Source organism: Chrysemys picta, unplaced genomic scaffold (assembly GCF_011386835.1).
Source record: "Chrysemys picta bellii isolate R12L10 unplaced genomic scaffold, ASM1138683v2 scaf109, whole genome shotgun sequence".
NCBI lineage: Eukaryota > Metazoa > Chordata > Testudines > Emydidae > Chrysemys > Chrysemys picta.
Window position 1 is genome coordinate 78,895 of NW_027052816.1, and position 72,089 is coordinate 150,983.

At 48.3% G+C, this 72,089-nt stretch overlaps 1 long non-coding RNA gene across 1 annotated transcript; it reads right to left on the reverse strand.

The window, feature by feature from the left end:
- Positions 1-34,337: 34,337 nt before the first annotated feature.
- Positions 34,338-49,043, reverse strand: LOC135978082 (uncharacterized). Its single transcript, XR_010595514.1, has 3 exons — positions 48,920-49,043; positions 43,412-43,535; positions 34,338-34,462 (listed from the first exon to the last, which is right to left on the reverse strand). It is a non-coding gene; the product is annotated as an uncharacterized LOC135978082 (long non-coding RNA).
- Positions 49,044-72,089: the final 23,046 nt, after the last annotated feature.

Sequence of the window (72,089 nt, forward strand, 5' to 3'; positions counted from 1 at the left end):
ACAGTTTTGGATCAACTTCCCACAAGGGGAGGTGAAGAGCACCCCCAGCAACACACACACACACACACACACACACACACACACACACACACACACACACACACACACACACACACACACACACACACACACACACACCACTCCTGGTGGTGGCAGGTGAACAGGAGAAAGGACAAAAGAAGTAAGAGATGAAGAGAAAGGAAAGAGGGATGGAGGAAAAGGTAAAACGAAAATGACAAACACTAATGTCCCCTGTGATTCTATGGGACAAAATCCAACAGAGGGAATAAAATTCTGCCACCTTAAACTAGTGTTTTCCATGCCTAGAATTCAGCTGGCACCAGATGGATCAGACTGAGCAGGTTCCAAAACCTCTTGGAGGCTCTTACCTTCTAAATAGGGACGTCTGTTTTCTAATAAAATCCGTCAAAGGAAAGGAGAAAACTCCAAAGAGGCTCCTGCTTGCACTCACACATGTGAACACTAATACTCTCTCTGTCCTCAAAGAGAGACCTCGAGAAGGAGACTTGCTGAAGCAATAACAGACACTTGGTGGGATAACTCACATGACTGGAGTACTGTCATGGATGGATATAAACTGTTCAGGAAGGACAGGCATGGCAGAAAAGGTGGGGGAGTTGCATTGTATGTAAGAGAGGAGTATGAGTGCTCAGAGGTCCGGTATGAAACTGTAGAAAAACCTGAGAGTCTCTGGATAAAGTTGAGAAGTGTGAGCAACAAGGGGGATGTCACGGTTGGAGTCTGGTATAGACCACCAGACCAGGGGGATGAGGTGGACGAGGCTTTCTTCTGGCAACTAGCAGAAGTTGCTAGATCGCAGGCCCTGGTTCTCATGGGAGACTTTAATCACCCTGATATCTGCTAGGAGAGCAATACAGCGGTGCACAGACAATCCAGGAAGTTTTTGGAAAGTGTAGGGCACAATTTCCTGGTGCAAGTGCTGGAGGAACCAACTAGGGGCAGAGCTTTTCTCGACCTGCTGCTCACAAACAGGGAAGAATTAGTAGGGGAAGCAAAAGTGGATGGGAACCTGGGAGGCAGTGACCATGAGATGGTCGAGTTCAGGATCCTGACACAAGGAAGAAAGGAGAGCAGCAGAATATGGACCCTGGACTTCAGAAAAGCAGACTTTGACTCCCTCAGGAACAGAAGGGCAGGATCCCCTGGGAGAATAACATGAAGGGCAAAGGGGTCCAGGAGAGCTGGCTGTATTTTAAAGAATCCTTATTGCGGTTGCAGGAACAAACCATCCCGATGTGTAGAAAGAATAGTAAATATGGCAGGCGACCAGCTTGGCTAAACAGTGAAATCCTTGCTGATCTTAAACGCAAAAAAGAAGCTTACAAGAAGTGGAAGATTGGACAAATGACCAGGGAGGAGTATAAAAATATTGCTCAGGCATGCAGGAGTGAAATCAGGAAGGCCAAATCACACTTGGAGTTGCAGCTAGCAAGAGATGTTAAGAGTAACAAGAAGGGTTTCTTCAGGTATGTTAGCAACAAGAAGAAAGTCAAGGAAAGTGTGGGCCCCTTACTGAATGAGGGAGGCAACCTAGTGACTGAGGATGTGGAAAAAGCTAATGTACTCAATGCTTTTTTTGCCTCTGTCTTCACGAACAAGGTCAGCTCCCAGACTGCTGCACTGGGCAGCACAATATGGGGAGAAGGTGACCAGCCCTCTGTGGAGAAAGAAGTGGTTCGGGACTATTTAGAAAAACTGGACGTGACCAACTCCATGGGGCTGGATGCGCTGCATCCGAGGGTGCTAAAGGACTTGGCGGATGAGATTGCACAGCCATTAGCCATTATTTTTGAAAACTCATGGCGATCGAGGGAGGTCCCGGATGACTGGAAAAAGGCTAATGTAGTGCCCATCTTTAAAAAAGGGAAGGAGGAGGATCCGGGGAACTACAGGCCAGTCAGCCTCACCTCAGTCCCTGGAAAAATCATGGAGCAGGTCCTCAAGGAATCAATGATGAAACACTTAGAGGAGAGGAAAGTGATCAGGAACAGTCAGCATGGATTCACCAAGGGGAAGTCGTGCCTGACTAACCTAATTGCCTTCTATGATGAGATAACTGGCTCTGTGGATGAGGGGAAAGCAGTGGATGTGTTATTCCTTGACTTTAGCAAAGCTTTTGATACGCTCTCCCACAGTATTCTTGCCACCAAGTTAAAGAAGTATGGGCTGGATGAATGGACTGTAAGGTGGATAGAAAGCTGGCTGGATCGTCGGGCTCAACGGGTAGTGATCAATGGCTCCATGTCTAGTCGGCAGCCGGTTTCAAGCGGAGTAGTGCCCCAAGGGTCGGTCCTGGGGCCGGTTTTGTTTAATATCTTTATTAATGATCTGGAGGATGGTGTGGACTGCACTCTCAGCAAGTTTGCAGATGACACTAAACTAGGAGGCGTGGTAGATACGCTAGAGGGTAGGGATCGGATACAGAGGGACCTAGACAAATTAGAGGATTGGGACAAAAAAAACCTGATGAAGTTCAACAAGGACAAGTGCAGAGTCCTGCACTTAGGACGGAAGAATCCCATGCACTGCTACAGACTAGGGACCGAATGGCTAGGTAGCAGTTCTGCAGAAAAGGACCTAGGGGTCACAGTGGACGAGAAGCTGGATATGAGTCAACAGTGTGCTCTTGTTGCCAAGAAGGCTAACGGCATTTTGGGCTGTATAAGTAGGGGCATTGCCAGCAGATCGAGGAACGTGATCGTTCCCCTTTATTCGACATTGGTGAGGCCTCATCTGGAATACTGTGTCCAGTTTTGGGCCTGTGGAAGCAGAGAAAGAGCTCACAGGAAGGGGATGCAATGCATGACAGTTCGTTAGCAAGAGTTAGGCTAACTGTAACCCTAATAACGCGAGATTTGTAGAAGCGAGGAATGTGTGAGGCGGGTGAGAAAGAACTGTGTAAGAAGTCATTATGACCTGGTATAGATAAGGTGTAGAAGACCTTGTGTAGATAAGGTATAGAAAATATTGTATGTTGGCAAGAGTCAAAACAAGTGAAGAAATGAGATATCAAGATGGCCTATGTATAAACAAAACGCAGCTGTCCCTCGTTATTTCTGTAATGAAAGGTATAAATGCTTGCTGTAATTAGTTACCTGGGAGAGACCTGCTTAGCTCTCTCCCTCTGGGCAATTGTGAGAGTTAATAAAGCATCTGACTTGCTGTACCTAAACAAATAGTGAGAACTCTGTTTTTGTCCGACAGGCCCCACACTACAAGAAGGATGTGGAAAAATTGGAAAGAGTCCAGTGGAGAGCAACAAAAATGATTAGGGGTCTGGAGCACATGACTTATGAGGAGAGGCTGAGGGAACTGGGATTGTTTAGTCTCCAGAAGAGAAGAATGAGGGGGGATTTGATAGTAGCCTTCAACTACGTGAAGGGGGGTTCCAAAGAGGATGGAGCTCGGTTGTTCTCAGTGGTGGCAGATGACAGAACAAGGAGCAATGGTCTCAAGTTGCAGTGGGGGAGGTCCAGGTTGGATATTAGGAAACACTATTTCACTAGGAGGGTGGTGAAGCACTGGAATGCGTTAACTAGGGAGGTGGTGGAGTCTCCTTCCTTGGAGGTTTTTAAGGCCCGGCTTGACAAAGCCCTGGCTGGGATGATTTAGTTGGGAATTGGTCCTGCTTTGAGGACGGGGTTGGAGTAGATGACCTCTTGAGGTCCCTTCCAACCCTGATATTCTATGATTCTATGAAAGTCACACGGGTCTCTGAGGTTTCCCTGGCCCTAAGCCCCTGTCCTGCCTGGCTGATGTCAGCATATCTCTCTGAGGTTACCACCTCCCTAACACCTTTGACCAATAGGCTGAGGTCCTGAAAAGGCTTTTGTGATGTCACTGCCACACCCACCCATCCCCGGAAGTGCTAATGTCCTGCTGCTGGCCTGACACTTTGAAGGTTTGAGCTACTCTGTGTGGATCACCCCACTCAATGCGTCTTCATTCTAGGAAGCAAGCCGGCTAGACAGTAAAACATCAGAGGCTGCTCCCAATACTACACTCAGTGTTTCCAAAATTTGTAGACTTTATGGCCACAAGAGACCTTTAGAGCATCTCATCTAAGCCCCTGCATATCATAGGCCTCCTGTATAGTACAATAGTTACTTTTTGGGCACACACATTCCAGAAAGGCATCAAGTCTTCATTCAATGACATCAAGAGATGGAGAATCCACCACTTTCCCTTTTAGTGAGTACCAGGGGGCTCCATTTCCCCTTCCACTAGTTCCCCATTTACAGTGAGACAGAGCAGTACCTGCAGCAGGGAGCGGGAGTTGCTGATGGCCTCAGAGGCACAGCCCCTGCAGTGTCTCAGGAATCTGGCGCAAGTGCCGGACGATGCGGAGCTGGTGCATCACTTTTGGCCGTGACGTCCTCCTGCTGCAAGGGAACGAGAACCTGTCAGAGACTCAAACGCCCCGAGGAATCTGGAGGAATTAAGGGCACCTGGAACCAGCAGTATTTCCACCCAGCACCTGCCGACCACTGAGGGATAAATTCACCTCCTGAACCCCAGAATGGAGTTTTCTTGTCCTTTCTAGTAACCTCCAGTGCCAACCCCCCTCCTTGAAGGATGAGCTCCTGCTATCTCCCCCTCAGTGCCCTTGACAGCTGTTCCACCTCCAAACCACAGCTCAAGTTATTAGTACCTTTGGACACAGACTGGCTAACCTAGTGAGGAGGGCTTTAAACTAGGTTCGACGGGGACAGGTGAGCAAAGCCCACAGGTAAGTGGGGAACATGGAGACCGGGGAGATGGGTCAAAAACGAGAGGGAGTGTGGGCTATATTGTCAGAGAGAAAGGAGGGTCAGGACAAAACTGGGAGGAAAGATCAAACCAGTATCTTAGATGCCTATATACAAATGCGAGAAGTATGGGGAATAAGCAGGAAGAACTGGAAGTGCTAATAAATAAATACAACTATGACATTGTTGGCATCACTGAAACTTGGTGGGATAATACACGTGATTGGAATGTTGGTGTGGATGGGTACAGCTTGCTCAGGAAGGATAGACAGGGGAAAAAGGGAGGAGGTGTTGCCTTGTATATTAAAAATGTACACACTTGGACTGAGGTAGAGATGGACATAGGAGACGGAAGTGTTGAGAGTCTCTGGGTTAGGCTAAAAGGGATAAAAAACAAGGGAGATGTCATGCTAGGAGTCTACTACAGGCCACCTAACCAGGTGGAAGAGGTGGATGAGGCTTTTTTTAAGCAACTAACAATCATCCAAAGCCCAAGATTTGGTGGTGATGGGGGACTTCAACTATCCGGATATATGTTGGGAAAATAACACAGCGGGGCACAGACTATCCAACAAATTCCTGGACTGCATTGGAGACAACTTTTTATTTCAGAAGGTTGAAAAAGCTACTAGGGGGGAAGCTGTTCTAGACTTGATTTTAACAAATAGGGGGGAACTCGTTGAGAATTTGAAAGTAGAAGGCAGCCTGGGTGAAAGTGATCATGAAATCATAGAGTTTGCTATTCTAAGGAAGGGTAGAAGGGAGAACAGCAAAATAGAGACAATGGATTTCAGGAAGGCAGATTTTGGTAAGCTCAGAGAGCTGATAGGTAAGGTCCCATGGGAATCAAGACTGAGGGGAAAAACAACTGAGGAGAGTTGGCAGTTTTTCAAAGGGACACTATTAAGGGCCCAAAAGCAAGCTATTCCGCTGGTTAGGAAAGATAGAAACTGTGGCAAAAGACCACCTTGGCTTAACCATGAGATCTTGCATGATCTAAAAAATAAAAAGGAGTCATATAAAAAATGGAAACTGGGACAGATTACAAAGGATGAATATAGGCAAACAACACAGGAATGCAGGGGCAAGATTAGAAAGGCAAAGGCACAAAATGAGCTCAAACTAGCTACGGGAATAAAGGGAAACAAGAAGACTTTTTATCAATACATTAGAAGCAAGAGGAAGACCAAAGACAGGGTAGGCCCACTGCTTAGTGAAGAGGGAGAAACAGTAACAGGAAACTTGGAAATGGCGGAGATGCTTAATGACTTCTTTGTTTCGGTCTTCACCGAGAAGTCTGAAGGAATGCCTAACATAGTGAATGCTAATGGGAAGGGGGTATGTTTAGCAGATAAAATAAAAAAAGAACAAGTTAAAAATCACTTAGAAAAGTTAGATGCCTGCAAGTCACCCGGGCCTGATGAAATGCATCCTAGAATACTCAAGGAGCTAATAGAGGAGGTATCTGAGCCTCTAGCTATTATCTTTGGAAAATCATGGGAGACGGGAGAGATTCCAGAAGACTGGAAAAGGGCAAATATAGTGCCCATCTATAAAAAGGGAAATAAAAACAACCCAGGAAACTACAGACCCCAGTGAGTTTAACTTCTGTGCCAGGGAAGATAATGGAGCAAGTAATTAAGGAAATCATCTGCAAACACTTGGAAGGTGGTAAGGTGATAGGGAACAGCCAGCATGGATTTGTGAAGAACAAATCATGTCAAACCAATCTGATAGCTTTCTTTGATAGGATAACGAGCCTTGTGGATAAGGGTGAGGCTGTGGATGTGGTATACCTAGACTTTAGTAAGGCATTTGATACGGTCTCGCATGATATTCTTATTGATAAACTAGGCAAATACAATTTAGATGGGGCTACTATAAGGTGGGTGCATAACTGGCTGGATAACCGTACTCAGAGAGTTGTTATTAATAGTTCCCAATCCTGCTGGAAAGCCATAACGAGTGGGGTATCGCAGGGGTCTGTTTTGGGACCGGCGCTGTTCAATATCTTCATCAACGACTTAGATATTGGCATAGAAAGTACGCTTATTAAGTTTGCGGATGATACCAAACTGGGAGGGATTTGGTATGGAGGACAGGGTCATAATTCAAAATGATCTGGACAAATTGGAGAAATGGTCTGAGTTAAACAGGATGAAGTTTAACAAAGACAAATGCAAAGTGCTCCACTTAGGAAGGAACAATCAGTTTCACACATACAGAATGGGAAGAGACTGTCTAGGAAGGAGTACGGCAGAAAGGGATCTAGGGGTTATAGTGGACCACAAGCTAAATATGAGTCAACAGTGTGATGCTGTTGCAAAAAAAGCAAACCTAATTCTGGGATGTATTAACAGGTGTGTTGTGAGCAAGACACGAGAAGTCATTCTTCCGCTCTACTCTGCTCTGGTTAGGCCTCAGCTGGAGTATTGTGTCCAGTTCTGGGCACCGCATTTTAAAAAAGATGTGGAGAAATTGGAAAGGGTCCAGAGAAGAGCAACAAGAATGATTAAAGGTCTTGAGAACATGACCTATGAAGGAAGGCTGAAAGAATTGGCTTTGTTTAGTTTGGAAAAGAGAAGACTGAGAGGAGACATGATAGCAGTTTTCAGGTATTTAAAAGAGTGTCATAAGGAGGAGGGAGAAAACTTGTTCACCTTAGCCTCTAAGGATAGAACCAGAAGCAATGGGTTTAAAGTGCAGCAAGGGAGGTCTAGGTTGGACATTAGGAAAAAGTTCCTAACTGTCAGGGTGGTTAAACACTGGAATAAATTGCCGAGGGAGGTTGTGGAATCTCCATCTCTTGAGATATTTAAGAGTAGGTTAGATAAATGTCTATCAGGGATGGTATTTGGTCTTATAGACTCATAGACTTTAAGGTCAGAAGGGACCATTATGATCATCTGGTCTGACCCCCTGCATGCTGCAGGCCACAAGACCCTTCCCTGGACTGTGCCGTTGAAGTCCCCAATCCTGTGTTTTAGTGACTTCAATCGGCAGGGACCCTCCTGCTAGTGATCCCTGCCCCATGCTGCGGAGGAAGGCGAAAAACCTCCAGAGGCTCAGCCAATCTACCCTGGAGGAAAATTCCTTCCCGACCCCAAATATGGCGATCAGTAATACCCCGAGCATGTAGGCAAGAGTCTCTAGCCTGACCCTTGTTTGCCATTATGCTATTTACGTACCATTGCTTGGTTTTCCTCGGCTATTATGTTTTACCATTAAACCATTCCCTCCATAAACTTATCCAACTTAATCTTAAAACCAGACAGGTCCGTTGCTCCCACCGTTTCCCTCGGAAGGCCGTTCCAATATTTCACCCCTCTGACGGTCAGAAACCTTCGTCTGATTTCAAGCCTGAACTTCCCCACGGCCAGTTTATATCCATTGTTTCTCGTGTCCACATTAGTACTCAGCTGAAATAATTCCTCTCCCTCCCTTGTATTTATCCCTCTGATATATTTAAAGATAGCAATCATATCCCCCCTCAGCCTTCGTTTTGTCAGACTAAACAACCCGAGCTCCTCTAATCTCTTTTCATACGACAGGTTTTCCATTCCTCTGATCATCCTAGTCGCCCTTCTCTGCACCCGTTCCAATTTGAGTTCATCTTTTTTAAACATGGGAGACCAGAACTACACACAGTACTCCAAATGAGGTCTCACCAGCGCCGTATACAACGGAAGCAGGACCTCCTTATCCCTACTAGATATACCTCGCCTAATACATCCCAAGACCGCATTGGCTTTTTTCACAGCCACGTCACATTGTCGACTCATAGTCATCCTGCGGTCTACAAGGACCCCTAGGTCCTTCTCCTCTTCCGTTACTTCTAACCAATGCGTCCCCATCTTGTAACTAAAATTGTTATTAGTCATCCCCAAGTGCATCACCTTACACTTTTCACTATTAAATTTCATCTTATTTCTGACACTCCAATTCACAAGCTCATTCAAGTCTCCCTGCAGAATATCCCTATCCTCCTCCGAATTTGCAACTCCTCCCACCTTCGTATCATCCGCAAACTTTATCAGCCCACTCTTGCAATCGGTTCCGAGGTCAGTTATAAATAGATTAAATAAAATGGGTCCCAAAACCGAACCTTGAGGCACTCCACTAGTAACCTCCCTCCAACCCGACAGTTCACCCTTTAATACGACCCGCTGCATTCTCCCCATTAACCAATTCTTTATCCACCTCTGGATTTTCATATCGATCCCCATGTTTTCCAGTTTAACCAATAATTCCTCATGGGGTACAGTATCAAACGCTTTACTGAAATCCAGGTATATTAGGTCCACCGCATTTCCCTTATCTAATAAGTCCGTTACATGGTCCTGCCATGCGGGCAGGGGACTGGACTCGATGACCTCTCGAGGTCCCTTCCAGTCCTAGAATCTATGAACGTATGAAAAAAACACTGTTCTCCACCCCCACCCAGGTTGGCCAGGGAGGCGGCTCTAGCAGGGGGGGCAGGAGGGATTCTGGCAGCAGTGAAGTGGGTTGCGGGGAAGTTGAGATCTTGACCCAAGTCATCCCAGACACTAATGCTAAGCCACAGGATGGCAGCATCTAGTGTCAGTGGAGTCCAAACACTATTTCAACCCCACAGTTTTCGATGAACTTCCCACAAGGAGAGGTGATGAGCACCCCCAGCAACACACACACACACACACACACACACACACACACACACCACTCCTGGTGGTGGGAGGGGAACAGGAGAAAGGACAAAAGAAGTAAGAGATGAAGAGAAAGGAAGGAGGGATGGAGGAAAAGGTAAAACAAAAAGGACAAACCCTAATGTCCCCAGTGATTCTATGGCACAAAATCCAAGGGATGGAATAAAATACTGCCATCTTAAACTACTGTTTTCCATGCCTAGAATTCAGCTGGCACCACGTGGATCAGACTGAGCAGCTGCCAAAACCTCTTGGAGGCTCTTACCTTCTAAACAGGGACGTCTGTTTTCTAGTAAAATCAGTAAAAGGAAAGGAGAAAACTCGAAAGAGGCTCCTGCACGCACTCACGTACGTGAACCCTAATACTCTCTCAGTCCTCAAAGAGAGACCCCGAGAAGGAGACTTGCTGAAGCAAAGCCACCGGGTCTCTGAGGTTTCCCTGGCCCTGTGCTCCTGTCCTGCCAGGCTGATGTCAGCATCTCTCTCTGAGGTCACCACCTCCCTAACACCTTTGACCAATAAGCTGACATCCTGCAAAAGGCCTTTGTGATGTCACTGCCACACCCAACCAAACCCTGAAGTGCTAATGTCCTGCTGCTGGCCTGACACTTTGAAGGTTTGAGGTTGTCATAACTATAAAGGGAAGGGTAACAGCTGTCCTGTGTACAGTACTATAAAATCCTCCTGGCCAGAGACTCCAAAATCCTTTTCCCTCTAAAGGGTTAAGAAGCTCAGGTAACCTGGCTGGTATCTGACCTAAAGGACCAATAAGGGGACAAGATACTTTCAAATCTTGGGGAGGGGAAGGCTTTTGTTTGTGTTCTTTGTTTGTGTGGGTGTTCGCCCTCGGGACTGAGAGGGACCAGACATCAATCCAGGTTCTCCACATCTTTCTAAACAAGTCTCTCCTATTTCAAACAAGGCGTGTTAGTTTTCCTTTGTTTTCTCAACTTGTAAATGTACCTTTTACTAGAGTGTTTATCTTTGTTTGCTGTACTTTGAACCTAAGACTAGAGGGGAGTCCTCTGAGCTCTTTAAGTTTGATTACCCTGTAAGGTTAATTTCCATACTGATTTTACAGAGATGATTTTTACCTTTTTCTTTAATTAAAAGCCTTATTTTTAAGAACCTGATTGATTTTTCCTTGTTTTAAGATCCAAGGAGTTTGAATCTTGATTCACCAGGAGTTGGTGGGAGGAAGGAGGGGAATGGTTAATTTCTCCTTCTTTTAGATCCAAGGGGGTTGGATCTGTATTCACCAGAAATTGGTGGGAGGAAGGAGGGGGGATGGTTTATTTCTCCTTGTTTTAAGATCCAAGGGGTTTGGATCTGTATTCACCAGGGAATTGGTGAAAGGTTTCTCAAGGCTACCCAGGGGAGGAAATTAGCCTTGGGATGGTGGTTAAGCTTAGAGGTTTTCATGCAGGCCCCTACATTTGTACCCTAAACTTCAAAGTGGGGATACAGCCTTGACACAGGTACTCTCTGTGGATCACCCCACTCAATGCGTCTTCATTCTAGGAAGCAAGCCGGCTAGACAGTAAAACATCACAGGCTGCTCCCAATACTACACTCAGTGTTTCCAAAATTTGTAGACTTTATGGCCACAAGAGACCTTTAGAGCATCTCATCTAAGCCCCTGCATATCATAGGCCTCCTGTATAGTACAATAGTTACTTTTTGGGCACACACATTCCAGAAAGGCATCTAGTCTTCATTCAATGACATCAAGAGATGGAGAACCCACCACTTTCCCTTTTAGTGAGTGCCAGGGGGCTCCATTTCCCCTTCCACTAGCTCCCCATTTACAGTGAGCCAGAGCAGTACCTGCAGCAGGGAGAGGGAGTTGCTAAGGCCTCAGAGGAACAGCCCCTGCAGTGTCTCAGGCACATGGTGTAAGTGCCGGATGATGCGGAGCTGGTGCATCCCTTTGGCCGTGACGTCCTCCTCCTGCAAGGGAACGAGAACCTGTCAGAGACTCAAATGCCCCGAGGAATCAGGGGCAATTAAGGACACCTGGAACCAGCAGTATTTACACCCAGCACCTGCCCACCACTGAGGGATGAATTCACCTCCTGAACCCCAGAATGGAGTCGTCTTCTCCTTTCTAGTAATCTCCAGTGCCAACCCCCGTCCTTGTAGGGTGAGCTCCTGCTACCTCCCCCTCAGTGCCCTTGACAGCTGTTCCACCTCCAAACCACAGCTCAAGTTATCAGAACCCTCTTCTCCACCCCCACCCAGGTTGGGCAGGGAGGCGGCTCTAGCAGGGGGGGCAGGTGGGATTCTGGCAGCAGTGAAGTGGGTTGCGGGGAGGTTGAGATCTTGCCCCAAGTCATCCCAGACACTAATGCTAAACCACACGATGGCAGCATCTAGTGTCAGTGGAGTCCAAGCACTATTTCAACCATACAGTTTTGGATCAACTCCCAACAAGGGGAGGTGAAGAGCACCCCCAGCAACACACACACACACACACACACACACACACACACCACTCCTGGTGGTGGGAGGGGAACAAGAGAAAGGACAAAAGAAGTAAGAGATAAAGAGAAAGGAAGGAGGGATGGAGGAAAAGGTAAAACGAAAAGGACAAACCCTAATGTCCCCAGTGATTCTACCAGACAAAATTACAGGGAGGGATTAAAATTCTGCCACCTTGAACTAGTGTTTTCCATGCCTAGAATTCAGCTGGCACCAGATGGATCAGACTGAGCAGCTGCCAAAACCTCTTGGAGGCTCTTGCTTTCTAAACAGGGATGTCTGTTTTCTAGTAAAATCAGTAAAAGGAAAGGAGACAACTCGAAAGAGGCTCCTGCTCTCACTCAAGTACGTGAATCCTAATACTCTCTCAGTCCTCAAGAGAAACCTCGAGAAGGAGACTTGCTGAAGCAAAGCCACAGGGGTCTCTGAGGTTTCCCTGGCCATGCGCCCCTGTACTGCCTCGCTGATGGCAGCATCTCTCTCTGAGGTTACCACCTCCCTAACACCTTTGACCAATATGCTGAGGTCCTGCAAAAGACCTTTGTGATATCACTGCCACCAATCAAACCCTTAAGTGCTAATGTCCTGCTGCTGGCCTGACACTTTGAAGGTTTCAGCTACTCTCTGTGGATCACCCCACTCAATGCCTGTTCATTCTAGGAAGCAAGCCGGCTAGACGGTAAAACATCAGAGGCTGCTCCCAATGCTACACTCAGTGTTTCCAAAATTAGGGGACTTTATGGCCAGAAGAGACCTTTAGAGCATCTCATTTAACCCCTTGCATACCATAGGCTTGCTGTATAGTACAATAGTTACTTTTTGGGCACACACATTCCAGAACGGCATCTAGTCTTCCTTCAATGACATCAAGAGATGGAGAATCCACCACTTTCCCTTTTAGTGAGTGCCAGGGGGCTCCATTTCCCCTTCCACTAGTTCCCCATTTACAGTGAGCCAGAGCAGTACCTGCAGCAGGGAGCGGGAGTTGCTGATGGCCTCAGAGGCACAGCCCCTGCAGTGTCTCAGGAATCTGGCGCAAGTGCCGGACGATGCGGAGCTGGTGCATCACTTTTGGCCGTGACGTCCTCCTGCTGCAAGGGAACGAGAACCTGTCAGAGACTCAAACGCCCCGAGGAATCAGCGGGAATTAAGGGCACCTGGAACCAGCACTACTTCCACCCATCACCTGCCCACCACTGAGGGATAAATTCACCTCCTGAACCCCAGAATGGAGTCTTCTTGTCCTTTCTAGTAACCTCCAGTGCCAACCCCCCTCCTTGAAGGATGAGCTCCTGCTATCTCCCCCTCAGTGCCCTTGACAGCTGTTTCACCTCCAAACCACAGCTCAAGTTATTAGTACCTTTGGACACAGACTGGCTAACCTAGTGAGGAGGGCTTTAAACTAGGTTCGAACGGGACAGGTGAGCAAAGCCCACAGGTAAGTGGGGAACATGGAGACCGGGGAGATGGGTCAAAAACGAGAGGGAGTGTGGGCTATATTGTCAGAGGGAAAGGAGGGTCAGGACAAAACTGGGAGGAAAGATCAAACCAGTATCTTAGATGTCTATATAGAAATGCGAGAAGTATGGGGAATAAGCAGGAAGAACTGGAAGTGCTAATAAATAAATACAACTATGACATTGTTGGCATTACTGAAACTTGGTGGGATAATACACGTGATTGGAATGTTGGTGTGGATGGGTACAGCTTGCTCAGGAAGGATAGACAGGGGAAAAAGGGAGGAGGTGTTGCCTTGTATATTAAAAATGTACACACTTGGACTGAGGTAGAGATGGACATAGGAGACGGAAGTGTTGAGAGTCTCTGGGTTAGGCTAAAAGGGGTAAAAAACAAGGGAGATGTCATGCTAGGAGTCTACTACAGGCCACCTAACCAGGTGGAAGAGGTGGATGAGGCTTTTTTTAAGCAACTAACAAAATCATCCAAAGCCCAAGATTTGGTGGTGATGGGGGACTTCAACTATCCGGCTATATGTTGGGAAAATAACACAGCGGGGCACAGACTATCCAACAAATTCCTGGACTGCATTGGAGACAACTTTTTATTTCAGAAGGTTGAAAAAGCTACTAGGGGGGAAGCTGTTCTAGACTTGATTTTAACAAATAGGGAGGAACTCGTTGAGAATTTGAAAGTAGAAGGCAGCCTGGGTGAAAGTGATCATGAAATCATAGAGTTTGCAATTCTAAGGAAGGGTAGAAGGGAGAACAGCAAAATAGAGACAATGGATTTCAGGAAGGCAGATTTTGGTAAGCTCAGAGAGCTGATAGGTAAGGTCCCATGGGAATCAAGACTGAGGGGAAAAACAACTGAGGAGAGTTGGCAGTTTTTCAAAGGGACACTATTAAGGGCCCAAAAGCAAGCTATTCCGCTGGTTAGGAAAGATAGAAAATGTGGCAAAAGACCACCTTGGCTTAACCATGAGATCTTGCATGATCTAAAAAATAAAAAGGAGTCATATAAAAAATGGAAACTGGGACAGATTACAAAGGATGAATATAGGCAAACAACACAGGAATGCAGGGGCAAGATTAGAAAGGCAAAGGCACAAAATGAGCTCAAACTAGCTACGGGAATAAAGGGAAACAAGAAGACTTTTTATCAATACATTAGAAGCAAGAGGAAGACCAAAGACAGGGTAGGCCCACTGCTTAGTGAAGAGGGAGAAACAGTAACAGGAAACTTGGAAATGGCGGAGATGCTTAATGACTTCTTTGTTTCGGTCTTCACCGAGAAGTCTGAAGGAATGCCTAACATAGTGAATGCTAACGGGAAGGGGGTAGGGTTTAGCAGATAAAATAAAAAAAGAACAAGTTAAAAATCACTTAGAAAAGTTAGATGCCTGCAAGTCACCCGGGCCTGATGAAATGCATCCTAGAATACTCAAGGAGCTAATAGAGGAGGTATCTGAGCCTCTACCTATTATCTTTTGAAAATCATGGGAGACGGGAGAGATTCCAGAAGACTGGAAAAGGGCAAATATAGTGCCCATCTATAAAAAGGGAAATAAAAACAACCCAGGAAACTACAGACCCCAGTGAGTTTAACTTCTGTGCCAGGGAAGATAATGGAGCAAGTAATTAAGGAAATCATCTGCAAACACTTGGAAGGTGGTAAGGTGATAGGGAACAGCCAGCATGGATTTGTGAAGAACAAATCATGTCAAACCAATCTGATAGCTTTCTTTGATAGGATAACGAGCCTTGTGGATAAGGGTGAGGCTGTGGATGTGGTATACCTAGACTTTAGTAAGGCATTTGATACGGTCTCGCATGATATTCTTATTGATAAACTAGGCAAATACAATTTAGATGGGGCTACTATAAGGTGGGTGCATAACTGGCTGGATAACCGTACTCAGAGAGTTGTTATTAATAGTTCCCAATCCTGCTGGAAAGCCATAACGAGTGGGGTATCGCAGGGGTCTGTTTTGGGACCGGCGCTGTTCAATATCTTCATCAACGACTTAGATATTGGCATAGAAAGTACGCTTATTAAGTTTGCGGATGATACCAAACTGGGAGGGATTGCAACTGCTTTGGAGGACAGGGTCATAATTCAAAATGATCTGGACAAATTGGAGAAATGGTCTGAGTTAAACAGGATGAAGTTTAACAAAGACAAATGCAAAGTGCTCCACTTAGGAAGGAACAATCAGTTTCACACATACAGAATGGGAAGAGACTGTCTAGGAAGGAGTACGGCAGAAAGGGATCTAGGGGTTATAGTGGACCACAAGCTAAATATGAGTCAACAGTGTGATGCTGTTGCAAAAAAAGCAAACCTGATTCTGGGATGTATTAACAGGTGTGTTGTGAGCAAGACACGAGAAGTCATTCTTCCGCTCTACTCTGCTCTGGTTAGGCCTCAGCTGGAGTATTGTGTCCAGTTCTGGGCACCGCATTTTAAAAAAGATGTGGAGAAATTGGAAAGGGTCCAGAGAAGAGCAACAAGAATGATTAAAGGTCTTGAGAACATGACCTATGAAGGAAGGCTGAAAGAATTGGCTTTGTTTAGTTTGGAAAAGAGAAGACTGAGAGGAGACATGATAGCAGTTTTCAGGTATTTAAAAGGGTGTCATAAGGAGGAGGGAGAAAACTTGTTCACCTTAGCCTCTAAGGATAGAACCAGAAGCAATGGGTTTAAAGTGCAGCAAGGGAGGTCTAGGTTGGACATTAGGAAAAAGTTCCTAACTGTCAGGGTGGTTAAACACTGGAATAAATTGCCGAGGGAGGTTGTGGAATCTCCATCTCTTGAGATATTTAAGAGTAGGTTAGATAAATGTCTATCAGGGATGGTCTAGATGGTATTTGGTCCTGCCACGCGGGCAGGGGACTGGACTCGATGACCTCTCGAGGTCCCTTCCAGTCCGATAATCTATGAATGTATGAAAAAAACACTGTTCTCCACCCCCACCCAGGTTGGCCAGGGAGGCGGCTCTAGCAGGGGGGGCAGGAGGGATTCTGGCAGCAGTGAAGTGGGTTGCGGGGAAGTTGAGATCTTGACCCAAGTCATCCCAGACACTAATGCTAAGCCACAGGATGGCAGCATCTAGTGTTAGTGGAGTCCAAACACTATTTCAACCCCACAGTTTTCGAGGAACAGGAGAAAGGAGAAAAGAAGTAAGAGATGAAGAGAAAGGAAGGAGGGAAGGAGGAAAAGGTAAAACAAAAAGGACAAACCCTAATGTCCCCAGTGATTCTACGGCACAAAATCCAAGGGATGGAATAAAATTCTGCCATCTTAAACTACTGTTTTCCATGCCTAGAATTCAGCTGGCACCACGTGGATCAGACTGAGCAGCTGCCAAAACCTCTTGGAGGCTCTTACCTTCTAAACAGGGACGTCTGTTTTCTAGTAAAATCAGTAAAAGGAAAGGAGAAAACTCGAAAGAGGCTCCTGCACGCACTCACGTACGTGAACCCTAATACTCTCTCAGTCCTCAAAGAGAGACCTCGAGAAGGAGACTTGCTGAAGCAAAGCCACAGGGGTCTCTGAGGTTTCCCTGGCCCTGTGCTCCTGTCCTGCCAGGCTGATGTCAGCATCTCTCTCTGAGGTCACCACCTCCCTAATACATTTGACCAATAAGCTGACATACTGCAAAAGGCCTTTGTGATGTCACTGCCACACCCAACCAAACCCTGAAGTGCTAATGTCCTGCTGCTGGCCTGACACTTTGAAGGTTTGAGGTTGTCATAACTATAAAGGGAAGGGTAACAGCTGTCCTGTGTACAGTACTATAAAATCCCTCCTGGCCAGAGACTCCAAAATCCTTTTCCCTGTAAAGGGTTAAGAAGCTCAGGTAACCTGGCTGGCATCTGACCTAAAGGACCAATAAGGGGACAAGATACTTTCAAATCTTGGGGAGGGGAAGGCTTTTGTTTGTGTTCTTTGTTTGTGTGGGTGTTCGCCCTCGGGACTGAGAGGGACCAGACATCAATCCAGGTTCTCCACAGCTTTCTAAACAAGTCTCTCCTATTTCAAACAGGGCGTGTTAGTTTTCCTTTGTTTTCTCAACTTGTAAATGTACCTTTTACTAGAGTGTTTATCTTTGTTTGCTGTACTTTTAACCTAAGACTAGAGGGGAGTCCTCTGAGCTCTTTAAGTTTGATTACCCTGTAAGGTTAATTTCCATACTGATTTTACAGAGATGATTTTTACCTTTTTCTTTAATTAAAAGCCTTATTTATAAGAACCTGATTGATTTTTCCTTGTTTTAAGATCCAAGGAGTTTGGATCTTGATTCACCAGGAGTTGGTGGGAGGAAGGAGGGGGGATGGTTAATTTCTCCTTGTTTTAAGATCCAAGGGGGTTGGATCTGTATTCACCAGGGAATTGGTGAAAGGTTTCTCAAGGCTACCCAGGGGAGGAAATTAGCCTTGGGATGGTGGTTAAGCTTAGAAGTTTTCATGCAGGCCCCTACATTTGTACCCTAAACTTCAAAGTGGGTATACAGCCTTGACACAGGTACGCTCTGTGGATCACCCCACTCAATGCGTCTTCATTCTAGGAAGCAAGCCGGCTAGACAGTAAAACATCACAGGCTGCTCCCAATACTACACTCAGTGTTTCCAAAATTAATACACTTTATGGCCAGAAGAGACCTTTAGAGCATCTCATCTAACCCCCTGCATATCATAGGCTTCCTGTATAGTACAATAGTTACTTTTTGGGCACAAACTTTCCAGAAAGGCATCTAGTCTTCATGAAATGACATCAAGAGATGGAGAATCCACCACTTTCCCTTTTAGTGAGTGTCAGGGGGCTCCATTTCCCCTTCCACTAGCTCCCCATTTACAGTGAGCCAGAGCAGTACCTGCAGCAGGGAGCGGGAGTTGCTGATGGCCTCAGAGGCACAACCCCTCCTTGTAGGGTGAGCTCCTGCTACCTCCCCCTCAGTGCCCTTGACAGCTGTTCCACCACCAAACCACAGCTCAAGTTATCAGAACCCTCTTCTCCACCCCCACCCAGGTTGGGCAGGGAGGCGGCTCTAGCAGGGGGGGCAGGAGGAATTCTGCCAGCAGTGAAGTGCGTTGCGGGGAGGTTGAGATATTGTCTGAAGTCATCCCAGACACTAATGCTAAGCCACAGGATGGCAGCATCTAGTGTCAGTGGAGTCCAAGCACTATTTCAACCATACAGTTTTGGATGAACTCCCCACAAGGCGAGGTGAAGAGCACCCCCAGCAACACACACACAAACACACACACGAACACACCCCACTCCTGGTGGTGGCAGGTGAACAGGAGAAAGGACAAAAGAAGTAAGATATGAAGAGAAAGGAAGGGGGGATGGAGGAAAAGGTAAAACGAAAATGAGAAACACTAATGTCCCCTGTGATTCTACGGGACAAAATCCCACAGAGGGAATAAAATTCTGCCACCTTAAACTAGTGTTTTCCATGCCTAGAATTCAGCTGGCACCAGATGGACCTGACTGAGCAGCTTCCAAAACCTCTTGGAGGCTCTTACCTTCTAAATAGGGACGTCTGTTTTCTAGTAAAATCCGTCAAAGGAAAGGAGAAAACTCCAAAGAGGCTCCTGCTCGCACTCACACATGTGAACACTAATACTCTCTCAGTCCTCAAAGAGAGACCTCGAGAAGGAGACTTGCTGAAGCAATAACAGACACTTGGTGGGATAACTCACATGACTGGAGTACTGTCATGGATGGATATAAACTGTTCAGGAAGGACAGGCAGGGCAGAAAAGGTGGGGGAGTTGCATTGTATGTAAGAGAGGAGTATGAGTGCTCAGAGGTCCGGTATGAAACTGTAGAAAAACCTGAGAGTCTCTGGATAAAGTTGAGAAGTGTGAGCAACAAGGGGGATGTCACGGTTGGAGTCTGGTATAGACCACCAGACCAGGGGGATGAGGTGGACGAGGCTTTCTTCTGGCAACTAGCAGAAGTTGCTAGATCGCAGGCCCTGGTTCTCATGGGAGACTTTAATCACCCTGATATCTGCTAGGAGAGCAATACAGCGGTGCACAGACAATCCAGGAAGTTTTTGGAACGTGTAGGGCACAATTTCCTGGTGCAAGTGCTGGAGGAACCAACTAGGGGCAGAGCTTTTCTTGACCTGCTGCTCACAAACAGGGAAGAATTAGTAGGGGAAGCAAAAGTGGATGGGAACCTGGGAGGCAGTGACCATGAGATGGTCGAGTTCAGGATCCTGACACAAGGAAGAAAGGAGAGCAGCAGAATACGGACCCTGGACTTCAGAAAAGCAGACTTTGACTCCCTCAGGGAACAGATGGGCAGGATCCCCTGGGAGAATAACATGAAGGGCAAAGGGGTCCAGGAGAGCTGGCTGTATTTGAAAGAATCCTTATTGCGGTTGCAGGAACAAACCATCCCGATGTGTAGAAAGAATAGTAAATATGGCAGGCGACCAGCTTGGCTAAACAGTGAAATCCTTGCTGATCTTAAACGCAAAAAAGAAGCTTACAAGAAGTGGAAGATTGGACAAATGACCAGGGAGGAGTATAAAAATATTGCTCAGGCATGCAGGAGTGAAATCAGGAAGGCCAAATCACACTTGGAGTTGCAGCTAGCAAGAGATGTTAAGAGTAACAAGAAGGGTTTCTTCAGGTATGTTAGCAACAAGAAGAAAGTCAAGGAAAGTGTGGGCCCCTTACTGAATGAGGGAGGCAACCTAGTGACCGAGGATGTGGAAAAAGCTAATGTACTCAATGCTTTTTTTGCCTCTGTCTTCACGAACAAGGTCAGCTCCCAGACTGCTGCACTGGGCAGCACAATATGGGGAGAAGGTGACCAGCCCTCTGTGGAGAAAGAAGTGGTTCGGGACTATTTAGAAAAACTGGACGTGCACAACTCCATGGGGCTGGATGCGCTGCATCCGAGGGTGCTAAAGGAGTTGGCGGATGAGATTGCACAGCCATTAGCCATTATTTTTGAAAACTCATGGCGATCGAGGGAGGTCCCGGATGACTGGAAAAAGGCTAATGTCGTGCCCATCTTTAAAAAAGGGAAGGAGGAGGATCCGGGGAACTACAGGCCAGTCAGCCTCACCTCAGTCCCTGGAAAAATCATGGAGCAGGTCCTCAAGGAATCAATGATGAAACACTTAGAGGAGAGGAAAGTGATCAGGAACAGTCAGCATGGATTCACCAAGGGGAAGTCGTGCCTGACTAACCTAATTGCCTTCTATGATGAGATAACTGGCTCTGTGGATGAGGGGAAAGCAGTGGATGTGTTATTCCTTGACTTTAGCAAAGCTTTTGATACGCTCTCCCACAGTATTCTTGCCACCAAGTTAAAGAAGTATGGGCTGGATGAATGGACTGTAAGGTGGATAGAAAGCTGGCTGGATCGTCGGGCTCAACGGGTAGTGATCAATGGCTCCATGTCTAGTCGGCAGCCGGTTTCAAGCGGAGTAGTGCCCCAAGGGTCGGTCCTGGGGCCGGTTTTGTTTAATATCTTTATTAATGATCTGGAGGATGGTGTGGACTGCACTCTCAGCAAGTTTGCAGATGACACTAAACTAGGAGGCGTGGTAGATACGCTAGAGGGTAGGGATCGGATACAGAGGGACCTAGACAAATTAGAGGATTGGGCCAAAAAAAACCTGATGAAGTTCAACAAGGACAAGTGCAGAGTCCTGCACTTAGGACGGAAGAATCCCATGCACTGCTACAGACTAGGGACCGAATGGCTAGGTAGCAGTTCTGCTGAAAAGGACCTAGGGGTCACAGTGGACGAGAAGCTGGATATGAGTCAACAGTGTGCTCTTGTTGCCAAGAAGGCTAACGGCATTTTGGGCTGTATAAGTAGGGGCATTGCCAGCAGATCGAGGAACGTGATCGTTCCCCTTTATTCGACATTGGTGAGGCCTCATCTAGAATACTGTGTCCAGTTTTGGGCCTGTGGAAGCAGAGAAAGAGCTGACAGGAAGGGGATGCAATGAATGACAGTTCGTTAGCAAGAGTTAGGCTAACTGTAACCCTAATAACGCTAGATTTGTAGAAGCGAGGAATGTGTGAGGTGGTGAGAAAGAAGTCATTATGACCTGGTATATATAAGGTGTAGAAGACCTTGTGTAGATAAGGTATAGAAAATATTGTATGTTGGCAAGAGTCAAAACAAGTGAAGAAATGAGATATCAAGATGGCCTATGTATAAACAAAACGCAGCTGTCCCTCGTTATTTCTGTAATGAAAGGTATAAATGCTTGCTGTAATTAGTTACCTGGGAGAGACGTGCTTAGCTCTCTCCCTCTGGGCAATTGTGAGAGTTAATAAAGCATCTGACTTGCTGTACCTAAACAAATAGTGAGAACTCTGTTTTTCTCCGACACGCCCCACACAACAAGAAGGATGTGGAAAAATTGGAAAGAGTCCAGCGGAGAGCAACAAAAATGATTAGGGGTCTGGAGCACATGACTTTTGAGGAGAGGCTGAGGGAACTGGGATTGTTTAGTCTCCAGAAGAGAAGAATGAGGGGGGATTTGATAGCAGCCTTCAACTACGTGAAGGGGGGTTCCAAAGAGGATGGAGCTCGGTTGTTCTCAGTGGTGGCAGATGACAGAACAAGGAGCAATGGTCTCAAGTTGCAGTGGGGGAGGTCCAGGTTGGATATTAGGAAACACTATTTCACTAGGAGGGTGGTGAAGCACTGGAATGCGTTACCTAGGGAGGTGGTGGAGTCTCCTTCCTTGGAGGTTTTTAAGGCCCGGCTTGACAAAGCCCTGGCTGGGATGATTTAGTTGGGAATTGGTCCTGCTTTGAGGAGGGGGTTGGACTAGATGACCTCTTGAGGTCCCTTCCAACCCTGATATTCTATGATTCTATGATTCTATGAAAGCCACAGGGGTGTCTGAGGTTTCCCTGGCCCTAAGCTCCTGTCCTGCCTGGCTGATGTCAGCATCTCTCTCGGAGGTCACCACCTCCCTAACACCTTTGACCAATAGGCTGAGGTCCTGAAAAGGCCTTTGTGATGTCACTACCACACACACCCATCCCCGGAAGTGCTAATGTCCTGCTGCTGGCCTGACACTTTGAAGGTTTGAGCAACTCTGTGTGGATCACCCCACTCAATGCGTCTTCATTCTAGGAAGCAAGCCGGTTAGACACTAAAACATCAGGGGCTGCTCCCAATGCTACACTCAGTGTTTCCAAAATTAGGAGACTTTATGGCCACAAGAGACCTTTAGAGCATCTCATCTAACCCCCTGCATATCATAGGCTTCCTGTAGAGCACAACAGTTACTTTCTTAGAAAACACATTCCAGAAAGGCATCTAGTCTTCATTAAATGACATCAAGAGATGGAGAATCCACCACTTTCCCATTTAGTGAGTGCCAGGGGGCTCCATTTCCCCTTCCACTAGCTCGCCATTTACAGGGAGACAGAGCAGTACCTGCAGTAGGGAGAGGGAGTTGCTAAGGCCTCAGAGGAACAGCCCCTGCAGTGTCTCAGGCACATGGTGTAAGTGCCGGATGATGCGGAGCTGGTGCATCCCTTTGGACGTGACGTCCTCCTCCTGCAAGGGAACGAGAACCCTTTCAGAGACTCAAATGCCCCGAGGAATCAGGGGCAATTAAGGACACCTGGAACCAGTAGTATTTCCACCCAGCACCTGCCCACCACTGAGGGATGAATTCACCTCCTGAACCCCAGAATGGAGTCGTCTTCTCCTTTCTAGTAATCTCCAGTGCCAACCCCCGTCCTTGTAGGGTGAGCTCCTGCTACCTCCCCCTCAGTGCCCTTGACAGCTGTTCCACCTCCAAACCACAGCTCAAGTTATCAGAACCCTCTTCTCCACCCCCACCCAGGTTGGGCAGGGAGGCGGCTCTAGCAGGGGGGGCAGGAGGGATTCTGGCAGCAGTGAAGTGGGTTGCGGGGAGGTTGAGATCTTGCCCCAAGTCATCCCAGACACTAATGCTAAACCACACGATGGCAGCATCTAGTGTCAGTGGAGTCCAAGCACTATTTCAACCATACAGTTTTAGATCAACTCCCAACAAGGGGAGGTGAAGAGCACCCCCAGCAACACACACACACACACACACACACACACATATATACCACTCCTGGTGGTGGGAGGGGAACAAGAGAAAGGACAAAAGAAGTAAGAGATAAAGAGAAAGGAAGGAGGGAGGGAGGAAAAGGTAAAACGAAAAGGACAAACCCTAATGTCCCCAGTGATTCTACCAGACAATATTACAGGGAGGGATTAAAATTCTGCCACCTTGAACTAGTGTTTTCCATGCCTAGAATTCAGCTGGCACCAGATGGATCAGACTGAGCAGGTTCCAAAACCTCTTGGAGGCTCTTACTTTCTAAACAGGGATGTCTGTTTTCTAGTAAAATCAGTAAAAGGAAAGGAGACAACTCGAAAGAGGCTCCTGCTCTCACTCAAATACGTGAATCCTAATACTCTCTCAGTCCTCAAGAGAAACCTCGAGAAGGAGACTTGCTGAAGCAAAGCCACAGGGGTCTCTGAGGTTTCCCTGGCCATGCGCCCCTGTCCTGCCTCGCTGATGGCAGCATCTCTCTCTGAGATTACCACCTCCCCAACACCTTTGACCAATATGCTGAGGTCCTGCAAAAGACCTTTGTGATATCACTGCCACCAATCAAACCCTTAAGTGCTAATGTCCAATAAAAGGAGAAACTCGAAAGAGGTTCCTCCTCGCGCTCACATACTTGAACCCTAATACTCTCTGAGTCCTAAAAAGGGAGACCTCGAGAAGGAGACTTGCTAAAGCAAAGCCAAAGGGGTCTCTGAGGTTTCCCTGGCCCTGCGCCCCTGTTTTGCCTGGCTGATGTGAGCATCTCTCTCTGAGGTCACCACCTCCCTAACAACTTTGACCAATAGGCTGAGCTCCTGCAAAAGGCCTTTGTGATGTCACTGCCACACCCACCCATCCCCTGAAGTGCTAATATCCTGCTGCTGGCCTGACACTTTGGAGGTTTGAGCTACTCTCTGTGGATCACCCCACTCAATGCGTCTTCATTCTAGGAAGCAAGCCGGTTAGACAGTAAAACATTAGAGGCTGCTCCCAATGCTGCACTCAGTGTTTCCAAAATTAATACACTTTATGGCCAGAAGAGACCTTTAGAGCATCTCATCTAACCCCCTGCATATCATAGGCTTCCTGTATAGGACAATAGTTACTTTTTGGGCACAAACATTCCAGAAAGGCATCTAGTTTCATTCAATGACTTCAAGAGATGGAGAATCCACCACTTTCCCTTTCACTGAGTGCCAGGGGGCTCCATTTCCCCTTCCACTAGCTCCCCATTTACAGTGAGCCAGAGCAGTACCTGCAACAGAGAGCGGGAGTTGCTGAAGGCCTCAGAGGCACAACCCCTGCAGTGTCTCAGGCACCTGGCGCAAGTGATGGATGATGCGGAGCTGGTGCCTCACTTTGGCCGTGACGCCCTCCTGCTGCAAGGGAATGAGAACCTGTCAGACTCAAAAGCCCCGAGGAATCAGGGGGAATTAAGGGCACCTGGAACCAGCAGTATTTCCACTCAGCACCTGCCCAACACTGAGGGATGAATTCACCTCCTGAATCCCAGAATGGAGTCTTCTTGTCCTTTCTAGTAACCTCCAGTGCCAATCCCCCTCCTTCTAGGGTGAGCTCCTGCTACCTCCCCCTCAGTGTCCTTGACAGCTGTTCCACCTCCAAACCACAGCTTAAGTCATCAGAAACCTCTTCTAGACCCCCACCAAGGTTGGGCTGGGAGGCGGGTCTAGCAGTGGGGGCAGGAGGGATTCTGGCAGCAGTGAAGTGGGTTGCGGGGAGGTTGAGATCTTGCCCAAGTCATCCGAGACACTAACGCTAAGCCACAGGATGGCAGCATCTAGTGTCTGTGGAGTCCAAGCACTATTTCAACCCCACAGTTTTGGATGAACTTCCCACAAGAGGAGGTGAAGATCACCCCCAGCAACACACACACACACACACACACACACACACACCACTCCTGGTGGTGGGAGGAGAACAGGAGAAAGGACAAAAGAAGTAAGAGATGAAGAGAAAGGAAGGAGGGATGGTGGAAAAGGTAAAACGAAAAGGACAAACCCTAATGTCCCCAGTGATTCCACGGGACAAAATCCCGTGTGGACTACAAAATTCTGTCACCTTGAACTAGTGTTTTCCATGCCTAGAATTCAACGGGCACCAGGTGGATCAGACTGAGCAGGTTCAAAAACCTCTTGGAGGCTCTTACCTTCTAAACAGGGACGTCTGTTTTCTAGTAAAATCAGTAAAAGGGAAGGAGAAAACTCTAAAGAGGCTCCTGCTCGCACTCACATACGTGAACCCTAATACTCTCTCAGTCCTCAAAGAGAGACCTCGAGAAGGAGACTTGCTAAAGCAAAGCCACAGGGGTCTCTGAGGTTTCCCTGTCCCTGCGCCCCTGACTGATGTCAGCATCTCTCTCAGAGGTCACCACCTCCCTAACACCTTTGACCAATACGCTGAGATACTGCATGTAGCGGGGCGGCCTGGCTCCCAGGCGCCCCAGGAAGTCAAGGCCACCGCGGCCTGTCCCCACCCCCCGGAAGTCAAGGGGCGGGACAGGAAGTATAAAGGCCAAGCCACAGCGCTCAGTAGCTGGCCGGCAGCGGGAGAGGACAGACGCTGGTGCCCGAGCTCCCGCGGACCTGAGCCTGCCGAGAGCCCGGTATCCTGAGGAACGGTCGGAGCTTCCCCCCGCCAAGGGCCCAGAGGGAGTGACAGACCTACCTGCTGCTCGGGGCCCGGAGCAGCCCATGATCTGCGACCCAGCAGACGGAACTCAGGAGGAACAGGTACCCATGGAGGAGGAGATGGGAAGTGGCCCGGGGATAGCAGACCCCGAACCCATGTCAGTGTGTTGCGGTCAGGATCCCCACTGACTGCGCGGCAGACGGACTGCTGCGGATAGGGCCCCGGGCTGGAACACAGTGGAGTGGGTGGGCCTGTGTTCCCCCTGCCACCCCATGCTGGGTGGCAGTCTCTCCTCCTCCTTGTCCAAGGGGCCTGGGCCTCTGACTGACGATTGGTTTGCTGCCCCGCCCTGACCTAGGGCCTGGGCTAACCCAAACTGACCCAGCTCCTGCTACAAGGCCTGGGCCGCTGACTGACTACTGGTTTGTTCCCCGCCCTGACTTAGGGCCTGGGCTAACCCAAACTGACCCAGCTCCTGCTACAAGGCCTGGGCCGCTGACTGACTACTGGTTTGTTCCCCGCCCTGACCCAGGGCCGGAGCTGTTGATTGTGTGCTCAGTCCCTGCATAAGGGCCTGAGCTCTGAACTGTTGATTGTGTGCTCAGTCCCTGCATAAGGGCCTGAGCTCTGAACTGTTGATTGTGTGCTCAGTCCCTGCATAAGGGCCTGAGCTCTGAACTGTTGATTGTGTGCTCAGTCCCTGCACAAAGGCCTGAGCGCCGAACTGCTAATTGTGTGCTCAGCCCCTACCCAAAGGTCTGGGCCCTAGACTGTTATTCGCTTTGTAGCGGGGCGGCCTGGCTCCCAGGTACCCCAGGAAGGGACGAGCCCCACCCCGGAACTACTACACTGCAAAAGGCCTTTGTGATGTCACTGCCACACCCACCCATCCCCTGAAGTGCTAATGTCCTGCTGCTGGCCTGACACTTTGAAGGTTTCAGCTACTCTCTGTGGATCACCCCACTCGATGCGTCTTCATTCTAGGAAGCAAGCCGGCTAGACAGTAAAGCATCAGAGGCTGCTCCCAATGCTACACTCAGTGTTTCCAAAATTACTACACTTTATGGCCAGAAGAGACCTTTAGAACATCTCATCTAACCCCCTGCATATCATAGGCTTCCTGTATAGTACAATAGGTACTTTTTGGGCACACACATTCCAGAAAGGCATCTAGTCTTCATGAAATGACATCAAGAGATGGAGAATCCACCACTTTCCCTTTTACTGAGTGTCAGGGGGCTCCATTTCCCCTTCCACTAGCTCCCCATTTACAGTGAGCCAGAGCAGTACCTGCAGCAGGGAGCGGGAGTTGCTGATGGCCTCAGAGGCACAGCCCCTGCAGTGTCTAAGGCACCTGGCACAAGTGCCGGATGATGCAGAGCTGGTGCATCACTCTGGCCATGACGTCCTCCTGCTGCAAGGGAACGAGAACCTGTCAAAGACTCAAACGCCCCGAGGAATCAGGGGGAATTAAGGGCATCTGGAACCAGCAGTATTTCCACCCAGCACCTCCCCACCACTGAGGGATGAATTCACCTCCTGAACCCCAGAATGGAGTCTTCTTGTCCTTTCTAGTAACCTCCAGTGCCAACCCCCCTCCTTGAAGGATGAGATCCTGCTACTTCCCCCTCAGTGCCCTTGACAGCTGTTCCACCTCCAAACCACAGCTCAAGTTATCAGAACCCTCTTCTCCACCCCCACCCAGGTTGGGCAGGGAGGCGGCTCTAGCAGGGGGGGCAGGAGGGATTCTGCCAGCAGTGAAGTGGGTTGCGGGGAGGTTGAGATCTTGCCCCAATCATCCCAGACACTAATGCTAAGCCACAGGATGGCAGCATCTAGTGTCATTGGAGTTCAAGCACTATTTCAACCTCACAGTTTTGGATCAACTTCCCACAAGGGGAGGTGAAGAGCACCCCCAGCAACACACACACACACACACACACACACACACACACACACACACCCCACTCCTGGTGGTGGCAGGTGAACAGGAGAAAGGACAAAAGAAGTAAGAGATTAAGAGAAAGGAAGGAGGGATGGAGGAAAAGGTAAAACGAAAATGAAAAACACTAATGTCCCCTGTGATTCTACGGGACAAAATCCCACAGAGGGAATAAAATTCTGCCACCTTAACCTAGTGTTTTCCATGCCTAGAATTCAGCTGGCACCAGATGGATCAGACTGAGCAGGTTCCAAAACCTCTTGGAGGCTCTTACCTTCTAAATAGGGACGTCTGTTTTCTAGTAAAATCCGTCAAAGGAAAGGAGAAAACTCCAAAGAGGCTCCTGCTCGCACTCACACATGTGAACACTAATACTCTCTCAGTCCTCAAAGAGAGACCTCGAGAAGGAGACTTGCTGAAGCAATAACAGACACTTGGTGGGATAACTCACATGACTGGAGTACTGTCATGGATGGATATAAACTGTTCAGGAAGGACAGGCAGGGCAGAAAAGGTGGGGGAGTTGCATTGTATGTAAGAGAGGAGTATGAGTGCTCAGAGGTCCGGTATGAAACTGTAGAAAAACCTGAGAGTCTCTGGATAAAGTTGAGAAGTGTGAGCAACAAGGGGGATGTCACGGTTGGAGTCTGGTATAGACCACCAGACCAGGGGGATGAGGTGGACGAGGCTTTCTTCTGGCAACTAGCAGAAGTTGCTAGATCGCAGGCCCTGGTTCTCATGGGAGACTTTAATCACCCTGATATCTGCTAGGAGAGCAATACAGCGGTGCACAGACAATCCAGGAAGTTTTTGGAAAGTGTAGGGCACAATTTCCTGGTGCAAGTGCTGGAGGAACCAACTAGGGGCAGAGCTTTTCTCGACCTGCTGCTCACAAACACGGTAGAATTAGTAGGGGAAGCAAAAGTGGATGGGAACCTGGGAGGCAGTGACCATGAGATGGTCGAGTTCAGGATCCTGACACAAGGAAGAAAGGAGAGCAGCAGAATACGGACCCTGGACTTCAGAAAAGCAGACTTTGACTCCCTCAGGGAACAGATGGGCAGGATCCCCTGGGAGAATAACATGAAGGGCAAAGGGGTCCAGGAGAGCTGGCTGTATTTTAAAGAATCCTTATTGCGGTTGCAGGAACAAACCATCCCGATGTGTAGAAAGAATAGTAAATATGGCAGGCGACCAGCTTGGCTAAACAGTGAAATCCTTGCTGATCTTAAACGCAAAAAAGAAGCTTACAAGAAGTGGAAGATTGGACAAATGACCAGGGAGGAGTATAAAAATATTGCTCAGGCATGCAGGAGTGAAATCAGGAAGGCCAAATCACACTTGGAGTTGCAGCTAGCAAGAGATGTTAAGAGTAACAAGAAGGATTTCTTCAGGTATGTTAGCAACAAGAAGAAAGTCAAGGAAAGTGTGGGCCCCTTACTGAATGAGGGAGGCAACCTAGTGACCGAGGATGTGGAAAAAGCTAATGTACTCAATGCTTTTTTTGCCTCTGTCTTCACGAACAAGGTCAGCTCCCAGACTGCTGCACTGGGCAGCACAATATGGGGAGAAGGTGACCAGCCCTCTGTGAAGAAAGAAGTGGTTCGGGACTATTTAGAAAAACTGGACGTGCACAACTCCATGGGGCTGGATGCGCTGCATCCGAGGGTGCTAAAGGACTTGGCGGACGAGATTGCACAGCCATTAGCCATTATTTTTGAAAACTCATGGCGATCGAGGGAGGTCCCGGATGACTGGAAAAAGGCTAATGTCGTGCCCATCTTTAAAAAAGGGAAGGAGGAGGATCCGGGGAACTACAGGCCAGTCAGCCTCACCTCAGTCCCTGGAAAAATCATGGAGCAGGTCCTCAAGGAATCAATGATGAAACACGTAGAGGAGAGGAAAGTGATCAGGAACAGTCAGCATGGATTCACCAAGGGGAAGTCGTGCCTGACTAACCTAATTGCCTTCTATGATGAGATAACTGGCTCTGTGGATGAGGGGAAAGCAGTGGATGTGTTATTCCTTGACTTTAGCAAAGCTTTTGATACGCTCTCCCACAGTATTCTTGCCACCAAGTTAAAGAAGTATGGGATGGATGAATGGACTGTAAGGTGGATAGAAAGCTGGCTGGATCGTCGGGCTCAACGGGTAGTGATCAATGGCTCCATGTCTAGTTGGCAGCCGGTTTCAAGCGGAGTAGTGCCCCAAGGGTCGGTCCTGGGGCCGGTTTTGTTTAATATCTTTATTAATGATCTGGAGGATGGTGTGGACTGCACTCTCAGCAAGTTTGCAGATGACACTAAACTAGGAGGCGTGGTAGATACGCTAGAGGGTAGGGATCGGATACAGAGGGACCTAGACAAATTAGAGGATTGGGCCAAAAAAAACCTGATGAAGTTCAACAAGGACAAGTGCAGAGTCCTGCACTTAGGACGGAAGAATCCCATGCACTGCTACAGACTAGGGACCGAATGGCTAGGTAGCAGTTCTGCAGAAAAGGACCTAGGGGTCACAGTGGACGAGAAGCTGGATATGAGTCAACAGTGTGCTCTTGTTGCCAAGAAGGCTAACGGCATTTTGGGCTGTATAAGTAGGGGCATTGCCAGCAGATCGAGGAACGTGATCGTTCCCCTTTATTCGACATTGGTGAGGCCTCATCTGGAATACTGTGTCCAGTTTTGGGCCTGTGGAAGCAGAGAAAGAGCTCACAGGAAGGGGATGCAATGCATGACAGTTCGTTAGCAAGAGTTAGGCTAACTGTAACCCTAATAACGCGAGATTTGTAGAAGCGAGGAATGTGTGAGGCGGGTGAGAAAGAACTGTGTAAGCTCTCACTCAAATACGTGAATCCTAACACTCTCTCAGTCCTCAAGAGAAACCTCGAGAAGGAGACTTGCTGAAGCAAAGCCACAGGGGTCTCGGAGGTTTCCCTGGCCATGCGCCCCTGTCCTGCCTTGCTGATGGCAGCATCTCTCTCTGAGGTTACCACCTCCCTAACACCTTTGACCAATATGCTGAGGTCCTGCAAAAGACCTTTGTGATATCACTGCCACCAATCAAACCCTTAAGTGCTAATGTCCTGCTGCTGGCCTGACACTATGAAGGTTTGGGCTACTCTCTGTGGATCACCCCACTCAATGCGTCTTCATTCTAGGAAGCAAGTGGGCTAGACAGTAAAACATCAGAGGCTGCTCCCAATGCTACACTCAGTGTTTCCAAAATTAGTAGACTTTATGGCCACAAGAGACCTTTAGAGCATCTAATCTAAGCCCCTGCATATCATAGGCTTCCTGTATAGTACAATAGTTACTCTTTGGGCACACACATTCCAGAAAGGCATCTAGTCTTCATTCAATGACATCAAGAGATGGAGAATCCACCACTTTCCCTTTTAGTGAGTGCCAGGGGGTTCCATTTCCCCTTCCACTAGCTCCCCATTTACAGTGAGCCAGAGCAGTACCTGCAGCAGGGAGCGGGAGTTGCTGATGGCCTCAGAGGCACAGCCCCTGCAGTGTCTCAGGCACCTGGCACAAGTGCCGGATGATGCGGAGCTGGTGCATCACTTTGGCCGTGACGTCCTCCTGCTGCAAGGGAACGAGAACCTGTCAGAGACTCAAATGCCCCGAGGAATCAGCGGGAATTAAGGGCACCTGGAACCAGCACTACTTCCACCCATCACCTGCCCACCACTGAGGGATAAATTCACCTCCTGAACCCCAGAATGGAGTCTTCTTGTCCTTTCTAGTAACCTCCAGTGCCAACCCCCCTCGTTCTAGGGTGAGCTCCTGCTTCCTCCCACTCAGTGTTCTTGACAGCTGTTCCACCTCCAAACCAAACCTCAAGTTATCAGAACCCTCTTCTGCACCCCCAACCAGGTTGGGCATGGAGGCGGCTCTAGCGGGGGGGCAAGAGGGATTCTGCCAGAAGTGAAGTGGGTTGAGGGGAGGTTGAGATCTTGCCCCAAGTCATCCCAGACACTAATGCTAAGCCACAGGATGGCAGCATCTTGTGTCAGTGGAGTCCAAGCACTATTTCAACCCCACAGTTTTAGAGGAACTTCCCACAGGGAGAGGTGAAGAGAACCCCCAGCAATACACACACAGACACACACACACACCACTCCTGGTGGTGGGAGGGGAACAAGAGAAAGGACAAAAGAAGTAAGAGATGAAGAGAAAGGAAGGAGGGATGGAGGAAAAGGTAAAATGAAAAGGACAAACGCTAATATCCCTAGTGATTCTACGGGATAAAATCCCAGGGACGGAATAAAATTCTGCCACCTTGAACTATTGTTTTCCATGCCTAGAATTCAGCTGGCACCAGATGGATCAGACTGTGGAGGTTGCAAAACCTCTTGGAGGCTCTTACCTTCTCAACAGGGAAGTCTGTTTTCATAGAATCATAAAATCATACAATATCAGAGCTGGAAGGGACCTCAAGAGGTCATCTAGTCCAACCCCCTGCTCAGAGCAGGACCAATTCCCAGTTAAATCATCCCAGCCAGGGCTTTGTCAAGCCGGGCCTTAAAAACCTCCAAGGAAGGAGACTCCATTTTTTTCCCCATCTTATATGGAACCAATCACCAGAGACCCCAACCATCAAAAAATCACCAAATGTGCTTTGTTGCTTCTAACTGATTTCTAGTAAAATCAGTAAAAGGAAAGGAGAAAACTCGAAAGAGGCTCCTGCTCCCACTCACATACGTGAACCCTAATACTCTGTCAGTCCTCAAAGAGAGACCTCGAGAAGGAGACTTGCTGAAGCAAAATCACAGGGGTCTCTGAGGTTTCCCTGGCCCTGCCCCCCTGTCCTGCTTGGCTCATGTCAGTATCTCTCTCTGAGGTCACCACCTCCCTAACACCTTTGAGCAATTCACCTCCTCAACCCCAGAATGGAATCTTCTTGACCTTTCTAGTAACCTCCAGTGCCAACCCCACTCCTTGTAGGATGAGCTCCTGCTACCTCCCGCTCAGTGCCCTTGACAGCTGTTCCACCTCCAAACCACAGCTCAAGTTATCAGAACCCTCTTCTCCACCCCCACCCAGGTTGGGCAGGGAGGCGGATCTAGGAGGGGGGGCAGCAGGGATTCTGAAAGTAGAAAAGTGCGTTGCGGGGAGGTTGAGACCTTGCCCGAAGTCATCCCAGACAGTAATGTTAAGCCACAGGATGGGAGCATCTAGTGTCAGTGGAGTCCAAGCACTATTTCAACCTCACAGTATTGGATCAACTTTCCACAAGGGGAGGTGAAGCGCACCCCCAGCAACACACACACACACACCACTCCTGGTGGTGGGAGGGGAACAGGAGAAAGGACAAAAGAAGTAAGAGTTGAAGAGAAAGGAAGGAGGGATGGAGGAAAAGGTAAAACGAAAAGGACAAAACCTAATGTCCCCAGTGATTCCACGGGACAAAATCCCAGGGAGGGAATACAATTCTGCCACCTTAAACTAGTGTTTTCCATGCCTAGAATTCAGCTGGCACGAGACATATCAGACTGAGCAGGTTCCAAAACCTCTTGGAGCCTCTTACCTTCTAAACAGGGACGTCTGTTTTCTAGGAAAATCAGTAAAAGGAAAGGAGAAAACTGGAGAGAGGCTCCTGCTCGCACTCACATACGTGAACCCTAATACTCTCTCAGTCCTCAAAGAGAGACCTCGAGAAGGAGACTTGCTGAAGCAAAGCCACAGGGGTCTCTGAGGTTTCCCTGGCCCTGCCCCCCTGTCCTGCCTGGCTCATGTCAGCATCTCTCTCTGAGGTCACCACCTTCCTAACACCTTTGACCAGTATGCTGAGGTCCTTGAAAAAGCCTTTGTGATATCACTGCCACACCCAACCAAACCCTAAAGTGCTCATGTCCTGCTGTTGGCCTGACACTTTGAAGGTTTGAGCTACTCTCTGTGGATCACCCCACTCAATGCGTCTTCATTCTAGGAAGCAAGCCGGCTAGACAGTAAAAGATCAGAGGCTGCTCCCAATGCTACACTCAGTGTTTCCAAAATTACTACACTTTCTGGCCACAAGAGACCTTTAGAGCATCTCATCTAACCCCCTCCATATCATAGGCTTCCAGTATAGTATAATAGTTACTTTTTGGGCACACACATTCCAGAGAGGCATATAATCTTCAATCAATGACATCAAGAGATGGAGAATCCACCACTTTCCATTTTAGTGAGTGCCAGGTTGCTCCATTTCCCCTTCCACTAGCTCCCCATGTACAGTGAACCAGAACAGTACCTGCAGCAGGGAGCAGGAGTTGCTGAAGGCCTCAGAGGCAGAGCCCCTGCAGCGTCACAGGCACCTGGCGCAAGTGCCGGATGATGCGGAGCTGGTGCATCACTTTGGCCGTGACGTCCTCCTGCTGCAAGGGAATGAGAACCTGTCAGAGACTCAAACGCCCAGAGGTATCAGGGGGAATTAAGGCCACCTGGAAGCAGCAGTATTTCCACCCAGCACCTGCCCACCACTGAGGGATGAATTCTCCTCCTCAACACCAGAATGGAGTCTTCTTCTCCTTTCCGGTAACCTCCAGTGCCAACCCCCATCCTTGTAGGATTAGCATCTGCTACCTCCCCCTCAGTGCCCTTGACAGCTGTTCCACCTCCAAACCACAGCTCAAGTTATCAAAACCCTCTTCTCCACCCCCACCCAGGTTGGGCAGGGAGGTGGCTCTAGCAGGGGGGGCAGGAGGGATTCTGGCAGCAGTGAAGTGGGTTGCGGGGAGGTTGAGATCTTGCTCCAAGTCATCCCAGACACTAATGCTAAGCCACAGGATGGCAGCATCTAGTGTCAGTGGAGTCGAAGCACTATTTCAACCTCACAGTATTGGATCAACTTTCCACAAGGGGAGGTGAAGAGCACCCCCAGCAACACACACACACACCACTCCTGGTGGTGGGAGGGGAACAGGAGAAAGGACAAAAGAAGTAAGAGTTGAAGAGAAAGGAAGGAGGGATGGAGGAAAAGGTAAAACAAAAAGGACAAAACCTAATGTCCCCAGTGATTCCACGGGACAAAATCCCAGGGAGGGAATAAAATTCTGCCACCTTGAGCTAGTGTTTTCCATGCCTAGAATTCAGCTGGCACCAGGTGGATCAGACTGAAAAGGTTACAAACCTCTCCGAGGCTCTTACCTTCTTAACAGGGACGTCTGTTTTCCAGTAAAATCAGTAAAGAGAAAGGAGAAATCTCGAAAGAGGCTCCTGCTCGCACTCACATACGTCAGCCCTAATACTCTCTCAGTCCTCAAAGAGAGACCTCGAGAAGGAGACTTGCTGAAGCAAAGCCACAGGTGTCTCTGAGGTTTCCCTGGCCCTGTGCTCCTGTCATGCCTGGCTGATGTCAGCATCTCTCTCTGAGGTCACCACCTCCCTAACAACTTTGACCAATAGGCTGAGCTCCTGCAAAAGTCCTTTGTGATGTCACTGTCACACCCAACCATCCCCTGAAGTGCTAATGTCCTGCTGCTGGCCTGACACTTTGAAGGTTTGAGCTACTCTTTGGGGATCACCCCACTCCATGCGTCTTCATTCTACGAAGCAAGCCGGCCAAACAGTAAAACATCAGAGGCTGCTCCCAATGCTACACTCAGTGTTTCCAAAATTAGTAGACTTGATGGGCAGAAGAGACCTTTAGAGCATCTAATCTAAGCCCCTGCATATCATAGGCTTCCTGTATAGTACAATAGTTACTTTTTGGGCACACACATTCCAGAAAGGCATCTAGTCTTCATTCAATGACATCAAGAGATGGAGAATCCACCACTTTCCCTTTTAGTGAGTGCCAGGGGGCTCCATTTCCCCTTCCACTAGCACCCCATTTACAGTGAGCCAGAGCAGTACCTGCAGCAGGGAGTGGGAGTTGCTAAGGCCTCAGAGGAACAGCCCCTGCAGTGTCTCAGGCACCTGGCACAAGTGCCGGATGATGCGGAGCTGGTGCATCACTTTGGCCGTGGGGGGGGGGGGGGGAGGCTTTTGTTTGTGTTCTTTGTTTGGGAGTGCGTTCGCTCTCGGGACTGAGGGGGACCAGACATCAATCCAGGTTCTCCACATCTTTCTAAACAAGTCTCTCCTATTTCTAACTTCTAAGTAAATAGCCAGGCAAGGCGTGTTAGTTTTCCTTTGTTTTCTCAACATGTAAATGTACCTTTTACTAGAGTGTTTATCTTTGTTTGCTGTACTTTGAACCTAAAACTAGAGGGGAGTCCTCTGAGCTCTTTAAGTTTGATTACCCTGTATGGTTATTTCCATACTGATTTTACAGAGATGATTTTTACCTTTTTCTTTAATTAAAAACCTTCTTTTTAAGAACCTGATCGATTTTTTCCTTGTTTTAGATCCAAGGGGGTTGGATCTGTATTCACCAGGAGTTGGTGGGAGAAAGAAGTGGGAATGGTTAATTTCTCCTTGTTTTAAGATCCAAGGGGTTTGGATCTGTATTCACCAGGGAATTGGTGAAGGTCTCTCAAGGCTACCCAGGGAAGGAAATTAGCCTTGGGATGGTGGCAGCGGACCAGAGCTAAGCTGGTAGTTAAGCTTAGAAGTTTTCATGCAGGCCCCTACATTTGTACCCTAAAGTTCAAAGTGGGGATACAGCCTTGACATGGTGGTAGTGGTGGGATCATTTTAAACCCAAAGCCAGTGAGATTTTTTTTTCTTTCTAGCTGCTTGAAAAGCAGAGCTGGAGATAGATGCATATCTTCTCTCTCCTTGCCTGAAGGCAGAGGTGTTAAGTTTTTTTAACAAGGTCCTTTGTTAAGAGAAGTGTTCAAATGAGCAAACGACAGGGTAAAAGGAATTTACAAGCTGAATTGGTTTTTTTTTCTTTTTACATCCTCGGGAGTAGCTAGTTAGAAAGTCTCTCTTAACTCAGCAGCAGCCAGAGCTGAGAGCTTCCCAGTTTCAGTCAACTGCAGAGGGGGTGACCCAGCACAAGAAAACAGGAAAATGACTACCAAAGAAGTAGCTAAAAAAATAGAACTGGCCAAACTAAAAGCAGAAGAAAATGAAAGAAAACATCAGAGACTGCTTCAATTAACAAAACTCAAGACACAGCAGAGAAAAAGAGAAGAAAAAGCCAAAGAGGAGGCCCACAAGAGAGAGATGAAGTTGAAAGAAAAAGAAATGGAGCTGAAAAAAAAAAGAGATGGAGGAGAGAGAAAAAGAAAGGAAGCATGAACTGGAAGTAGCAAAGGCTAAGCAAGCTTTCACCCCCATCCCTGTTCCTGAGCCGTCCACCAGGGCCCCGGCTGTGTTACCAGAGACCCAGACAAAGGTGGTGGAACCGGATCCCCTGCCAACGACTGCAACAGCCGTAGTGAATCCAATCCCAGAGACCCAGCCAAAGCCAGTCCCAGAACCGGAACTGGCAACGCAACCAGCACCAGGACCATTGCCAGCACTGAGTCCAGCGCTTGCAAACCCGTCTACAACTCCAACGCCAGAGGGCACCAGCGAGCCTGACCTGGCGGAAGCAGCAGATAACCCTACCCAAGAGGCTCAGCCAGAGCCTGAGATACCACATAGTGCACCAGTGGACAGCGGATCACAGTCAATGGAAACAGCCCCAGCACCTGCATCACTTCCAGAGGGACCAAGCCCCAGTCCACAATCCAAGGAGGAACTGATGTCTCCAGCATCAAGGAAACAGTTCCAGGCCGAGCAGGAAGCAGATAACAGCCTTCAGAAAGTTTGGGCGGCGGCGTGGAGCACCCCACCGCCTCTCAGCTCTTCTAACCGATCCCGGTTTGTTATAGAACAAGGACTTTTATACAAGGAGACTCTTTCTGGTGGGCACCAGAAAAACTGGCATCCTCAAAGACAGTTGGTAGTTCCCACTAAGTATCGGGTAAAGCTCTTGAGCTTAGCCCACGATCATCCCAGTGGCCATTCTGGGGTGAACAGAACCAAGGACCGGTTGGGGAAGTCCTTCCACTGGGAGGGAATGGGCAAGGACGTTGCTAATTATGTCCGGTCTTGTGAGGTGTACCAACGAGTGGAAAAGCCCCAAGACCAGGTTAAAGCCCCTCTCCAGCCACTACCCATAATTAAGGTCCCATTTCAGCACGTAGCTGTGAATATTCTGGGTCCTTTTCCCAAAAAGACACCCAAAGGAAAGCAGTACGTACTGACTTTCATGGATTTTGTTACCCGATGGCCGGAAGCAGTACCCTTAAGCAACACCAGGGCTAAAAGTGTGTGCCAGGCATTAACAGACATTTTTGCCGGGGTAGATTGGCCCTCCAACATCCTTGCAGATTCGGGAACTAATTTCCTGGCAGGGACCATGAAAAACCTGTGGGAAGCTCATGGGGTGAATCACTTGGTTGCCACCCCTTACCACCATAAAACCAATGGCCTGGTGGAGAGGTTTAATAAAACTTTGGGGGCCATAATATGTAAATTCATAAATGAACACTCCAATAATTGGGACCTAGTGTTGCAGCAGTTGCTTTTCGCCTACAGGGCTGTACCACATCCCAGTTTAGGGTTTTCACCATTTGAACTTGTGTATGGCCGCGAGGTTAAGGGGCCATTACAGTTGGTGAAACAGCAATGGGAGGGGCTTACGCCTTCTCCAGGAACTAACATTCTAAACTTTGTAAGCAACCTACAAAGCACCCTCCGACACTCTTTAGCCCTTGCTAAAGAAAACCTAAAAAATGCTCAGAAAGAGTAAAAAGGCCTGGTATGATAAACATTCCAGAGAACGGTCCTTCAAAGTAGGAAACCAAGTCATGGTCTTAAAGGCGCTCCAGGCCCATAAAATGGAAGCGTCGTGGAAAGGACCATTCGCGGTCCAGGAGCGCCTAGGAGCTGTTAATTATCTCATAGCCTCCCCCACCTCCAACATAAAGCCCAAGGTATACCATGTTAATTCTCTTAAGCCCTTTTATTCCAAAAAATTAAACGTTTGCCAGTTTACAGCCCAGAAAACAAATAACGCAAAGTGGCCTAAAGGTGTCTATTACGAAGAAAAAAAGGATGGTGGCGTAGAAGAGGTGAACCTCTCCACGACCCTTGGACGTCTGCAGCGACAGCAGATCAAGGAGCTGTGCACAAGCTTTGCACCAATTTTCTCAGCCACTCCAAAACGGACCGAACGGGCATACCACTCCATTAACACAGGTAATGCTCACCCAATTAGAACCCCACCCTACCAGGAGTCACCTCATGACAAAACTGCTATACAAAGGGAGATCCAGGACATACTACTGATGGGTATAATCCGCCCCTCTAATAGGTGGTGGGAGGGGAACAGGAGAAAGGACAAAAGAAGTAAGAGATGAAGAGAAAGGAAGGAGGGATGGAGGAAAAGGTAAAACGAAAAGGACAAACCCTAATGTCCCCAGTGATTCTACGGGACAAAATCCCAGGGAGGGAATAAAATTCTGACACATTAAACTAGTGTTTTCCATGCCTAGAATTCAGCTGGCACCAGATGGATCAGACTGAGCAGGTTCCAAAACCTCTTGGAGGCTCTTACCTTCTCAACAGGGACGTCTGTTTTCTAGTAAAATCAGTAAAAGGAAAGGAAAAAACTCGAAAGAGGCTCCTGCTCGCACTCAAATACGTGAACCCTAATACTCTCTCAGTCCTCAAAGAGAGACTTGGAGAAGGAGCGGCGAACAGCAGAGGCTAAGAGCGGGAGTTTGACTGGGAGTTCGCTTGGGGAGAGCTCACTGAGGCTTACATCTGCAGGTTTCTCTGAGTAGTTCCTGCAACAGTTGAGGAAGTTCTTAAGAAGACGGTGATGTGGAAGGTGAGCGATCAGAGATGACCTTGAGCGGATCACTGCAGACTATGTGGCTCTGGGAAGAAGGATAAAGGAGTTTGAGGCGCAAGTGGTGTTCTCGTCCATCCTCCCTGTGCAAGGAAAAGGCCGGGGTAGAGACCGTCGAATCGTGGAAGTCAACGAATGGCTACACAGGTGGTGTTGGAGAGAAGGCTTTGGATTCTTCAACCATGGGATGGTGTTCCAAGAAGGAGGAGTGCTAGGCAGAGACGGGCTCCACCTAACGAAGAGAGAGAAGAGCATCTTCGCCAGCAGGCTGGCTAACCTAGTGAGGAGGGCTTTAAACTAGGTTCACCGGGGGAAGGAGACCAAAGCCCTGAGGTAAGTGGGGAAATGGGATCCTGGGAGGAAGCACAAGCAGGAGAGCGCAAGGGGGGAGGACTCCTGTCTCATGCTGAGAATGAGGGACGATCGATGAGTTATCTTAAGTGCCTATACACAAATGCAAGAAGCCTGGGAAACAAGCTGGGAGAACTGGAAGTCCTGGCACAGTCAGGGAACTATGATGTGATTGGAATAACAGAGACTTGGTGGGATAACTCACATGACTGGAGTACTGTCATGGATGGATATAAACTGTTCAGGAAGGACAGGCAGGGCAGAAAAGGTGGGGGAGTTGCGTTGTATGTAAGAGAGGAGTATGACTGCTCAGAGCTCTGGTATGAAACTGCAGAAAAACCTGACAGTCTCTGGATAAAGTTGAGAAGTGTGAGCAACAAGGGGGATGTCATGGTTGGAGTCTGCTATAGACCACCAGACCAGGGGGATGAGGTGGACGAGGCTTTCTTCTGGCAACTAGCAGAAGTTGCTAGATCGCAGGCCCTGGTTCTCATGGGAGACTTTAATCACCCTGATATCTGCTAGGAGAGCAATACAGCGGTGCACAGACAATCCAGGAAGTTTTTGGAACGTGTAGGGCACAATTTCCTGGTGCAAGTGCTGGAGGAACCAACTAGGGGCAGAGCTTTTCTTGACCTGCTGCTCACAAACAGGGAAGAATTAGTAGGGGAAGCAAAAGTGGATGGGAATCTGGGAGGCAGTGACCATGAGATGGTCGAGTTCAGGATCCTGACACAAGGAAGAAAGGAGAGCAGCAGAATACGGACCCTGGACTTCAGAAAAGCAGACTTTGACTCCCTCAGGGAACAGATGGGCAGGATCCCCTGGGAGAATAACATGAAGGGCAAAGGGGTCCAGGAGAGCTGGCTGTATTTTAAAGAATCCTTATTGCGGTTGCAGGAACAAACCATCCCGATGTGTAGAAAGAATAGTAAATATGGCAGGCGACCAGCTTGGCTAGGCAGTGAAATCCTTGCTGATCTTAAACGCAAAAAAGAAGCTTACAAGAAGTGGAAGATTGGACAAATGACCAGGGAGGAGTATCAAAATATTGCTCAGGCATGCAGGAGTGAAATCAGGAAGGCCAAATCACACTTGGAGTTGCAGCTAGCAAGAGATGTTAAGAGTAACAAGAAGGGTTTCTTCAGGTATGTTAGCAACAAGAAGAAAGTCAAGGAAAGTGTGGGCCCCTTACTGAATGAGGGAGGCAACCTAGTGACCGAGGATGTGGAAAAAGCTAATGTACTCAATGCTTTTTTTGCCTCTGTCTTCACGAACAAGGTCAGCTCCCAGACTGCTGCACTGGGCAGCACAATATGGGGAGAAGGTGACCAGCCCTCTGTGGAGAAAGAAGTGGTTCGGGACTATTTAGAAAAACTGGACGTGCACAACTCCATGGGGCTGGATGCGCTGCATCCGAGGGTGCTAAAGGACTTGGCGGATGAGATTGCACAGCCATTAGCCATTATTTTTGAAAACTCATGGCGATCGAGGGAGGTCCCGGATGACTGGAAAAAGGCTAATGTCGTGCCCATCTTTAAAAAAGGGAAGGAGGAGGATCCAGGGAACTACAGGCCAGTCAGCCTCACCTCAGTCCCTGGAAAAATCATGGAGCAGGTTTTCAAGGAATCAATTATGAAACACTTAGAGGAGAGGAAAGTGATCAGGAACAGTCAGCATGGATTCACCAAGGGGAAGTCGTGCCTGACTAACCTAATTGCCTTCTATGATGAGATAACTGGCTCTGTGGATGAGGGGAAAGCAGTGGATGTGTTATTCCTTGACTTTAGCAAAGCTTTTGATACGCTCTCCCACAGTATTCTTGCCATCAAGTTAAAGAAGTATGGGCTGGATGAATGGACTGTAAGGTGGATAGAAAGCTGGCTGGATCGTCGGGCTCAACGGGTAGTGATCAATGGCTCCATGTCTAGTCGGCAGCCGGTTTCAAGCGGAGTAGTGCCCCAAGGGTCGGTCCTGGGGCCGGTTTTGTTTAATATCTTTATTAATGATCTGGAGGATGGTGTGGACTGCACTCTCAGCAAGTTTGCAGGTGACACTCAACTAGGAGGCGTGGTAGATACACTAGAGGGTAGGGATCGGATACAGAGGGACCTAGACACATTAGAGGATTGGGCTGAAAAAAACCTGATGAGGTTCAACAAGGACAAGTGCAGAGTCCTGCACTTAGGACGGAAGAATCCCATGCACTGCTACAGACTAGGGACCGAATGGCTAGGTAGCAGTTCTGCTGAAAAGGACCTAGGGGTCACAGTGGACGAGAAGCTGGATATGAGTCAACAGTGTGCTCTTGTTGCCAAGAAGGCTAACGGCATTTTGGGCTGTATAAGTAGGGGCATTGCCAGCAGATCGAGGAACGTGATCGTTCCCCTTTATTCGACATTGGTGAGGCCTGATCTGGAATACTGTGTCCAGTTTTGGGCCCCACACTACAAGAAGGATGAGGAAAAATTGGAAAGAGTCCAGCGGAGGGCAACAAAAATGATTAGGGGTCTGGAGCACATGACTTATGAGGAGAGGCTGAGGGAACTGGGATTGTTTAGTCTCCAGAAGAGAAGAATGAGGGGGGATTTGATAGCAGCCTTCAACTACCTGAAGGGGGGTTCCAAAGAGGATGGAGCTCGGCTGTTCTCAGTGGTGGCAGATGACAGAATAAGGAGGAATGGTCTCAAGTTGCAGTGGGGGAGGTCGAGGTTGGATATCAGGAAAAACTATTTCACTAGGAGGGTGGTGAAACACTGGAATGCGTTACCTAGGGAGGTGGTGGAGTCTCCTTCCTTGGAGGTTTTTAAGGCCCGGATTGACAAAGCCCTGGCTGGGATGATTTAGCTGGGAATTGGTCCTGCTTTGAGCAGGGGGTTGGACTAGATGACCTCTTGAGGTCCGTTCCAACTCTGATATTCTATGATTCTATGATTCTAACAGGGACGTCTGTTTTCTAGTAAAATCAGTAAAAGGAAAGGAGAAAACTCGAAAGAGGCTCCTGCTCGCACTCACATACGTCAACCCTAACACTCTCTCAGTCCTCAAAGAGAGACCTCGAGAAGGAGACTTGCTGAAGCAAAGCCACAGGGGTCCACCACTTTCCCTTTTAGTGAGTGCCAGGGGGCTCCATTTCAGCTTCTACTAGCACCCCATTTACAGTGAGCCAGAGCAGTACCTGCAGCAAGGAGCGGGAGTTGCTGATGTTCACAGAGGCACAGCCCCTGCAGTGTCTCAGGAATCTGGCGCAAGTGCCGGATGATGCGGAGCTGGTGCATCACTTTGGACGTGACGTCCTCCTGCTGCAAGGGAACGAGAACCTGTCAGAGACTCAAACGCCCCGAGGAATCAGCGGGAATTAAGGGCACCTGGAACCAGCACTACTTCCACCCATCACCTGCCCACCACTGAGGGATAAATTCACCTCCTGAACCCCAGAATGGAGTCTTCTTGTCCTTTCTAGTAACCTCCAGTGCCAACCCCCCTCCTTGAAGGATGAGCTCCTGCTATCTCCCCCTCAGTGCCCTTGACAGCTGTTCCACCTCCAAACCACAGCTCAAGTTATTAGTACCTTTGGACACAGACTGGCTAACCTAGTGAGGAGGGCTTTAAACTAGATTCGACGGGGACAGGTGAGCAAAGCCCACAGGTAAGTGGGGAACATGGAGACCGGGGAGATGGGTCAAAAACGAGAGGGAGTGTGGGCTATATTGTCAGAGGGAAAGGAGGGTCAGGACAAAACTGGGAGGAAAGATCAAACCAGTATCTTAGATGCCTATATACAAATGCGAGAAGTATGGGGAATAAGCAGGAAGAACTGGAAGTGCTAATAAATAAATACAACTATGACATTGTTGGCATCACTGAAACTTGGTGGGATAATACACATGATTGGAATGTTGGTGTGGATGGGTACAGCTTGCTCAGGAAGGATAGACAGGGGAAAAAGGGAGGAGGTGTTGCCTTGTATATTAAAAATGTACACACTTGAACTGAGGTAGAGATGGACATAGGAGACGTTGAGAGTCTCTGGGTTAGGCTAAAAGGGGTAAAAAACAATGGAGATGTCATGCTAGGAGTCTACTACAGGCCACCTAACCAGGTGGAAGAGGTGGATGAGGCTTTTTTTAAGCAACTAACAAAATCATCCAAAGCCCAAGATTTGGTGGTGATGGGGGACTTCAACTATCCGGCTATATGTTGGGAAAATAACACAGCGGGGCACAGACTATCCAACAAATTCCTGGACTGCATTGGAGACAACTTTTTATTTCAGAAGGTTGAAAAAGCTACTAGGGGGGAAGCTGTTCTAGACTTGATTTTAACAAATAGGGAGGAACTCGTTGAGAATTTGAAAGTAGAAGGCAGCCTGGGTGAAAGTGATCATGAAATCATAGAGTTTGCAATTCTAAGGAAGGGTAGAAGGGAGAACAGCAAAATAGAGACAATGGATTTCAGGAAGGCAGATTTTGGTAAGCCCAGAGAGCTGATAGGTAAGGTCCCATGGGAATCAAGACTGAGGGGAAAAACAACTGAGGAGAGTTGGCAGTTTTTCAAAGGGACACTATTAAGGGCCCAAAAGCAAGCTATTCCGCTGGTTAGGAAAGATAGAAAATGTGGCAAAAGACCACCTTGGCTTAACCATGAGATCTTGCATGATCTAAAAAATAAAAAGGAGTCATATAAAAAATGGAAACTGGGACAGATTACAAAGGATGAATATAGGCAAACAACACAGGAATGCAGGGGCAAGATTAGAAAGGCAAAGGCACAAAATGAGCTCAAACTAGCTACGGGAATAAAGGGAAACAAGAAGACTTTTTATCAATACATTAGAAGCAAGAGGAAGACCAAAGACAGGGTAGGCCCACTGCTTAGTGAAGAGGGAGAAACAGTAACAGGAAACTTGGAAATGGCGGAGATGCTTAATGACTTCTTTGTTTCGGTCTTCACCGAGAAGTCTGAAGGAATGCCTAACATAGTGAATGCTAATGGGAAGGGGGTAGGTTTAGCAGATAAAATAAAAAAAGAACAAGTTAAAAATCACTTAGAAAAGTTAGATGCCTGCAAGTCACCCGGGCCTGATGAAATGCATCCTAGAATACTCAAGGAGCTAATAGAGGAGGTATCTGAGCCTCTAGCTATTATCTTTGGAAAATCATGGGAGACGGGAGAGATTCCAGAAGACTGGAAAAGGGCAAGTATAGTGCCCATCTATAAAAAGGGAAATAAAAACAACCCAGGAAACTACAGACCAGTGAGTTTAACTTCTGTGCCAGGGAAGATAACGGAGCAAGTAATTAAGGAAATCATCTGCAAACACTTGGAAGGTGGTAAGGTGATAGGGAACAGCCAGCATGGATTTGTGAAGAACAAATCACGTCAAACCAATCTGATAGCTTTCTTTGATAGGATAACGAGCCTTGTAGAGAAGGGTGAGGCTGTGGATGTGGTATACCTAGACTTTAGTAAGGCATTTGATACGGTCTCGCATGATATTCTTATTGATAAACTAGGCAAATACAATTTAGATGGGGCTGCTATAAGGTGGGTGCATAACTGGCTGGATAACCGTACTCAGGGAGTTGTTATTAATAGTTCCCAATCCTGCTGGAAAGGCATAACGAGTGGGGTATCGCAGGGGTCTGTTTTGGGACCGGCGCTGTTCAATATCTTCATCAACGACTTAGATATTGGCATAGAAAGTACGCTTATTAAGTTTGCGGATGATACCAAACTGGGAGGGATTGCAACTGCTTTGGAGGACAGGGTCATAATTCAAAATGATCTGGACAAATTGGAGAAATGGTCTGAGTTAAACAGAATGAAGTTTAACAAAGACAAATGCAAAGTGCTCCACTTAGGAAGGAACAATCAGTTTCACACATACAGAATGGGAAGAGACTGTCTAGGAAGGAGTACGGCAGAAAGGGATCTAGGGGTTATAGTGGACCACAAGCTAAATATGAGTCAACAGTGTGATGCTGTTGCAAAAAAAGCAAACCTGATTCTGGGATGTATTAACAGGTGTGTTGTGAGCAAGACACGAGAAGTCATTCTTCCGCTCTACTCTGCTCTGGTTAGGCCTCAGCTGGAGTATTGTGTCCAGTTCTGGGCACCGCATTTTAAAAAAGATGTGGAGAAATTGGAAAGGGTCCAGAGAAGAGCAACAAGAATGATTAAAGGTCTTGAGAACATGACCTATGAAGGAAGGCTGAAAGAATTGGCTTTGTTTAGTTTGGAAAAGAGAAGACTGAGAGGAGACATGATAGCAGTTTTCAGGTATTTAAAAGGGTGTCATAAGGAGGAGGGAGAAAACTTGTTCACCTTAGCCTCTAAGGATAGAACCAGAAGCAATGGGTTTAAACTACAGCAAGGGAGGTCTAGGTTGGACATTAGGAAAAAGTTCCTAACTGTCAGGGTGGTTAAACACTGGAATAAATTGCCGAGGGAGGTTGTGGAATCTCCATCTCTTGAGATATTTAAGAGTAGGTTAGATAAATGTCTATCAGGGATGGTCTAGATGGTATTTGGTCCTGCCATGCGGGCAGGGGACTGGACTCGATGACCTCTCGAGGTCCCTTCCAGTCCGATAATCTATGAATGTATGAAAAAAACACTGTTCTCCACCCCCACCCAGGTTGGCCAGGGAGGCGGCTCTAGCGGGGGGGCAGGAGGGATTCTGGCAGCAGTGAAGTGGGTTGCGGGGAAGTTGAGATCTTGCCCCAAGTCATCCCAGACACTAATGCTAAGAAACAGGATGGCAGCATCTAGTGTCATTGGAGTTCAAGCACTATTTCAACCCCACAGTTTTGGATCAACTTCCCACAAGGGGAAGTGAAGAGCACCCCCAGCAACACAAACACACACACCACTCCTGGTGGTGGGAGGGGAACAGGAGAAAGGACAAAAGAAGTAAGAGATGAAGAGAAAGGAAGGAGGGATGGTGGAAAAGGTAAAACGAAAAGGACAAACCCTAATGTCCCCAGTGATTCCACGGGACAAAATCCCGTGTGGACTACAAAATTCTGTCACCTTGAACTAGTGTTTTCCATGCCTAGAATTCAACGGGCACCAGATGGATCAGACTGAGCAGGTTCAAAAACCTCTTGGAGGCTCTTACCTTCTAAACAGGGACGTCTGTTTTCTAGTAAAATCAGTAAAAGGAAAGGAGAAAACTCGAAAGAGGCTCCTGCACGCACTCACGTACGTGAACCCTAATACTCTCTCAGTCCTCAAAGAAAGACCTCGAGAAGGAGACTTGCTGAAGCAAAGCCACAGGGTCTCTGAGGTTTCCCTGGCCCTGTGCTCCTGTCCTGCCAGGCTGACGTCAGCATCTCTCTCTGAGGTCACCACCTCCCTAACACATTTGACCAATAAGCTGACATCCTGCAAAAGGCCTTTGTGATGTCACTGCCACACCCAAAAAAACCCTCAAGTGCTAATGTCCTGCTGCTGGCCTGACACTTTGAAGGTTTGAGGTTGTCATAACTATAAAGGGAAGGGTAACAGCTGTCCTGTGTACAGTACTATAAAATCCCTCCTGGCCAGAGACTCCAAAATCCTTTTCCCTGTAAAGGGTTAAGAAGCTCAGGTAACCTGGCTGGCATCTGACCTAAAGGACCAATAAGGGGACAAGATACTTTCAAATCTTGGGGAGGGGAAGGCTTTTGTTTGTGTTCTTTGTTTGTGTGGGTGTTCGCCCTCGGGACTGAGAGGGACCAGACATCAATCCAGGTTCTCCACATCTTTCTAAACAAGTCTCTCCTATTTCAAACAAGGCGTGTTAGTTTTCCTTTGTTTTCTCAACTTGTAAATGTACCTTTTACTAGAGTGTTTATCTTTGTTTGCTGTACTTTGAACCTAAGACTAGAGGGGAGTCCTCTGAGCTCTTTAAGTTTGATTACCCTGTAAGGTTAATTTCCATACTGATTTTAAAGAGATGATTTTTACCTTTTTCTTTAATTAAAAGCCTTATTTTTAAGAACCTGATTGATTTTTCCTTGTTTTAAGATCCAAGGAGTTTGGATCTTGATTCACCAGGAGTTGGTGGGAGGAAGGAGGGGAATGGTTAATTTCTCCTTCTTTTAGATCCAAGGGGGTTGGATCTGTATTCACCAGAAGTTGGTGGGAGGAAGGAGGGGGGATGGTTTATTTCTCCTTGTTTTAAGATCCAAGGGGTTTGGATCTGTATTCACCAGGGAATTGCTGAAAGGTTTCTCAAGGCTACCCAGGGGAGGAAATTAGCCTTGGGATGGTGGTTAAGCTTAGAAGTTTTCATGCAGGCCCCTACATTTGTACCCTAAACTTCAAAGTGGGGATACAGCCTTGACACAGGTACTCTCTGTGGATCACCCCACTCAATGCGTCTTCATTCTAGGAAGCAAGCCGGCTAGACAGTAAAACATCAGAGGCTGCTCCCAATACTACACTCAGTGTTTCCAAAATGTGTAGACTTTATGGCCAGAAGAGACCTTTAGAGCATCTAATCTAACCCGCTGCATATCATAGGCCTACTGTATAGTACAAGAGTTACTTTTTGGGCACACACATTCCAGAAAGGCATCTAGTCTTCATTCAATGACATTAAGAGATGGAGAATCCACCACTTTCCCTTTTAGTGAATGCCAGGGGGCTCCATTTCACCTTCCACTAGCTCCCCATTTACAGTGAGCCAGAGCAGTACCTGCAGCAGGGAGCGGGAGTTGCTGAAGGCCTCAGAGGAACAGCCCCTTCAGTGTCTCAGGCACCTGGCGCAAGTGCCGGATGATTCCGAGCTGGTGCATCCCTTTGGCCGTGACGTCTTCCTGCTGCAAGGGAATGAGAACCTGTCAGAGACTCAAACGCCCCGAGGAATCAGGGGGAATTAAGGGCACCTGGAACCAGTAGTATTTCCACCCAGCACCTGCCCACCGCTCAGGGATGAATTCACCTCCTGAACCCAAGAATGGAGTCTTCTTGTCCTTTCTAGTATCCTGCAGTGCCAACTCCCCTCCTTGTAGGATTAGCTCCTGCTACCTCCCGCTCAGTGTTTTTGACAGCTGTTCCACCTCCAAACCACACCTCAAGTTATCAGAACCCTGTTCTCCACCCCCACCCAGGTTGGCCAGGGAGGCTGCTCTAGCGGGGGGGCAGGAGGGATTCTGCCAGAAGTGAAGTGGTTTGAGGGGAGGTTGAGATCTTCCCCAAGTCATCCCAGACACTAATGGTAAGCCACAGGATGGCAGCATCTTGTGTCAGTGGAGTCCAAGCACTATTTCAACCCCACAGTTTTGGATCAACTTCCCACAATAGGAGGTGAAGATCACCCCCAGCAACACGCACACACACACACACACACACACACCACTCCTGGTGGTGGCAGGGGAACAGGAGAAAGGACAAAAGAAGTAAGAGATGAAGAGAAAGGAAGGAGGGATGGTGGAAAAGGTAAAACGAAAAGGACAAACCCTAATGTCCCCAGTGATTGAACGGGACAAAATCCCGTGTGGACTACAAAATTCTGTCACCTTGAACTAGTGTTTTCCATGCCTAGAATTCAACGGGCACCAGGTGGATCAGACTGAGAAGGTTCAAAAACCTCTCGGAGGCTCTTACCTTCTAAACAGGGACGTCTGTTTTCGAGTAAAATCAGTAAAAGGAAAGGAGAAAACTCGAAAGAGGCTCCTGCTCGCACTCACATACGTGAACCCTAATACTCTCTCAGTCCTCAAAGAGAGACCTCGAAAAGGAGACTTGCTAAAGCAAAGCCACAGGGGTCTCTGAGGTTTCCCTGGCCCTGCGCCCCTGTCCTGCCTGACTGATGTCAGCATCTCTCTCTGAGGTCACCACCTCCCTAACACCTTTGACCAATACGCTGAGATACTGCATGTAGCGGGGCGGCCTGGCTCCCAGGTGCCCCAGGAAGTCAAGGCCACCGCGGCCTGTCCCCACCCCCCGGAAGTCAAGGGGAGGGACAGGAAGTATAAAGGCCAAGCCACAGCGCTCAGTAGCTGGCCGGCAGCGGGAGAGGACAGACGCTGGTGCCCGAGCTCCCGCGGACCTGAGCCTGCCGAGAGCCCGGTATCCTGAGGAGGACTGGCCGGAAGGGACGAGCCCCACCCCGGAACTACTACACTGCAAAAGGCCTTTGTGATGTCACTGCCACACCCACTCATCCCCTGAAGTGCTAATGTCCTGCTGCTGGCCTGACACTTTGAAGGTTTCAGCTACTCTCTGAGGATCACCCCACTCGATGCGTCTTCATTCTAGGAAGCAAGCCGGCTAGACAATAAAACATCAGAGGCTGCTCCCAATGCTACACTCCGTGTTTCCAAAATTACTACACTTTATGGCCAGAAGAGACCTTTAGAGCATCTAATCTAAGCCCCTGCATATCATGGGCTTCCTGTATAGTACAATAGTTACTTTTTGGGTACAAACATTCCAGAAAGGTATCTAGTCTAAATTAAATGACATTAAGAGATGGAGAATCCACCACTTTCCCTTTTAGTGAGTGCCAGGGGGCTCCATTTCCCCTTCCACTAGCTCGCCATTTACAGGGAGACAGAGCAGTACCTGCAGCAGGGAGCGGGAGTTGCTGAAGGCCTCAGAGGCGCAGCCCCTGCAGTGTCTCAGGCACCTGGCGCAAGTGGCGGATGATGCGGATCTGGTGCATCATTTTGGCCGTGACGTCCTCCTCCTGCAAGGGAACGAGAACCTGTCAGAGACTCAAATGCCCCGAGGAATCAGGGGCAATTAAGAACACCTGGAACCAGCAGTATTTACACCCAGCACCTGCCCACCACTGAGGGATGAATTCACCTCCTGAACCCCAGAATGGAGTCGTCTTCTCCTTTCTAGTAATCTCCAGTGCCAACCCCCGTCCTTGTAGGGTGAGCTCCTGCTACCTCCCCCTCAGTGCCCTTGACAGCTGTTCCACCTCCAAACCACAGCTCAAGTTATCAGAACCCTCTTCTCCACCCCGACACAGGTTGGGCAGGGAGGCGGCTCTAGCAGGGGGGGCAGGTGGGATTCTGGCAGCAGTGAAGTGGGTTGCGTGAGGGGAACAAGAGAAAGGACAAAAGAAGTAAGAGATGAAGAGAAAGGAAGGAGGGATGGAGGAAAAGGGAAAAGGAAAAGGACAAACCCTAATGTCCCCATGTCGGACATCAGGAATGGTAACATACATAAGCCAGTATGTGAACACTTCAATCTCCCTGGTCATTCTATTACAGATTTAAAAGTCACTATCATTGAACAAAAAAAACTTCAGAAACAGACTTCAAAGAGAAACAGCAGAACTAAAATTTATTTGCAAATTCAACACCATTAATCTGGGCTTGAATAGGGACTGGGAGTGGCTGGCTCACTACAGAAGCAGCTTTTCCTCTCCTGGAATTGACACCTCCTCATCTATTATTGGGAGTGGACTACATCCACCCTGATTTTTGAATTGGCCCTGTCAACACTGGTTCTCCACTTGTGAAGTAACTCCCTGCTCTCCATGTGTCAGTATATAATGCCTGCATCTGTAACTTTCACTCTATGCATCCGAAGAAGTGAGGTTTTTACTCACGAAAGCTTATGCCCAAATAAATCTGTTAGTCTTTAAGGTGCCACCAGACTCCTTGTTGTTTTTGTAGATACAGACTAACATGGCTACCCCCTGATACTTGACACCATGCAAGGCACTAAATTTAGCCGTATGGAGTGGAAATCCATCAACCCCAACAAAAAACTTGCACAGATACAGACAGACATCATCTTCCTCTCCAAATGCAAACAGATGGACATCATACCAAAAGGACTGAAGGTAAAAAATCCATTGCAATCAACATACTACACTGAGTATGGTGAGAGATTGTGCCACACACTCTCTCAAAGAAACTGAGGAACCACCTGATCAGCATCCTGTACAGCAGACAGGAGAAGATCAAGAATGAGCTCTCAGAACTGGAGACTCTCATACAATACCAGCCTTCTACACAAACTTCCACGTGGCTGGACTTTACAAAAATGAGACAAGCCATTTACAATGCACACTTCACTTCTCTACAGAGGAAAAAGGACTGTAAGTTATCTAAACTAATACCTGCCACTAGGGGCTATAACAATGGTACCCTCAACTCATCTAACAACATTGTCAATCTTTCCAACCACACGCTTAGCCCAGCAGAAGAGTCTGTCCTATCTCGGGGACTCTCTTTCTGTCCCACCGTCCCCACGAACATGATACAGTTCTGCGGTGATCTGGAAGCCTACTTTCCTCGTCTCCGACTCAAGGAATATTTTCAACGCACCACTGAACAGTGCACTGACCCACAGGAACCCTCCTACCAACACTACAAAAAGAAGAATTCTGCGTGGACTCCTCCTGACGGTCGAAATGACAGACTGGACCTCTACATAGAGTGTTTCCGCAGACGTGCACAGGCTGAAATTGTGGACAAACAACATCACTTGTCCCATAACCTCAGCCGTACAGAACGCAATGCCATCCACAGCCTCAGAAACAACTCTGACATTATCATCAAAGGGGCTGACAAAGGAGGTGCTGTAGTCATAATGAACAGGTCAGATTATGAACAGGAGGCTGCCAGGCAACTCTCCAAGACCACATTCTACAGGCCACTATCCTCTGATCCCACTGAGGAATACCAAAAGAAACTACACCATCTGCTCAAGAAACTCCCAGCTACAGTAGGGGAACAAATCTACATGGACACACCCCCAGAACCCCGACCAGGGGTATTCTATCTGCTACCCAAGATCCATAAACCCGGAAACCCTGGACGCCCCATCATCTCAGGCATTGGCACTCTGACGGCAGGATTATCTGGCTATTTGGCCTCTCTCCTCAGGCCCTATGCTACCAGCACTCCCAGCTATCTTCGAGACACCACCAACTTCCTGAGGAAACTACAATGCATTGATCTTCTTCCTGGAAACACCATCCTGGCCACCATGCATGTAGAAGCACTTTATACCAATATTCTACATGAGGATGGACTACAAGCTGTCAGGAACAGTATCCCTGATGAGGCCACAGCAAGCCTGGTGGCTGAGCTTTGTGACTTTGTCCTCACCCACAACCACTTCAGATTTGGGGACAACTTATACCTTCAAGTCAGTGGCACTGCTATGGGTACTCGCATGGCCCCACAGTATGCCAACATTTTTATGGCTGACTTAGAACAACGCTTCCTCAGCTCTCGTCCCCTAGTGCCCCTCCTCTACTTGCGCTACATTGACGACATCTTCATCATATGGACCCACGGAAAGGAGGCCCTTGAAGAATTCCACCTGGACTTCAACAATTTCCACCCCACCATCAACCTCAGCCTGGACCAGTCCACACAAGAGATCCACTTCCTGGACACTACAGTACAAATAAGTGATGGTCACATAAACACCACCCTATACCGGAAACCTACTGACCGCTATACGTACCTACATGCCTCCGGCTTCCATCCAAGACACATCACACGATCCATTGTCTACAGCCAAGCCCTAAGATACAACCGAATTTGCTCCAACCCCTCAGACAGAGACAAACACCTACAAGATCTTTATCAAGCATTCGTAAAACTACAATACCCACCTGGGGAAGTGAGGAAACAGATTGACAGAGCAAGACGGGTACCCAGAAATCACCTACTACAGGACAGGCCCAACAAGGACAATAACAGAACACCACTGGCCATCACATACAGCCCCCAGCTAAAACCTCTCCAGCGCATTATCCACGATCTACAACCTATCCTGGAAAATGATCCCTCACTCTCACAGACCTTGGGAGGCAGGCCAGTCCTCGCTTACAGACAACCCCCCAACCTGAAGCAAATACTCACCAGCAACTACACACCACACCACAGAAACACCAACCCAGGAACCTATCCCCGTAGCAAACCTCGTTGCCTACTCTGTCCCCATATCTACTCTGGCAACAGCATCAGAGGACCCAACCACATCAGCCACACCATCAGGGACTCATTCACCTGCACATCCACTAATGTCATATATGCCATCATGTGCCAGCAATGCCCCTCTCCCATGTACATTGGCCAAACCGGACAGTCCCCCCGCAAAAGAATAAATGGACACAAATCGGACATCAGGAGTGGTAACATACATAAGCCAGTAAGTGAACACTTCAATCTCCCTGGTCATTCTATTACAGATTTAAAAGTCACTATCATTGAACAAAAAAACTTCAGAAACAGACTTCAAAGAGAAACAGCAGAACTAAAATTCATTTGCAAATTCAACACCATTAATCTGGGCTTGAATAGGGACTGGGAGTGGCTGGCTCACTACAGAAGCAGCTTTTCCTCTCCTGGAATTGACACCTCCTCATCTATTATTTGGAGTGGACTACATCCACCCTGATTTTTGAATTGGCCCTGTCAACACTGGTTCTCCACTTGTGAAGTAACTCCCTGCTCTCCATGTGTCAGTATATAATGCCTGCATCTGTAACTTTCACTCTATGCATCCGAAGAAGTGAGGTTTTTACTCACGAAAGCTTATGCCCAAATAAATCTGTTAGTCTTTAAGGTGCCACCAGACTCCTTGTTGTTTTCCTAATATCCCCAGTGATTCTACGGGACAAAATTCCAGGGAGGGAATAAAATTCTGCCACCTTAAACTACTGTTTTCCATGCCGAGAATTCAGCTGGCACCAGATGGATCAGACTGAGCAGGTTCCAAAACCTCTTGGAGGCTCTTACCTTCTAATTTTCAAGTAAAATCAGTAAAAGGAAAGGAGAAAACTCGAAAGAGGCTCCTGCTCGCACTCACATACGTCAACCCTAACACTCTCTCAGTCCTCAAAAAGAAACCTCGAGAAGGAGACTTGCTGAAGCAAAGCCACAGGGGTCTCTGAGGTTTCCCTGGTCGTAAGCCCCTGTCCTCCCTGGCTGAAGACAGCATCTCTCTCTGAGGTCACCACCTCCCTAACACCTTTGACCAGTACGCTGAGGTACTTGAAAAAGCCTTTGTGATATCACTGCCACACCCAACCAAACCCTAAAGTGCTCATGTCCTGCTGCTGGCCTGACACTTTGAAGGTTTGAGCTACGCTCTGTGGATCACACCACAAAATTCGTCTTCATTCTAGGAAGCAAGCTAGCTAGACAGTAAAACATCAGAGGCTGCTCCCAATACTACACTCAGTGTTTCCAAAAGTAGGAGACTTTCTGGTCAGAAGAGACCTTTACAGCATCTCATCTAACCCCCTCCATATCATAGGCTTCCAGTATAGTACAATAGTTACTTTTTGGGCACACACATTCCAGAAAGGCATCTAGTCTTCAATCAATGACCTGCAGCAGGGAGAGGGAGTTGCTAAGGCCTCAGAGGAACAGCCCCTGCAGTGTCTCAGGCACATGGCGTAAGTGCCGGATGATGCGGAGCTGGTGCATCCCTTTGGCCGTGACGTCCTCCTCCTGCAAGGGAACGAGAACCTGTCAGAGACTCAAATGCCCCGAGGAATCAGGGGCAATTAAGGACACCTGGAACCAGCAGTATTTACACCCAGCACCTGCCCACCACTGAGGGATGAATTCACCTCCTGAACCCCAGAATGGAGTCGTCTTCTCCTTTCTAGGAATCTCCAGTGCCAACCCCCGTCCTTGTAGGGTGAGCTCCTGCTACCTCCCCCTCAGTGCCCTTGACAGCTGTTCCACCTCCAAACCACAGCTCAAGTTATCAGAACCCTCTTCTCCACCCCCACCCAGGTTGGGCAGGGAGGCGGCTCTAGCAGGGGGGGCAGGTGGGATTCTGGCAGCAGTGAAGTGGGTTGCGGGGAGGTTGAGATCTTGCCCCAAGTCATCCCAGACACTAATGCTAAACCACACGATGGCAGCATCTAGTGTCAGTGGAGTCCAAGCACTATTTCAACCATACAGTTTTGGATCAACTCCCAACAAGGGGAGGTGAAGAGCACCCCCAGCAACACACACACACACACACACACACACACACACATATATATATACCACTCCTGGTGGTGGGAGGGGAACAAGAGAAAGGACAAAAGAAGTAAGAGATAAAGAGAAAGGAAGGAGGGATGGAGGAAAAGGTAAAACGAAAAGGACAAACCCTAATGTCCCCAGTGATTCTACCAGACAATATTACAGGGAGGGATTAAAATTCTGCCACCTTGAACTAGTGTTTTCCATGCCTAGAATTCAGCTGGCACCAGATGGATCAGACTGAGCAGGTTCCAAAACCTCTTGGAGGCTCTTACTTTCTAAACAGGGATGTTTGTTTTCTAGTAAAATCAGTAAAAGGAAAGGAGACAACTCGAAAGAGGCTCCTGCTCTCACTCAAATACGTGAATCCTAATACTCTCTCAGTCCTCAAGAGAAACCTCGAGAAGGAGACTTGCTGAAGCAAAGCCACAGGGGTCTCTGAGGTTTCCCTGGCCATGCGCCCCTGTCCTGCCTCGCTGATGGCAGCATCTCTCTCTGAGGTTACCACCTCCCTAACACCTTTGACCAATATGCTGAGGTCCTGCAAAAGACCTTTGTGATATCACTGCCACCAATCAAACCCTTAAGTGCTAATGTCCTGCTGCTGGCCTGACACTATGAAGGTTTGAGCAACTCCCTGTGGATCACCCCACTCAATGCGTCTTCATTCTAGGAAGCAAGTGGGCTAGACAGTAAAACATCATAGGCTGCTCCCAATGCTACACTCAGTGTTTCCAAAAGTAGGAGACTTTATGGCCACAAGAGACCTTTAGAGCATCTTATCTAAGCCCCTGCATATCATAGGCTTCCTGTATAGTACAATAGTTACTCTTTGGGCACACACATTCCAGAAAGGCATCTAGTCTTCATTCAATGACATCAAGAGATGGAGAATCCACCACTTTCCCTTTTAGTGAGGGCCAGGGGGCTCCATTTCCCCTTCCACTAGCTCCCCATTTACAGTGAGCCAGAGCAGTACCTGCAGCAGGGAGAGGGAGTTGCTAAGGCCTCAGAGGAACAGCCCCTGCAGTGTCTCAGGCACATGGCGTAAGTGCCGGATGATGCGGAGCTGGTGCATCCCTTTGGCCGAGACGTCCTCCTCCTGCAAGGGAACGAGAACCTGTCAGAGACTCAAATGCCCCGAGGAATCAGGGCAATTAAGAACACCTGGAACCAGCAGTATTTACACCCAGCACCTGCCCAACACTGAGGGATGAATTCACCTCCTGAACCCCAGAATGGAGTCGTCTTCTCCTTTCTAGTAATCTCCAGTGCCAACCCCCGTCCTTGTAGGGTGAGCTCCTGCTACCTCCCCCTCAGTGCCCTTGACAGCTGTTCCACCTCCAAACCACAGCTCAAGTTATCAGAACCCTCTTCTCCACCCCCACCCAGGTTGGGCAGGGAGGCGGCTCTAGCAGGGGGGGCAGGAGGGATTCTGGCAGCAGTGAAGTGGGTTGCGGGGAGGTTGAGATCTTGCCCCAAGTCATCCCAGACACTAATGCTAAACCACACGATGGCAGCATCTAGTGTCAGTGGAGTCCAAGCACTATTTCAACCATACAGTTTTAGATCAACTCCCAACAAGGGGAGGTGAAGAGCACCCCCAGCAACACACACACACACACACACACACACACACACACACACATATATACCACTCCTGGTGGTGGGAGGGGAACAAGAGAAAGGACAAAAGAAGTAAGAGATAAAGAGAAAGGAAGGAGGGAGGGAGGAAAAGGTAAAACGAAAAGGACAAACCCTAATGTCCCCAGTGATTCTACCAGACAATATTACAGGGAGGGATTAAAATTCTGCCACCTTGAACTAGTGTTTTCCATGCCTAGAATTCAGCTGGCACCAGATGGATCAGACTGAGCAGGTTCCAAAACCTCTTGGAGGCTCTTACTTTCTAAACAGGGATGTCTGTTTTCTAGTAAAATCAGTAAAAGGAAAGGAGACAACTCGAAAGAGGCTCCTGCTCTCACTCAAATACGTGAATCCTAATACTCTCTCAGTCCTCAAGAGAAACCTCGAGAAGGAGACTTGCTGAAGCAAAGCCACAGGGGTCTCTGAGGTTTCCCTGGCCATGCGCCCCTGTCCTGCCTCGCTGATGGCAGCATCTCTCTCTGAGATTACCACCTCCCCAACACCTTTGACCAATATGCTGAGGTCCTGCAAAAGACCTTTGTGATATCACTGCCACCAATCAAACCCTTAAGTGCTAATGTCCAATAAAAGGAGAAACTCGAAAGAGGTTCCTCCTCGCGCTCACATACTTGAACCCTAATACTCTCTGAGTCCTAAAAAGGGAGACCTCGAGAAGGAGACTTGCTAAAGCAAAGCCAAAGGGGTCTCTGAGGTTTCCCTGGCCCTGCGCTCCTGTCCTGCCTGGCTGATGTCAGCATCTCTCTCTCAGGTAACCACCTCCCTAATACCTTTGACCCATAGGCTGAGGTCCAGGATAAGGCCCTTGTGATATCACTGCCACACCCAACCAAACCCTAAAGTGCTAATGTCCTGCTACTGGCCTGACACTTTGAAGGTTTAAGCTACTCTCTGTGGATCACCCCACTCAATGCATCCTCATTCTAGGAAGCAAGCGGGCTAGACAGTAAAACATTAGAGGCTGCTCCCAATGCTACACTCAGTGTTTCCAAATTTAATACACTTTATGGTCAGAAGAGACCTTTAGAGCATCTCATCTAACCCCCTGCATATCATAGGCTTCCTGTATAGGACAATAGTTACTTTTTGGGCACAAACATTCCAGAAAGGCATCTAGTTTCATTCAATGACTTCAAGAGATGGAGAATCCACCACTTTCCCTTTCACTGAGTGCCAGGGGGCTCCATTTCCCCTTCCACTAGCTCCCCATTTACAGTGAGCCAGAGCAGTACCTGCAACAGAGAGCGGGAGTTGCTGAAGGCCTCAGAGGCACAACCCCTGCAGTGTCTCAGGCACCTGGCGCAAGTGATGGATGATGCGGAGCTGGTGCCTCACTTTGGCCGTGACGCCCTCCTGCTGCAAGGGAATGAGAACCTGTCAGACTCAAACGCCCCGAGGAATCAGGGGGAATTAAGGGCACCTGGAACCAGCAGTATTTCCACTCAGCACCTGCCCAACACTGAGGGATGAATTCACCTCCTGAATCCCAGAATGGAGTCTTCTTGTCCTTTCTAGTAACCTCCAGTGCCAATCCCCCTCCTTCTAGGGTGAGCTCCTGCTACCTCCCCTTCAGTGTCCTTGACAGCTGTTCCACCTCCAAACCACAGCTTAAGTCATCAGAAACCTCTTCTAGACCCCCACCAAGGTTGGGCTGGGAGGCGGGTCTAGCAGTGGGGGCAGGAGGGATTCTGGCAGCAGTGAAGTGGGTTGCGGGGAGGTTGAGATCTTGCCCAAGTCATCCAAGACACTAACGCTAAGCCACAGGATGGCAGCATCTAGTGTCTGTGGAGTCCAAGCACTATTTCAACCCCACAGTTTTGGATGAACTTCCCACAAGAGGAGGTGAAGATCATCCCCAGCAACACACACACACACACACACACACACACACACACACACACACACACACACACACACACACACACACACACACACACCACTCCTGGTGGTGGGAGGGGAACAGGAGAAAGGACAAAAGAAGTAAGAGATGAAGAGAAAGGAAGGAGGGATGGTGGAAAAGGTAAAACGAAAAGGACAAACCCTAATGTCCCCAGTGATTCCACGGGACAAAATCCCGTGTGGACTACAAAATTCTGTCACCTTGAACTAGTGTTTTCCATGCCTAGAATTCAACGGGCACCAGGTGGATCAGACTGAGCAGGTTCAAAAACCTCTTGGAGGCTCTTACCTTCTAAACAGGGACGTCTGTTTTCTAGTAAAATCAGTAAAAGGGAAGGAGAAAACTCGAAAGAGGCTCCTGCTCTCACTCACATACGTGAACCCTAATACTCTCTCAGTCCTCAAAGAGAGACCTCGAGAAGGAGACTTGCTAAAGCAAAGCCACAGGGGTCTCTGAGGTTTCCCTGGCCCTGCGCCCCTGACTGATGTCAGCATCTCTCTCTGAGGTCACCACCTCCCTAACACCTTTGACCAATACGCTGAGATACTGCATGTAGCGGGGCGGCCTGGCTCCCAGGCGCCCCAGGAAGTCAAGGCCACCGCGGCCTGTCCCCACCCCCCGGAAGTCAAGGGGCGGGACAGGAAGTATAAAGGCCAAGCCACAGCGCTCAGTAGCTGGCCGGCAGCGAGAGAGGACAGACGCTGGTGCCCGAGCTCCCGCGGACCTGAGCCTGCCGAGAGCCCGGTATCCTGAGGAACGGTCTGAGCTTCCCCCCGCCAAGGGCCCAGAGGGTGTGACAGACCTACCTGCTGCTCGGGGCCCGGAGCAGCCCATGATCTGCGACCCAGCAGACGGAACTCAGGAGGAACAGGTACCCATGGAGGAGGAGATGGGAAGTGGCCCGGGGATAGCAGACCCCGAACCCATGTCAGTGTGTTGCGGTCAGGATCCCCACTGACTGCGCGGCAGACGGACTGCTGCGGATAGGGCCCGGGGCTGGAACACAGTGGAGTGGGTGGGCCTGTGTTCCCCCTGCCACCCCATGCTGGGTGGCAGTCTCTCCTCCTCCTTGTCCAAGGGGCCTGGGCCTCTGACTGACGATTGGTTTGCTGCCCCGCCCTGACCTAGGGCCTGGGCTAACCCAAACTGACCCAGCTCCTGCTACAAGGCCTGGGCCGCTGACTGACTACTGGTTTGTTCCCCGCCCTGACCCAGGGCCGGAGCTGTTGATTGTGTGCTCAGTCCCTGCATAAGGGCCTGAGCTCTGAACTGTTGATTGTGTGCTCAGTCCCTGCACAAAGGCCTGAGCGCCGAACTGCTAATTGTGTGCTCAGCCCCTACCCAAAGGTCTGGGCCCTAGACTGTTATTCGCTTTGTAGCGGGGCGGCCTGGCTCCCAGGTACCCCAGGAAGGGACGAGCCCCACCCCGGAACTACTACACTGCAAAAGGCCTTTGTGATATCATTGCCACACCCACCCATCCCCTGAAGTGCTAATGTCCTGCTGCTGGCCTGACACTTTGAAGGTTTCAGCTACTCTCTGTGGATCACCCCACTCGATGCGTCTTCATTCTAGGAAGCAAGCCGGCTAGACAGTAAAGCATCAGAGGCTGCTCCCAATGCTACACTCAGTGTTTCCAAAATTACTACACTTTATGGCCAGAAGAGACCTTTAGAACATCTCATCTAACCTCCTGCATATCATAGGCTTCCTGTATAGTACAATAGGTACTTTTTGGGCACACACATTCCAGAAAGGCATCTAGTCTTCATGAAATGACATCAAGAGATGGAGAATCCACCACTTTCCCTTTTCCTGAGTGCCAGGGGGCTCCATTTCCCCTTCCACTAGCACCCCATTTACAGTGAGCCAGAGCAGTACCTGCAGCAGGGAGCGGGAGTTGCTGATGGCCTCAGAGGCACAGCCCCTGCAGTGTCTAAGGCACCTGGCACAAGTGCCGGATGATGCGGAGCTGGTGCATCACTCTGGCCATGACGTCCTCCTGCTGCAAGGGAACGAGAACCTGTCAGAGACTCAAACGCCCCGAGGAATCAGGGGGAATTAAGGGCACCTGGAACCAGCAGTATTTAAACTGACTACCTGCCCACCACTGAGGGATGAATTCACCTCCTGAACCCCAGAATGGAGTCTTCTTGTCCTTTCTAGTAACCTCCAGTGCCAACCCACCACCTTGTAGGGTGAGCTCCTGCTACCTCCCCCTCAGTGCCCTTGACAGCTGTTCTACCTCCAAACCACAGCTCAAGTTATCAGAACCCTCTTCTCCACCCCCAGCCAGGTTGGGCAGGGAGGCGGCTCTAGCAGGGGGGGCAGGAGGGATTCTGCCAGCAGTGAAGTGGGTTCCGGGGAGGTTGAGATCTTGCCCCAATCATCCCAGACACTAATGCTAAGCCACAGGATGGCAGCATCTAGTGTCATTGGAGTTCAAGCACTATTTCAACCCCACAGTTTTGGATCAACTTCCCACAAGGGGAGGTGAAGAGCACCCCCAGCAACACACACACACACACACACCACTCCTGGTGGTGGCAGGGGAACAGGAGAAAGGACAAAAGAAGTAAGAGATGAAGAGAAAGGAAGGAGGGATGGAGGAAAAGGTAAAACGAAAATGACAAACACTAATGTCCCCTGTGATTCTACGGGACAAAATCCCACAGAGGGAATAAAATTCTGCCACCTTAAACTAGTGTTTTCCATGCCTAGAATTCAGCTGGCACCAGATGGATCAGACTGAGCAGGTTCCAAAACCTCTTGGAGGCTCTTACCTTCTAAATAGGGACGTCTGTTTTCTAGTAAAATCCGTCAAAGGAAAGGAGAAAACTCCAAAGAGGCTCCTGCTCGCACTCACACATGTGAACACTAATACTCTCTCAGTCCTCAAAGAGAGACCTCGAGAAGGAGACTTGCTGAAGCAATAACAGACACTTGGTGGGATAACTCACATGACTGGAGTACTGTCATGGATGGATATAAACTGTTCAGGAAGGACAGGCAGGGCAGAAAAGGTGGGGGAGTTGCATTGTATGTAAGAGAGGAGTATGAGTGCTCAGAGGTCCGGTATGAAACTGTAGAAAAACCTGAGAGTCTCTGGATAAAGTTGAGAAGTGTGAGCAACAAGGGGGATGTCACGGTTGGAGTCTGGTATAGACCACCAGACCAGGGGGATGAGGTGGACGAGGCTTTCTTCTGGCAACTAGCAGAAGTTGCTAGATCGCAGGCCCTGGTTCTCATGGGAGACTTTAATCACCCTGATATCTGCTAGGAGAGCAATACAGCGGTGCACAGACAATCCAGGAAGTTTTTGGAAAGTGTAGGGCACAATTTCCTGGTGCAAGTGCTGGAGGAACCAACTAGGGGCAGAGCTTTTCTCGACCTGCTGCTCACAAACAGGGAAGAATTAGTAGGGGAAGCAAAAGTGGATGGGAACCTGGGAGGCAGTGACCATGAGATGGTCGAGTTCAGGATCCTGACACAAGGAAGAAAGGAGAGCAGCAGAATACGGACCCTGGACTTCAGAAAAGCAGACTTTGACTCCCTCAGGGAACAGATGGGCAGGATCCCCTGGGAGAATAACATGAAGGGCAAAGGGGTCCAGGAGAGCTGGCTGTATTTTAAAGAATCCTTATTGCGGTTGCAGGAACAAACCATCCCGATGTGTAGAAAGAATAGTAAATATGGCAGGCGACCAGCTTGGCTAAACAGTGAAATCCTTGCTGATCTTAAACGCAAAAAAGAAGCTTACAAGAAGTGGAAGATTGGACAAATGACCAGGGAGGAGTATAAAAATATTGCTCAGGCATGCAGGAGTGAAATCAGGAAGGCCAAATCACACTTGGAGTTGCAGCTAGCAAGAGATGTTAAGAGTAACAAGAAGGGTTTCTTCAGGTATGTTAGCAACAAGAAGAAAGTCAAGGAAAGTGTGGGCCCCTTACTGAATGAGGGAGGCAACCTAGTGACTGAGGATGTGGAAAAAGCTAATGTACTCAATGCTTTTTTTGCCTCTGTCTTCACGAACAAGGTCAGCTCCCAGACTGCTGCACTGGGCAGCACAATATGGGGAGAAGGTGACCAGCCCTCTGTGGAGAAAGAAGTGGTTCGGGACTATTTAGAAAAACTGGACGTGCACAACTCCATGGGGCTGGATGCGCTGCATCCGAGGGTGCTAAAGGACTTGGCGGATGAGATTGCACAGCCATTAGCCATTATTTTTGAAAACTCATGGCGATCGAGGGAGGTCCCGGATGACTGGAAAAAGGCTAATGTAGTGCCCATCTTTAAAAAAGGGAAGGAGGAGGATCCGGGGAACTACAGGCCAGTCAGCCTCACCTCAGTCCCTGGAAAAATCATGGAGCAGGTCCTCAAGGAATCAATGATGAAACACGTAGAGGAGAGGAAAGTGATCAGGAACAGTCAGCATGGATTCACCAAGGGGAAGTCGTGCCTGACTAACCTAATTGCCTTCTATGATGAGATAACTGGCTCTGTGGATGAGGGGAAAGCAGTGGATGTGTTATTCCTTGACTTTAGCAAAGCTTTTGATATGCTCTCCCACAGTATTCTTGCCACCAAGTTAAAGAAGTATGGGCTGGATGAATGGACTGTAAGGTGGATAGAAAGCTGGCTGGATCGTCGGGCTCAACGGGTAGTGATCAATGGCTCCATGTCTAGTTGGCAGCCGGTTTCAAGCGGAGTAGTGCCCCAAGGGTCGGTCCTGGGGCCGGTTTTGTTTAATATCTTTATTAATGATCTGGAGGATGGTGTGGACTGCACTCTCAGCAAGTTTGCAGATGACACTAAACTAGGAGGCGTGGTAGATACGCTAGAGGGTAGGGATCGGATACAGAGGGACCTAGACAAATTAGAGGATTGGGCCAAAAAAAACCTGATGAAGTTCAACAAGGACAAGTGCAGAGTCCTGCACTTAGGACGGAAGAATCCCATGCACTGCTACAGACTAGGGACCGAATGGCTAGGTAGCAGTTCTGCAGAAAAGGACCTAGGGGTCACAGTGGACGAGAAGCTGGATATGAGTCAACAGTGTGCTCTTGTTGCCAAGAAGGCTAACGGCATTTTGGGCTGTTTAAGTAGGGGCATTGCCAGCAGATCGAGGAACGTGATCGTTCCCCTTTATTCGACATTGGTGAGGCCTCATCTGGAATACTGTGTCCAGTTTTGGGCCTGTGGAAGCAGAGAAAGAGCTCACAGGAAGGGGATGCAATGCATGACAGTTCGTTAGCAAGAGTTAGGCTAACTGTAACCCTAATAACGCGAGATTTGTAGAAGCGAGGAATGTGTGAGGCGGGTGAGAAAGAACTGTGTAAGAAGTCATTATGACCTGGTATAGATAAGGTGTAGAAGACCTTGTGTAGATAAGGTATAGAAAATATTGTATGTTGGCAAGAGTCAAAACAAGTGAAGAAATGAGATATCAAGATGGCCTATGTATAAACAAAACGCAGCTGTCCCTCGTTATTTCTGTAATGAAAGGTATAAATGCTTGCTGTAATTAGTTACCTGGGAGAGACCTGCTTAGCTCTCTCCCTCTGGGCAATTGTGAGAGTTAATAAAGCATCTGACTTGCTGTACCTAAACAAATAGTGAGAACTCTGTTTTTCTCCGACAGGCCCCACACTACAAGAAGGATGTGGAAAAATTGGAAAGAGTCCAGTGGAGAGCAACAAAAATGATTAGGGGTCTGGAGCACATGACTTATGAGGAGAGGCTGAGGGAACTGGGATTGTTTAGTCTCCAGAAGAGAAGAATGAGGGGGGATTTGATAGCAGCCTTCAACTACGTGAAGGGGGGTTCCAAAGAGGATGGAGCTCGGTTGTTCTCAGTAGTGGCAGATGACAGAACAAGGAGCAATGGTCTCAAGTTGCAGTGGGGGAGGTCCAGGTTGGATATTAGGAAACACTATTTCACTAGGAGGGTGGTGAAGCACTGGAATGCGTTAACTAGGGAGGTGGTGGAGTCTCCTTCCTTGGAGGTTTTTAAGGCCCGGCTTGTCAAGCCCTGGCTGGGATGATTTAGTTGGGAATTGGTCCTGCTTTGAGGACGGGGTTGGAGTAGATGACCTCTTGAGGTCCCTTCCAACCCTGATATTCTATGATTCTATGATTCTATGAAAGTCACAGGGGTCTCTGAGGTTTCCCTGGCCCTAAGCCCCTGTCCTGCCTGGCTGATGTCAGCATCTCTCTCTGAGGTTACCACCTCCCTAACACCTTTGACCAATAGGCTGAGGTCCTGAAAAGGCCTTTGTGATGTCACTGCCACACCCACCCATCCCCGGAAGTGCTAATGTCCTGCTGCTGGCCTGACACTTTGAAGGTTTGAGCTACTCTCTGTGGATCACCCCACTCAATGCGTCTTCATTCTAGGAAGCAAGCCGGTTAGACAGTAAAACATCAGAGGCTGCTCCCAATACTACACTCAGTGTTTCCAAAATTTGTAGACTTTATGGCCACAAGAGACCTTTAGAGCATCTCATCTAAGCCCCTGCATATCATAGGCCTCCTGTATAGTACAGTAGTTACTTTTTGGGCACACACATTCCAGAAAGGCATCTAGTCTTCATTCAATGACATCAAGAGATGGAGAATCCACCACTTTCCCTTTTAGTGAGTACCAGGGGGCTCCATTTCCCCTTCCACTAGTTCCCCATTTACAGTGAGACAGAGCAGTACCTGCAGCAGGGAGCGGGAGTTGCTGATGGCCTCAGAGGCACAGCCCCTGCAGTGTCTCAGGAATCTGGCGCAAGTGCCGGATGATGCGGAGCTGGTGCATCACTTTTGGCCGTGACGTCCTCCTGCTGCAAGGGAACGAGAACCTGTCAGAGACTCAAACGCCCCGAGGAATCTGGAGGAATTAAGGGCACCTGGAACCAGCAGTATTTCCACCCAGCACCTGCCGACCACTGAGGGATAAATTCACCTCCTGAACCCCAGAATGGAGTCTTCTTGTCCTTTCTAGTAACCTCCAGTGCCAACCCCCCTCCTTGAAGGATGAGCTCCTGCTATCTCCCCCTCAGTGCCCTTGACAGCTGTTCCACCTCCAAACCACAGCTCAAGTTATTAGTACCTTTGGACACAGACTGGCTAACCTAGTGAGGAGGGCTTTAAACTAGGTTCGACGGGGACAGGTGAGCAAAGCCCACAGGTAAGTGGGGAACATGGAGACCGGGGAGATGGGTCAAAAACGAGAGGGAGTGTGGGCTATATTGTCAGAGAGAAAGGAGGGTCAGGACAAAACTGGGAGGAAAGATCAAACCAGTATCTTAGATGCCTATATACAAATGCGAGAAGTATGGGGAATAAGCAGGAAGAACTGGAAGTGCTAATAAATAAATACAACTATGACATTGTTGGCATCACTGAAACTTGGTGGGATAATACACGTGATTGGAATGTTGGTGTGGATGGGTACAGCTTGCTCAGGAAGGATAGACAGGGGAAAAAGGGAGGAGGTGTTGCCTTGTATATTAAAAATGTACACCCTTGGACTGAGGTAGAGATGGACATAGGAGACGTTGAGAGTCTCTGGGTTAGGCTAAAAGGGGTAAAAAACAAGGGAGATGTCATGCTAGGAGTCTACTACAGGCCACCTAACCAGGTGGAAGAGGTGGATGAGGCTTTTTTTAAGCAACTAACAAAATCATCCAAAGCCCAAGATTTGGTGGTGATGGGGGACTTCAACTATCCGGATATATGTTGGGAAAATAACACAGCGGGGCACAGACTATCCAACAAATTCCTGGACTGCATTGGAGACAACTTTTTATTTCAGAAGGTTGAAAAAGCTACTGGGGGGAAGCTGTTCTAGACTTGATTTTAACAAATAGGGAGGAACTCGTTGAGAATTTGAAAGTAGAAGGCAGCCTGGGTGAAAGTGATCATGAAATCATAGAGTTTGCAATTCTAAGGAAGGGTAGAAGGGAGAACAGCAAAATAGAGACAATGGATTTCAGGAAGGCAGATTTTGGTAAGCTCAGAGAGCTGATAGGTAAGGTCCCATGGGAATCAAGACTGAGGGGAAAAACAACTGAGGAGAGTTGGCAGTTTTTCAAAGGGACACTATTAAGGGCCCAAAAGCAAGCTATTCCGCTGGTTAGGAAAGATAGAAAATGTGGCAAAAGACCACCTTGGCTTAACCATGAGATCTTGCATGATCTAAAAAATAAAAAGGAGTCATATAAAAAATGGAAACTGGGACAGATTACAAAGGATGAATATAGGCAAACAACACAGGAATGCAGGGGCAAGATTAGAAAGGCAAAGGCACAAAATGAGCTCAAACTAGCTACGGGAATAAAGGGAAACAAGAAGACTTTTTATCAATACATTAGAAGCAAGAGGAAGACCAAAGACAGGGTAGGCCCACTGCTTAGTGAAGAGGGAGAAACAGTAACAGGAAACTTGGAAATGGCGGAGATGCTTAATGACTTCTTTGTTTCGGTCTTCACCGAGAAGTCTGAAGGAATGCCTAACATAGTGAATGCTAATGGGAAGGGGGTAGGTTTAGCAGATAAAATAAAAAAAGAACAAGTTAAAAATCACTTAGAAAAGTTAGATGCCTGCAAGTCACCCGGGCCTGATGAAATGCATCCTAGAATACTCAAGGAGCTAATAGAGGAGGTATCTGAGCCTCTAGCTATTATCTTTGGAAAATCATGGGAGACGGGAGAGATTCCAGAAGACTGGAAAAGGGCAAATATAGTGCCCATCTATAAAAAGGGAAATAAAAACAACCCAGGAAACTACAGACCAGTGAGTTTAACTTCTGTGCCAGGGAAGATAACGGAGCAAGTAATTAAGGAAATCATCTGCAAACACTTGGAAGGTGGTAAGGTGATAGGGAACAGCCATCATGGATTTGTGAAGAACAAATCACGTCAAACCAATCTGATAGCTTTCTTTGATAGGATAACGAGCCTTGTGGATAAGGGTGAGGCTGTGGATGTGGTATACCTAGACTTTAGTAAGGCATTTGATACGGTCTCGCATGATATTCTTATTGATAAACTAGGCAAATACAATTTAGATGGGGCTACTATAAGGTGGGTGCATAACTGGCTGGATAACCGTACTCAGAGAGTTGTTATTAATAGTTCCCAATCCTGCTGGAAAGCCATAACGAGTGGGGTATCGCAGGGGTCTGTTTTGGGACCGGGGCTGTTCAATATCTTCATCAACGACTTAGATATTGGCATAGAAAGTACGCTTATTAAGTTTGCGGATGATACCAAACTGGGAGGGATTGCAACTGCTTTGGAGGACAGGGTCATAATTCAAAATGATCTGGACAAATTGGAGAAATGGTCTGAGTTAAACAGGATGAAGTTTAACAAAGACAAATGCAAAGTGCTCCACTTAGGAAGGAACAATCAGTTTCACACATACAGAATGGGAAGAGACTGTCTAGGAAGGAGTACGGCAGAAAGGGATCTAGGGGTTATAGTGGACCACAAGCTAAATATGAGTCAACAGTGTGATGCTGTTGCAAAAAAAGCAAACCTGATTCTGGGATGTATTAACAGGTGTGTTGTGAGCAAGACACGAGAAGTCATTCTTCCGCTCTACTCTGCTCTGGTTAGGCCTCAGCTGGAGTATTGTGTCCAGTTCTGGGCACCGCATTTTTAAAAAGATGTGGAGAAATTGGAAAGGGTCCAGAGAAGAGCAACAAGAATGATTAAAGGTCTTGAGAACATGACCTATGAAGGAAGGCTGAAAGAATTGGGTTTGTTTAGTTTGGAAAAGAGAAGACTGAGAGGAGACATGATAGCAGTTTTCAGGTATTTAAAAGGGTGTCATAAGGAGGTGGGAGAAAACTTGTTCACCTTAGCCTCTAAGGATAGAACCAGAAGCAAATGGTTTAAACTGCAGCAAGGGAGGTCTAGTTTGGACATTAGGAAAAAGTTCCTAACTGTCAGGGTGGTTAAACACTGGAATAAATTGCCGAGGGAGGTTGTGGAATCTCCATCTCTTGAGATATTTAAGAGTAGGTTAGATAAATGTCTATCAGGGATGGTCTGGATGGTATTTGGTCCTGCCATGCGGGCAGGGGACTGGACTCGATGACCTCTCGAGGTCCCTTCCAGTCCTAGAATCTATGAATGTATGAAAAAAACACTGTTCTCCACCCCCACCCAGGTTGGCCAGGGAGGCGGCTCTAGCAGGGGGGGCAGGAGGGATTCTGGCAGCAGTGAAGTGGGTTGAGGGGAAGTTGAGATCTTGCCCCAAGTCATCCCAGACACTAATGCTAAGCCACAGGATGGCAGCATCTAGTGTCAGTGGAGTCCAAACACTATTTCAACCCCACAGTTTTTGAGGAACAGGAGAAAGGAGAAAAGAAGTAAGAGATGAAGAGAAAGGAAGGAGGGATGGAGGAAAAGGTAAAACAAAAAGGACAAACCCTAATGTCCCCAGTGATTCTACGGCACAAAATCCAAGGGATGAAATAAAATTCTGCCATCTTAAACTACTGTTTTCCATGCCTAGAATTCAGCTGGCACCAGGTGGATCAGACTGAACAGGTTACAAACCTCTCCGAGGCACTTACTTTCTCAACAGGGACATCTGTTTTCTAGTAAAATCAGTAAAAGGAAAGGAAACAACTCGAAAGAGGATCCTCCTCGCATTCACATATGTGAACCCTAATACTCTCTCAGTCCTCAAAGAGAGACCTCGAGAAGGACACTTCCTGAAGCAAAGCCACAGGGGTCTCTGAGGTTTCCCTGGCCCTGGGCCCCTGTCCTGCCTGGCTGATATCAGCATCTCTCTCTGAGGTCACCACCTCCCTAACACCTTTGAGCAATTCACCTCCTCAACCCCAGAATGGAATCTTCTTGTCCTTTCTAGTAACCTCCAGTGCCAACCCCACTCCTTGTAGGATGAGCTCCTGCTACCTCCTGCTCAGTGCCCTTGACAGCTGTTCCACCTCCAAACCACAGCTCAAGTTATCAGAACCCTCTTCTCCACCCGCACCCAGGTTGGGCAGGGAGGCGGATCTAGGAGGGGGGGCAGCAGGGATTCTGAAAGTAGAAAAGTGCGTTGCGGGGAGGTTGAGACCTTGCCCCAAGTCATCCCAGACAGTCATGTTAAGCCAGAGGATGGGAGCATCTAGTGTCAGTGGAGTCCAAGCACTATTTAAACCTCACAGTATTCGATCAACTTTCCACAAGGGGAGGTGAAGAGCACCGCCAACAACACACACACACACACACACACACACACACACACACACACACACACACACACTCCTGGTGGTGGGAGGGGAACAGGAGAAAGGACAAAAGAAGTAAGTGATGAAGAGAAAGGAAGGAGGGATGGAGGAAAAGGTAAAATGAAAAGGACAAACCCTAATGTCCCCAGTGATTCCACGGGACAAAATCCCAGGGAGGGAATAAAATTCTGCCACCTTGAGCTAGTGTTTTCCATGCCTAGAATTCAGCTGGCACCAGGTGGATCAGACTGAAAAGGTTACAAACCTCTCCGAGGCTCTTAACTTCTTAACAGGGACGTCTGTTTTCTAGTAAAATCAGTAAATAGAAAGGAGAAATCTCGAAAGAGGCTCCTGCTCGCACTCACGTACGTCAGCCCTAATACTCTCTCAGTCCTCAAGAGAAACCTCGAGAAGGAGACTTGCTGAAGCAAAGCCACAGGGGTCTCTGAGGTTTCCCTGGCCCTGTGCTCCTGTCCTGCCAGGCTGATGTCAGCATCTCTCTCTGAGGTCACCACCTCCCTAACACATTTGACCAATAAGCTGACATCCTGCAAAAGGCCTTTGTGATGTCACTGCCACACCCAACCAAACCCTGAAGTGCTAATGTCCTGCTGCTGGCCTGACACTTTGAAGGTTTGAGGTTGTCATAACTATAAAGGGAAGGGTAACAGCTGTCCTGTGTACAGTACTATAAAATCCCTCCTGGCCAGAGACTCCAAAATCCTTTTCCCTGTAAAGGGTTAAGAAGCTCAGGTAACCTGGCTGGCATCTGACCTAAAGGACCAATAAGGGGACAAGATACTTTCAAATCTTGGGGAGGGGAAGGCTTTTGTTTGTGTTCTTTGTTTGTGTGGGTGTTCGCCCTCGGGACTGAGAGGGACCAGACATCAATCCAGGTTCTCCACATCTTTCTAAACAAGTCTCTCCTATTTCAAACAGGGCGTGTTAGTTTTCCTTTCTTTTCTCAACTTGTAAATGTACCTTTTACTAGAGTGTTTATCTTTGTTTGCTGTACTTTGAACCTAAGACTAGAGGGGAGTCCTCTGAGCTCTTTAAGTTTGATTACCCTGTAAGGTTAATTTCCATACTGATTTTACAGA